The sequence below is a fragment of the Hylobates moloch genome, unplaced genomic scaffold (genome assembly GCF_009828535.3).
Source record: "Hylobates moloch isolate HMO894 unplaced genomic scaffold, HMol_V3 SCAFFOLD_14, whole genome shotgun sequence".
NCBI lineage: Eukaryota > Metazoa > Chordata > Mammalia > Primates > Hylobatidae > Hylobates > Hylobates moloch.
In genome coordinates, this window is record NW_026652289.1 from 63,818,210 (window position 1) to 63,889,788 (window position 71,579).

The window sequence follows — 71,579 nt, forward strand, 5'->3', positions numbered from 1 at the left end:
CCCAAGGCTGTAAAGTTTTATTTTGATATTTCTTCCAGAAGCCAAGATCTCTGACTTATATACAAGGGCCTTTAGGCCAAGTGTGAGGAGAGAGCAGAAAGCACCTGTTAATGATAAGACTGGGTAGCTCTGGTTTAATTTATTACACAGTCAGCTACATCAGATTGGAGGCAAGTAGGATTCCCACAGGAGAGCAGGATATAAGCAAATGAGCCTTTCTATAACTGTTACATAAAGACTGAGATGATCATTATCCACCAAAGAGGGATGTATTATAGACCAGAAGGTTTTGGCAAATCTCCAGGGAATGATAATCTGTATTGTAAAATGTAAAGAGGATACCACAAGCACCTCCAACCAACCAAATTATTACACTTCTAGGAAAAATTTTCTCAGAAGTGTATTTATTGATAGCCCTTACATACAAACAGAAATATGCTACCACCCCACACAGGATACATGATATATTTTCACAATAACAATCTATACAAAACTTCCTTGGGGTAGCTTCAGCCTCTCTTTCCCATATTCTGAACCTGGTAAATAAAGGAAGCTTGCTAATAAGCAGCTGATTAGAAACTATGGAGCTCATCAATTGCACGCAGTCGCTCTTCTTTGAGTCCCACGTGAGGGTAAAGGGTGAGGAAGCAAGGCTGTGGTGCTATGTAGTGGCTGTCTGGGAAGTAGCAAAGGCGGTTTTGTTTAAAAAAGGATTTCTGTTTTATCACTCCATATGTGGAGCCTGATTTCAGAGAACAGCATCAAAAATCGTTTTCGGATATAAACATAGGTGTCCAAGAACAAGAACTGGCCACAGCTGTAGCTATTTTACTAACTAGTCTTTCCTCCTGTTAACAACATACAGCTTTGTTAACACTGTCTAGCATTTTTGCTGGGGGTAAGGGGTTGGGAAGTAAAGTTTTTAATATTTGATCTCTTTAAGTGTACTTTGAAATATTCTCTTGATTTTCTAGGATGCCCCTCAGCAGCAATGAGGAAACGTCCATATTGTTAGGCTGCTTCTCCTACCTGTGGTACATCTATCTGGCTTCTCTTCCTGGGGTTCCTGATGCCCCTTAAATGTCCCTTAACCTCTCCAGTCTCTCTCCTCAAGGAGAGAGTTCTGTGGACCCACACTGCTGTGTGTGGCCTTGCATCCTCGGCCCTGATTTACAGAGAGGCTGGACAAGTTAGGGAGTGAAATCTACTGGACCACACAGTGAAGTAACAACACAGAGGGCAGATTCTGTCAGAGGCACTGGAGCAAATGGACTCTCCATCACGCTCAGTGACGGGACAGGCTGGTGGGCAGCACCTCCTTGCGGGCATCTGATGCAACCACAGGCAGGCGATGGCAGTACGTGGAGTGGCTCGCTAGGAACTGCATCTCAAAAGGCTTCGCTGGGCTGTGCTCCTGAGATCAGTTCCTGCCCCTGGCACTGGGCTGACACCTATGTGTGGCAGTCCTTCCCCTGGCCAAATGTGGCATTGCCTCCTAGGCCGCAAGCAGGGGTTCTTGTGGACTTAGGCGTTGGCCACCTTACCAACTGGAGTTCTGTTCTGTGGTAGTTATCCTCACCCTGCAGAAATAATACCCATATAGTCATGGGGTGGGGTGAGATGACGGGAACAGGAAGTGGAAATGCTTGTTGCCTCTTCCTATTCCCAGATCAGCTCTCCCGGCCCCTAGTCATGGAGGCCACTCCTGCATTCCAGTTTTCTACTAAACGTCTCCATTTGCTTGTCTCATCACTTCAGTTTCAATTCAATTCATTCAAAGGTGAAATGTTGTCATGTTGGCCACCAAGTGGGTTATTTCTCTACATCAATGACACTGCTGTTGTCTTGTCACCCAGACTCAGAGCCTGGAGTAATTTCATTGATTCAGCATTTGCACATATTCTATTCATCAAGAAAGATAAATTTCTGAAAACAGGAGCACTAACTGAATTAGCATTATCTGGGTTCCAATCCCCTTGTATGTGCTTTCTGGGTGTCTTAATTTATTATGTAAAACTCCTTGCCAGTCGGGGCTGGAGTCCTCATCTTCTCTGTGTGCTTTGTGGTAGTTCCAGTGGTGGATTTATCTGGGCTTGAAAGTAGACACCGCTTGTCCTCTACAACATACTCTTAACTCACTACTAAGAGTTTCAGAAATATTTTCATTTTTATATCCTGGGAAAACCTCAGCCATTACAGTAACACCATGTTCCTTTAAAAAAAAGAAGAAGAAGTTTGCTGCAAATCAATTTTAAAAAGAAGTTTGTGTTTGTTAACCAGAAATTTAGATGCCAGTGATAGGAGGCAGATCTGTGGAGGAAAGAAAACGATTGGAATTAGCCCCTCAACCTGAGCAGTCGCTCTGTAGTCATCAAAGGACACTGGGAATGGTGCAAAACAACCATAGGGGGCAGGGCTATTGGGAGAACTCGGGCTGCTCAAAATTAAAGGTAGCATAAGGCAGGCTCTCTACTCAAGAGCTTAAAACCCACGAGGGAAGAAATGGCATAAACACAGATACCAAGGTTTACACTTTAGGCAGCAGCCAAATTCTAAGGTGAAAACCAGATGACTATTTGCATTGTATTTCTAGGTCATGTTGTATGGGAAAAGACCAGTCTTCGAATATTAGAATCACATTCTGCTCACCCTAAGAGAGGATACTGGAACAGAACTTGATCAAGGGAATAGAGGGTTTGGGGTCCCCTCTCACTCTCCTTCTCATATGTGATCAGATAAGCAAAATTACTGGAATATCTTCCTCTTTGCTTCTCTTTTCTATTCAAAACACATGTGAATTTCTCAATGTCTATGCATACATTAGACAACCTTCCTCAATAATACCAAACTACATGAGAAATGGAGGTCCCTACAGAATATTAAGGCGGCACATGGGCCGAGCGCGGTGGCTCATGCCTGTAATCCCAGCGCTTTGGGAGGTCGAGGCAGGCAGATCACCTGAGGTCAGGAGTTCGAGACCAGCCTGCCCAACACGGCAAAACCCTGTCTCTACTAAAAATACAAAAAATTAGCCAGACGTGCTGGCAGACGTCTGTAATCATAGCTACTCAGGAGGCTGAGGCAGGAGAATCGCTTGCACACGGGAGGTGGAGGTTACAGTGAGCCGAGATCACACCACCGCACTCCAGCCTGGGCGACAGCGTGAGACTCTGTCTCAAAAACAAAAACAAAAACAACAGCAACAACAACAACAACAACAACAACAAAAACGGGGGCACATGGAGAAAGACAAGAAATCTAAGGAGGCAAGAGCTCAAAGCTTCAGGGTGAATGTCTGAACTTCGTGTTGAAGAATGGATACCATTTAGAGAGGAAGAGATGTGGGAAGGCAGTCTAGGAAGGAGAGTGTGAGCGAAGGCGCGGGAGCAGGGATGTGCAGAGCTCATAATTTAGGAAAAAGGACTGGTCCAGGGTCACTGGGTTTAAGACTGTGTGATGGGAAAAGGTGGTGAGACGGCCGGGCGCAGTGGCTCACGCCTGTAATCCCAGCACTTTGGGGGGCCAAGGCGGGCAGATCACCTGAGGTCAGGAGTTCAAGACCAGCCTGATCAACATAGTGAATCCCATCTCTACTAAAAATACAAAAATTAGCTAGGCATAGTGGTGCATGTCCCAGCTACTTGGGAGACTGAGGCGGGAGAATCGCTTGAACCTGGGAAGCGGCAGTTGCAATGAGCCAAGATCGCACGCCACTGCACTCCAGCCTGAACAACAGAGCGAGACTCCATCAAAAAAAAAAAAAAAAAAGATGGTGAGAATAAGATTAGAACAAAATTCGGTTTCAGTCTCTGCTCAGATCCTGTTTCATGGATGTCTGACTCCACTCAAGGAGGCTTTGGGGATACAGAATCTAAGCACTAACGGTCCTCAGAAGTCTTCTGAGGATAAGGTTCCCTGTCCATTTCCCTAAGAATCACCTCTATGGTATCCTTCTGTGTGCAAACGAACCCACAGCGGAGGAGTAAAGATGGAGCCTCCGATTCATGAAGGTAATTTCAGGCAAGTAACTAAGCCTCAGTTTCCTCAGGTGCAAAATGTGGGTAATTGACCTGCCTAATACATAGGATCGCTGTGAAGGCCAAATGGCTAGGAACACAAGCCTTGGAATTACAAGAGTCCCACCTCTGCTCTGTCATTTACTAGCTGTGTGGACCTTACACGCTGGTAAGTCCTTAATTTTACGGAGCCTCAGTTTCTCTTCAGTAACATATTTGTAATAGTATCTACCTCCTAAGGTTGATCTGATGATTAACCAGAATAATGAATATAAAATGCTTAGCAAAAACGTGGCACATAGTGAAGTACTCAGTAAATATTGGTTATATGGTTGAGAAAATGACATGCACTACATACATGAGGTTTTACTGTCTGAAAACATGTACGATTTGTCACCAAAAGACATCCTGGGCCGGCGCAGTGGCTCACACCTGTAATCCCAGCACTTGGGGAGGCCAAGGCAGGAGGATTGCTTGAGACCTGGGCAACAGAGTGAGATACTCTCTCTACAAAAAATCAGCCGAGCATGGTGATGTGTGCCTGTACCCCAGCTACTCCGGAGGCTGAGGTGGGAGGATCCCTTGAGCCCAGGAGCAGTGAGGTTGCAGTGAGCAGAGCTCGCGCCGCAGCACTCCAGCCTGGGCGACAGAGCAACACCGTTTCTCAAATAAATAAATAAATAAATAAATAAATAAATAAATAAATAAATAAATAAAGGGATTTTAAGAAGAAAAGAAAGACTTATTCTAGAGGATTGGCTACATAGTGCAAATAAACAGAACAAAAATCTAGGGCCGCTATAGCGGACAAATTCGTTCACCAACTCCAACCAGACCCCGCCTCCAAGCAGGCAAGCCCCGCCCGCCCCAGGCTGCACCCTTGTCCCCGCCCCGACGCGCCTGCGCAGGGCGGGCCGCCGGCGGCCGAAGCATTGAGGATGTTGGTCCGGTGCTGTTGGGGTCCTCCTTTGGTTCATGGCGCCAGGCGCGGGAGGCCGAGTCCCCAGTGGCGAGCACTGTCCCGATTCGGCCAGGAGGACTGCCGGGACTCCAGAGTCCGCGAGAAGCCTCCCTGGCGGGTGCTCTTCTTCGGCACGGACCAGTTCGCCCGCGAGGCGCTGCGGGCGCTTCACGCCGCCAGGTACCCGGGCCAGGGATCCGGGGACCCGGCAGCTGAAGGCCTCCAGGCCGCGCCCGGGCGGCCGGCCCCGAGGGTTTTGGACTTCTGGTTGCGGAAAGCATGGGCGGCAGAGCGGTGTGGGCCCAGATCTCGGCGTCTCCTGGAGCCCGGAAGGTGCGCCGTTCCCGCCGGTCAGCCTTTGGGCGCCCAGTACCTGCGGTCTGCGCCCCTCACTCCCCGCCGCCTCTGTGGGTTCTCCAGGCGCCCCGCGACCCACGCTGTGCCGAGCCGGGGCTGGGCGCTCTGCCTGCATTCCCTGGCCAGTCCCACGGCCTCCCTGCCCGTTTTGAGTGTGGGGAATCCGTGGCTCAGAGAGGTTATGCGATTGCCCAAGGTCATCAGCCGAGTTGGTTCGGACTAAAACCAGGTCCCACTTAAAAGTTCCCTGCTTTGCAGTTCCTCCTCCTGCCCCCCATCCTTCGGCACACCCGTGTCTCGCTCTTTTGCTCCCCCTGTGCTCCTTGTATACAAGGACATAGTCCAAAAACGACCTGTTTTCCAAAGAATGAATTTATAAATCAGAACTGTTAGGTATACATTTAGTGTTAATAATATTTAACAAATCTTGTTTACTGGGAAAGAAAATTATTTGAAATCCAACCAGTCCTGAGAGTCCATGGTATGTGGTGGCAATACCATATATATGTCTCTGCCTCTTTTTCCCAATTAATGTTTTTTATTTCCCCATTCTGTTTTTTCCTGACGCAGTCCTCCTTCCACTTTTTTTTTTTTTTTTGTCATCTCCATCTCCTCTTCCCTACAAACACTTCACAGCAGCCCCTCATGTATTGAATCCTTCTTCAATCCCCTGTGTGGTTTTCCTCCCTCCACACACCCCTCTGTGCACACACCCGGAAGGAAACCCCATGTTCCCTTTGCACACCCTCCAGGGGCTGCTGTTGTCACATGCGTCTCTCACTGTATTTACACATTTATACCAACACTTTTTTTGTTTGTTTCTGAGGCGAGGTCTCGCGCTGTCCCCCAGGCTGGAGTGCAGTGGCCAGCTTATAGCTCACTGCAGCCTCGACCTCAAAGATCAAGCAATCATCCCATCTCAGCTTCCAGAGTAGCTAGGACTACGGGCGTGCACCACCACGCCTGATTTTTAAATTTTTTGTAGAGGCGGGTTTTCACCATGTTGCCCAGGCTTATCTCAAACTCCTGGGATCAAGTGATCCTCCCACCCTGGCCTCCCAAAGTGCTGAGATTACAGGCCTGTGCCATCATTCCTGGCCTATCCTGATACTTCTGATGATGCTTCACTTGGCAGCTCCATTACTCCTGTGCTTTCTTTATAGTGCCCCAGGACATACTCCTCATAACTCAACGTGTGCATGCAATACCTGTTTAATAAATGTACCCCCCGCGTACTAGAATGCTATGCAGCAGGTAAAAAGGATGAGGCAGTGCTACATGTACTGCCATGGAATGATGCCCATGTTATGTATTTTTGTTTGTTTTTTAAAAAGTAGTGTTTGAATGGCATCATGGTTATGGTAAAAAAGTTCCATGGATTCAAAGGATATACAGTGAAAAGTTACTTCCTTCCATCTCTGTTTAGCAGTTCCCAGTTCCTTTATCCAGAGACAGCCACTGTTTTCAGTTCCTTCTAGAAATGTTCAGTGCATATACAAATATACGTACATTTAACCCATTTTTCAAAAAGACTCACATAATAGCATATATAGCATTGTTAAGAGGAAAAAAATGCAAAGCATATGTAATATCCCAGTTGTGTAAAGTATCCATACGGTATATGTTTTTGTATGCACAGGAAATCCCTAGAATGATACTGTTCAAACAGTAGCCACTAGCCACGTGTCACTCTTTACATTTTAAATAATTAAAATTAAATAATGGGCGACAGAGCGAGGCTCCGTCTCAAAAAAAAAAGAAAAAATTAAATAAAAAATGAAAACTGAGGCCGAGCACGGTGTTCACGCCTGTAATCCCAGCACTTTGGGAGGTGGAGGCCGGTGGATCACTTGAGGTCAGGAGTTCGAGACCAGCCTGGCCAACATGGGGAAACCCAGCCTCCACTAAAAAACACAAAAATTAGCCGGGTGTGGTGGTGCATGCCTGTAATCCCAGCTATTCAGGAGACTGAGGCAGGATAATTGCTTGAACCTAGGGGGCAGAGGTTGCAGTGAGCTGAGGTCGCTCCACTGCACTCCAGCCTGGGTGACAGAGTGAGACTCCATCTCAAAAAAAAAAAGAAAAAGAAAAAATGAAAACTCAGTCTCTCACACTAGTTTTAATCATTTAGCCCTAAATGCTTCATGAGTTTAATCATAAACATACTTAGCGATATGTGAAGTAGTTTTAGCTTTGAGTCATTGCCTTAACACTGTCACATTTTTCTTCCAATCTAATTTAGGGAAAACAAAGAGGAAGAGTTAATCGACAAACTGGAGGTGGTCACAATGCCTTCCCCATCATCAAAAGGACTGCCAGTGAAGCAATATGCTGTGCAGTCTCAGCTTCCCGTATACGAGTGGCCGGACGTGGGATCTGGAGAATATGATGTCGGAGTAGTGGCTTCGTTTGGCCGACTTTTGAATGAGGCTCTTATTCTTAAATTTCCCTAGTAAGTTTTATTTGTAAGGAAATACAGTATAGAAACCTTGGTCTTTATAAATGGACCTTGTATATAAAAGTGATAATTTGAACTGTATGCTTTCTGTAATATTTTCTTTTTTTATTTTTACCATTTTATTTTTGTGTACATGTTTGCTTAAAGTCAATGAATTTCTTTGCCAGGTTCAGGTAACTGAAGGGCCTTTAGAAGTAGTTTATATTGTTTAAACCCAAGGTATGCTGCAAACACAGTCTGGAACACAATAGGAAATAACATCTTTCTAAAGACAGGCTTATAAATTTGAATCCAGTAACTTAAGATGTTCCCTTTCTCTGGTAACAGAGTTGATTCATACCAGGCTGCTAGGCCTCCAGTCACAGGTATAGACAAGAAAACAGGGTATAGACCACCAAAAGCAAGACCAGCCAGTCCACTCTGTGTTATGGTACAGGTTTCACAATTCAAATCACCTGTATTTGAAGGAAAATTTACAAAACTTTTGTAAGCTGTGTTTGTTATAAGAAAAGGGATCACTGCCATTGGTAAGCCAGCAGCTGTAAGAGCCTGTGTCATGTTCAAGACACATTGAAAAAGACTATTTGCTCTGAGGCCACAGAGAGCATTAAATCCAACATATGCTGATCCCTCTTCAGGTAGATTCCTTTCTGCTTGTGGAAGCTGGTTAATTTTTCTGGTTATGATATCAAAGATTGTTAAGTTTTCCTTGATAGTATTGGGTTTATGATTTTCCATCTTGAGCCTTATGCTCTTCTCCCAGCAGTTGGTTAGTGCCTCCTAGGTCGTCTTTAGCCATGCCGGGGCTCACTGAAGCCTTTGCTCAACTCGCCTGGGCACAGCCATATTTGGCTGACACATGACTCGGCCTGATATTTTCTTTTCAAGTACTAAAGAACATTTTATTTGTGGCATGAGTTGTCAAAATGTATCTAACTCCTTATCACCCTCTATAAGCTTTCATCCACCTTCGTTTAAATTCCATATATATGCTGACAATGCCCAAATTGGTCCCTCTAGCTCAGCTCTGTCCCCAAACTCTAGTCCCCTAATACCTACTGCCTCCACAGCTCTTCTTGGATGTCTGATAGCCACTTTACTTTCAAGATACCCAAAGCATCTCCTAAAATCTTTATCTCAATAAATGGCTACTCCATCCTTCTAGCTGCTGGCACCAAAATCCCGGAGTCATGCTTGATTTCTTACACCCCATATCCAATCCATCAGTAAATCCTATTGGCTCTGCCTTCAAAAGCTGTGTAGAATCTGTCTGTATCTCATCACTTCCACTGCTGCCACTCTCGCCTACATTACTACAGAAGCCTCCTAACTGGTCCCTACTTCTGTCCTTGGCCCTCTCAGTCTTTTACCAATCCAGCAGCCAAAATGTATTTATTTATTTATTTATTTCTATTTTATTGTTTAATTTAGAGACAGAGTCTTGCTGTCACCCAGGCTGGAGTACAGTGTTGCTATCATAGCTCACTGCAGCCCCAGACTCAAGGGATCTTCCTGCATCAGCCTTCTAAGTAGCTAAGACTATAGGAATGTGCCACCACACCCAGCTAACTCTTTTTTTTTTTTTTTAGAGACAAGGATCTCGCTATGTGGCCTTGGTCCCAAACTCTTGGTTGCATGTAATCTTCCTGCCTTGGCCTCCCAAAGTTTTGGGATTACAGGCATGAGCCACTGTACCCTGCCTCAAAGTGATCCTTTTAAAACATAAGTCAGATCATGTCACTCTGCTCAAAATCCTCTGGCAGTTTTCTGTCTTACTCAATAAAAGTTAGGCCAGGCCTAACTGGCCTCCCAGCTGTGCCTTGAATTTGCCGAGCATTTACCTTCTTCAAGATGTTTGTACTTAATGTTCCCTCTGCCTGGAATGCTTTTCTCCCATATATATGCATAGTTATTTCCTTCTTCATGTTCTTGTTCAAGTGTTTTCTTGTTGGTAAAGCTTTCTCTGATCACTACTAAAATTGTAATATGTCCCCCTCATATTCCTCTCTGCTTTATTTTCTCCATAGCCCTCAGCATCATCTGGTAAACCTTGTACATATTTTGTTTTTTCTTGCTTATCTCCCACTTTTTGTACACAAACTCTCTGAGGGCAGGATTTTTTTTTTTCTGTCTGGTTCACTGCTGCTTATATGCCTAACACTTAGAACAGTGCCCACACATGGAGTGTGCTCAGTGAATGTTTGTTGGATTGGGCTGAACAGTGAGACTTAGAATATAAGACTTTCTTATATATACATGCTCCCAAGTGCACAGCCATGCTGATGGAGACATCATTAAACTAATGACAAATTAATAAAGTACTTAAATTGCACATCAGTGGATGATAGGTATATTGGGATAAACAGCAAAGGTGAATGGATCATTTGGTGGGGATTCAAGAAGCTTATTTTAGGCTGGGTGTGGTGGCTCACACCTGTGATCCCAGCACTTTGGGAGGCCTAGGCAGGTCACTGGAAGCCAGGAGTTGGAGATCAGCCTGGGCAACATGGTAAGACCCTATCTCTACAAAAAATAAAAAATTATCTGGATATGGTGGATGCACTTGTAGTCTCAGCAACTTAGGAGGCTGAGGTGGAAGGATCTCCTGAGCTTGGGAGGTTGAGGCTGCAGTGAGCCATCCAGCCTGGACAACAGAGCGAGACCCTGTCTCAAAAAAAATTTTTTTTAAAAAAGAAAAAGCTTATTTTAGGCAATCTGTATGTAAACCAAGTGAAGTGAGGATAGTTATGTGACTAAACTATAAAATTAGAATTGTTCATGAGATGCATAATAGGGTTTGAGTGGTTCTCTTATAGTCATAAATGCATTTTAAAATTTTATTTAAAAACTCGCAGACATCATGGGCTGTTGTAGATTTTGAGACGGAGTTTCACTCTTGTTGCCCAGGCTGGAGTGCAATGGCATGATCTTGGCTCACCACACCTCTGCCTCCTGGGTTCAAGCGATTCTCCTGTCTCAGCCTTCTGAGTAGCTGGGATTACAGGCATGCCCCACCACACCTGGCTAATTTTGTATTTTTAGTAGAGACAGGGTTTCTCCATGTTGGTCAGGCTGGTCTTAAACTCCCGATCTCAAGTGATCCGCCCGCCTTGGCCTCCCAAAGTGCTGGGATTACAGGCATGAGCCACCACACCCAGACAGAACATCTTTAGAACAGCAAATAGTTGTCTTAGCTCTGTTTTTAATTAAATTTCATTGGTTTCTTATGGTAAGAGAGTGAATTTACATGTAACTTTTTTCCTTTCAGGTGATACAAGACTTAGATTTAACTGTCAGTTTTTCCAAATTTCTGGGAAAGTTTCCTAATGAAAAGTAGCATAATAGCTTAGGTAGTGGTAACGAAGGGGTAAAGCCCACTGACATACTAATTTCTACATTTTCTAACCCAGTGGCATATTGAATGTTCATCCCAGTTGCCTCCCGAGATGGCGTGGCCCAGCCCCTGTAATCCATACAGTGCTTCACGGAGACACAGTTACTGGAGTAACAATTATGCAAATTAGACCTAAAAGGTAGCACATATTTTCCTTTCTTGAGATTTTTATGATTTTTAAATGTTGATGTCAGCCTGTTTGAGGGGCAGTGGATGAATGGTTGGTGCTCACTAATTTCTGTGACTCCAGAGTGCTTCGTTTGCTTTTATATCCTTTCTGTTTTCTCCTGGTTTCTAACATAAACCATATGTCTTTTGGTATTTGTGCAGGGTCTCTTTAAAGTCCATATGTAAATTTTAATTTGTTAATTGAAATAAGATTATTAGTACTCGGATTTCTATAAAAGACATTGTATAAATGAGAGATGGATTTTTGTATGTTAATTGTTTTGAATCTTGGTTTTGCTGGCCGTGGTTTCTAAACTATGGCCAAAAAATTTGTGGAACCTGAAATAAGAATATATTGCATATCAATATGCAATGTAATTGTCCTAAAACATTCATTTTTTTCCTGTCATACCTACACTTTAGAACAATTTAGAAACAATTTAGAACAATTTTTTAGAAACAATTATTTAGAATTACTTCAGGAGTTTATTCAGTCTCTGCCTGTTACCACCTAATTTCCCCTTAGAAAAGAATAATTCACAAGTTCACAAGAACAACGTGGTATCTGGGATTTGCTTTAACTTACTTCAGAAAACAAGAGAGGGAGTAGATGAGACAAGAGTGGCAAAACTTTGGTAGTTCTAAAATCTGAGCCAGGCGTGGTGGCTCACGCCTGTAATCCTAAACTTTGGGAGGCCGAGGTGGGAGGATCACTTGAGTCCGGGAGTTCAAGACCAGCCTGGGCAACATATAAAAAATAAAAAAATTAGCCAGGTGTGGTGGTACACACCTGTAGTCCCAGCTACTCAGGAGGCTGAGGTGAGAGGATCTCTTCAGCCTAGGAGGTTGAGGCTGCAGTGAGGCAAGATCGCACCACTGCATTCCAGCCTGGGTGACAGAGCAAGAACCTGTCTCAAAAAAAAAAAAAAAAAGAAAATCTGAATGATGTGTATATGATGATTCATTAGACTGTTCACTCCGTTTTTGTGAATGTTTGCAATTTTTCACAATAAACATTAAAGCTTCTAGGTTAGAAATCAAATTAACAAAAACAAAAAGTAAAAAAAATTAAATAAAGCATATTTCTCATGAAAACCTATGACCAGTGTTTACAAAGCTTGATGTAAAATGTCAGACTTGTGGGAATGCAAATATACTTGCGTTTACTTTTTTTTTTTTCTTGAGATGGAGTCTCACTCTATCACCCCGGCTGGAATGTAGTGGGATGATCTCAGCTCACTGCAGCCTCCACTTCCCAGGTTCAAGCGATTCTCCTGCTGCAGCCTCCCGAGTAGCTAGGACTACAGTCGTGCGCTACCATGCCCGGCTTATTTTTTGTATTTTTAGTAGAGACAGGGTTTCACCATGTTGGCCAGGATGGTCTCGATCTCTTGACCTCGTGATCCACCCACCTCGGCCTCCCAAAGTGCTGTGATTACAGGCGTGAGCCACCACGCCTGGCCCTAGTTAAAATCACCCATGGTGATAATCTAGGCAAAACTCCCATCCTTTGAGGAAGGGACTATAGAAATAAATAATTATGAACTTCCTAACTGTACTTCCATGGAAAATAAATTATTTGCCTTATGCTTTTCATATACAAATAGATATTTCTTCATGCTATTACTAATGATACAATTTTTCTGTAATTGTAATTAAATTCCTGGTACGCAACTGTATCCTTTCTTTGGTTAGGAAAAAATAAATTTAGACTCTAAATACAGGCCATATTTTGTTCTCCCGTCTTTCAAACTGACATATCTTCCTTGCTAATGGCTAACAGCCAAATTAATAGCCAGTGATAAACTATCTTTACTTATTTTTTTATTTTTTAAGAGATAGGGGCTAGCTGTGTTGCCCAGGCTGGTCTCAAACTCCAGGGATCAAGCAACCCTGCTGCCTCAGCCTCCTGAGCAACTGGGACTATAGGCATGCAGACCGCTGTACCCAGCTTGTATCTTTGTGTGTGTAGACAAACATTGATTCAGGAAATAGTAATCATTGTTATTATTTTATTTTGATTTTTTGCTAGGTTTGATGTAGGCCCAATTCTCAAACAAGAAACTGTTCCTGTGCCACCCAAGAGCACTGCAAAGGAATTGGAAGCAGTGTTGTCAAGACTGGGTGCCAACATGGTATAATTCCCCAATATCATACTGCTTTTTACTCATTTAGTGGGTTTCCTAAGTGGTTATAAAAAGAAGAACAATTTTGTGACTTCTAATTTTCTTAAAAACAAAAAAGAGTAGTTTCCATCTTTGGCTTCCTAGAAATTAGCCTGGCATTTGTGATCTCATGTAAATCTTTGAGAATTTAACAAAGAGTAAGTACTGAATAAAGGCTTTCAAGTGAAACAGGTGATCTTATATGGCCTACTACATGCCATAGTGAGGCCTTAGACTATTCTTCTCAATTTCACTCTCCTCACTCTCATATGAATACCTTGCATCCCGGTCAGAATGAACTAACAGCAATTTCCTAAGCGACTCAGCTTTCCTTCCATTTCTTTGCCTGGCTTCAGTCATTTGCGCTAGAATTCTGACCATTCTACCTATAGATGATCTTTCTTCTCTCTGTGACTTTGTATATATAGCTCATTGAAACTGCATGAGTAGAGTCTGGGTAAATGTTTAATGACTAGATTTATGTTTTCCATATGAACGGGTTAATTTTATACAGAGGAATATTTTTTTCCCACCTGTATAGATGGTATTTCCTATTCTAGGCACTTACCTCACAAATGATCTTATAATAGTAGCTGCCGTTTATTGAACATTGGCTTGTGTTCTACGACTGTTCTAGATACTGTATGGACTTTTTTTTTTACCCTCTCAACTTTGAGGTAGTTGTTGCTATTGATTGTTTCACAGATGATGACATTGAAGGCCAGAGACAAGCTAAATAACTTTTCCACAATGAGACAGCTCGCAGGTGGTAGAACTAGGACTTGAACCCAGAGCTGGGTGACTCCATAGTACATTCTCCTATGAGGTTTCACTGCCTTGTTACCCATGGGGTGAGAGTGTGTATAGCCAAGCCCGGGCTATCCTGATGCCAAAGCTTCCACAGCGTTCTCTAGAAGTGAATCAATGACCTGTACTCTACAGAGAGCAGAATCTCTACTGAGGTTTCTCCAAGTAGACACCTATCCTCACAGCTTAAGCCAATGTACTACCTTACCCTGCCACGTAGATCTTTTAAAGTTATAGGTTCAGCCTTGAAGAGCCAATAGTAAAGAAATTTTTTTTAATTTGAAAAAAAGAAAAAGAAAAAAAAGTTATAGGTTATTTCATGGTACTGAATTGTAATGTGTTTCTGCTTTTGTTCTTCTGTTCATTTTGAATATATCACACTCTTCTTTTTTTTTTTTTAGCTCATTTCAGTTTTGAAAAATTTGCCTGAAAGTCTAAGCAATGGAAGGCAGCAGCCAACGGAGGGGGCGACTTATGGTGAGTGAAGGCTGCAGAGACTCTCATCTTTCTAAAGGTTCTGCTTGTCACGATAGCATCTGAACATTCTGACTTCTTAGTTGTACTTTTCCCTTAATTTTGATTGAGTGCCCACTTTTGTGTGCTTTTCCAAAGAATGGTAGAAAACTTTTTTTTTTTTTTTTTTTTTGACGGAGTCTCGCTCTGTCACCCAGGCTGGAGTGAGTGGTGCGATCTCGGCTCGCTGCAAGCTCCGCCTCCCGGGTTCACGCCATTCTCCTGCCTCAGCCTCCGGAGTAGCTGGGACTACAGGCGCCCGCCACTATGCCCGGCTAATTTTTTGTATTTTTAGTAGAGACGGGGTTTCACCGTGGTCTCAATCTCCTGACCTCGTGATCCGCCCACCTCGGCCTCCCAAAGTGCTGGGATTACAGGCGTGAGCCACCACGCCCAGCCTAGAAAACATTCTTTCTCCCTCTTAGCATATAGCCTCATGAAGGATTGAGCATTTTTTTCTAACTTTTTGATTTTGAAAATATTAAATAGAAAGACCAGTATAATAAACACCAGTTTACCCCAGAGTCATCAATTATTAATGTTTGTCCATATTTTCTTTCTCTCTATGTATTTAGTATGTGTATTTTAAATTTTGCTTATTCATTTGGAAGTATGAATCATGATCTTTCATCTCTAAGTAGTTTAGTGTGCCTTTCCTAAGAAAAATGAACAATTTCCTAATAGCATCCGATGTTCAGTTCATATTTAAGTGTTCCTAATTGTCTAAAAATTTATTTTATAGTTGTTTTATTTTTCAAACTAGGATTTAATTGTAATTAGTTGTTATGTCTTTTTAGTCTCTTAAAAAATTCCTCTTTTTTTCCTCGCTCTATGTCATTGACTTTTTGAAGAGATCAGGCCAGTTACTTGATTTGTTTTCTTACAGTGTTGTTTAACTTGTTCCCTATCTCTAATATTTCCTATAATTAGCTCTAAAGGTTTGGCTGGATTCAGGCTTAAAGTTTTTGGAAAGAGTGTGTTTCAGTGACATTTGTTTTCTTCTTTTTTGTTTTTTTAGTACAGTTAGGAGTATAAACATTTGTTTGTTTTTAATTTTAGGGATTACTTTTTATTTTTCTTTATGATTAAATGTTATTTTTTGAATATGTAAAACATATAGCTGATTTAAAAGTTAACATACCTAGAGAAGTCTCACTTTTGTCCCCTACAGTCTTAAGGTACCACTTGAGTAAGCCAAAATATCAGATTGTACTAAAGCAAGTGAAGCTAAGTTTGATCACTTGGTTGAGATGGTGACCACCAGATCTTTCCAGTGTTAAGAAGTGTTTTCCCTTTTGCAATTAGCAGGTAATCTGTGGGGTAATACTCTGGCACTGTGCAGATATCCTGTTCCCTAACAACCTTTCACATGACGGTTTTAGTACAGATTGATATTCCTTCCCCAAATGAATTATTTCACTATGGATTACAAAATGGCAATTTTCTAATTCCTTTTACATTTAATAGCTGGTATTGTTCTGGAAAGAAGAGTTTTTCCTCATTAATCGGAGATGAATTTTAGTTCATCCTAAAATGGGGACAGGGGCTTCTTTCTCTTTAATTAGAATAAGAAGTTGATGCCATTAATTGCCTTCAATTTTGGTGTCAGATGCGTTCTTTTTAGTATCATTTGACACGTAGATTTTCATTGAGTGTGTTTTACAGTCATAATTCTTTGTGTTGCTCAAATTTCCCATATTTGCCCGTGGGAGCCCCTTAAATTTGGCTCCTACATTCTGTTAACACTCTTCACTTCCCACTAGTTTGGAGTGCTTCCTTGCTTCCACCACAATATGTCCCAGGCTCCCCTATGTGTCCTGTGGCCCACATTGAAATCAACCAGTGTGATTTCCAGGGAGCTTCTGTTCATTTTAGTGGGGTTGATAATTAGAGATCATCTGGTACAACAATGTATGGCAAGATAAGGTATCAGTGGACGAAACTAGAAGTTATATTTTTAAAAAATATTCATATTGTTTATGATTCAAATTTATCATTAAAGGGTTTTCCTTATATTTTCTCACACTATCTTTTTTTTAAATATTAACCTGTTTATTTGCTATTCATAACATCATTTCAGCATTACAATACCAATATTACTACTAACAGTAAAAATACTAAGTAAGACTTAAGATTTCTTTACAGTTTTCCTTTTTGATCCTTAGAATATATCCTAAGGATATACAGTCAGATTACTGCCTTCAAAACTTCCTGGTAATGATTATTTTTTCCATGTGGTTTTGTTACCTAGTTTCATATATAGTTAAGTTTCAGGTTTTTTTTTTTATTTTAGGGGTTGTTTTATTTTCTTTTATGATTAAATTTTATTTTTTGAATGCATAAAATATTTACATGGTTCAAAAGTTAAAACGGCTTAAAGAGGTACACTCATAGAAGTCCTACTTCCATCTCTATCTCATCTAACCCATATCCCTCCCTCTATAGGTAACATTTTTATTAGTTTCTGATTTAGTCTTCCAGTGTTTCCTTTTGCCAAAATAAGCAAACACATACATAGTGTTATTTTTTATTTTTCCTTCGCAAAAGGTGGCATGAAATACATATTCTTCTATGCCTTTGTTTTTTCACTTAATAGTGTATCTTGGAGACTACTTCCTATTAGTAAGAAGAGATTTTCCTCTTTCTTTCTTTTTTTTTAAGATAGGGTCTCTGTTACCCAGGCTGGAGTGCAATCGTGTGACCATGGCTTACTGCAGTCTCAACCTCCCAGGCTCAAGCAGTCCTCCCACCTCAGCCTCCCAAGTAGCTGGGACTACAGGTACATTCCACCATGCCTGGCTAATTTTTTAATTTGTTGTAGAGACAAGTTCTAACTATGTTGCTCAGGTTGGTCTTGAACTCCTAGACTCAAGCCGTCCTCCTGCCTTGGCCTCCCAAAGGCATGCCTGGCCTCCTTTTTGTTTTTTTATGGTGGCATAGTTCTCAGTTATGTGAATATATCATAATTTACCCAACTGATGTCTTATTGATGGGCATTTGAGTTGTTTCCAATCTTTTGCTATTTCAAATAATAGTAAGATTAGGAAGATAACATGGTTATTCGGAATAGTATAGTAAAACTACTTGGAGTAGTTTTAATGTACCTTATTCACTGTCAGTAATGTTGAAGATCTTTTCATATATTTAAGAACTATTTGCATTTCTTTTTTCTGAGTGGTAGTATATCTTTTGCCCATTTTCCTATCAACATTTTGGTCTTTTTCTTCTCAGTTTTTTGAGTACTTATATTTTATAATACAGAAATTAGTCCTCTCTGAGATAATTTGCAAATTCAGCTTGTCATTTGTTTTTTGATTTAACTCATGGCATTTCTTTTTGTCTTATTTTTTTTTTTAAAAAGTTTATTTTGCCTAGGCATAGTAGCTCACGCATCTAATCCTAGCACTTTGGGAAGATGAGGCAGGTGGATCACTTAAGGTTAGGAGTTCGAGGCCAGCCTGGCAAACATAGCAAAACCCCGTCTCTACTAAAAATACAAAAAATTAGCCAGGCATGGTAGTGCATGCCTGTAGTCCCAGCTACTCGGGAGGCTAAGGCACAAGAATCTCTTGAGCCTGGGAGGTGGAGGTTGCAGTGAGCTGAGATCACGCCACTGCACTCCAGCCTGGATGACAGAGAAAGACCCTGTCTCAAAAAAAAAAAAAAAGTTGATATAGTCTCATTTCATAGTTAGAAGGGCATTTTCTACTCCCAGGATGTAAAGAAGTTCACCCATGTTTTATTTTAGTATTTATATGATTATTTATTTATTATTTTTACTTGATATATGGAAAATTTTGAACATATAGAAAAGTCAAGAGGTTAGAATGAATTTTCTGGTATCTCTTATTCAGTATCAATAGCTGTCAATTCATGGACACTGACCCTGATATTCATTTTTGCTCTTGGTTTTATCTTGTAGCCCCTAAGATTTCTGCTGGTACCAGTTGTATAAAATGGGAGGAACAAACTTCAGAACAAATATTCAGACTTTACCGTGCCATTGGAAATATAGTAAGTTGGGAAGTCAGGTTGCAGTTCTACCTAGTTGGTTTTCTATGTGTGTAATTTGCTTTCTAAATGTTTTTATTTAGGAATAATCCCAAATAAAAGTATCCCAAATAAAAGGTTGATCTTAGGAACAAAACCTAGGAAACCTGAAATTTATTCTTAAAAATTCTTTAAACTGTTTAAAGTGTTTATAGAGACCTTAGAATTCACAAAGCACTTTTAAATATATGTATATTGCAGTTTCACATAACCAAGTTTTACTATCCTACTTCGTAGGTGAGGGGAAAGAAAATGAGATAACTAACAGGAATGTCCAGTCACTAAATAATGAACTTAAATCTTCTCACTCCTAATCCTGTGCTTTTTCCAATATGTCTTTCTGCCTTTGGCCAATTTTTTACAATCAAATTGTTAAATCATTGATTTCTACATATGGTACACCAAGTGTAGTAATATAACAGTTTGTTAAAATGTCTGAGTTAAATTCTCAGTTCATTGATAAATTTGTGGGGTTTTTTTCTTTCATTTCAATAGCTACTTGTGTTATTTGAACACTGAGCTTACCGTGTGTGGGGGGGGGTGTGTGTGTGTGGGTGTGTGTGTGTGGGGGGGGTGTTGTTTTATTTTTTGAGATGGGGTCTAGCTCTGTCACCCAGTCCTGGAGTACAGTGGTGAAACCTTGGCTCACTGCAGCCTCTGCCTCCCAAGCTCAAGTGAGCCTCCTGTGACGGCCCCTGAGTAGCTGCAACCACAGGCACACACCACCACACCTGGCTAATTTTTGTATTTTTTTGTAGAGATGGGGTTTTGTCATGTTGCCCAGGCTGGTCTTGAACTCCTGAGCTCAAGTGATCCGCTCCCTCAGCCTCCCAAAATGCTGGGATTACAGGCACAAGCCACTGTGCCTAGCCAAGTGTGTGGTTTTTAATGGGCCATCTCTGTTATTTATATTGGGTAAAATGGGGAACCACCATTGGATATCTATAACATGCTAAATTCTTCAATAAGGAGGATCACAGACTCATGTTACAGTTATTATCATCCCATTTTAAAGTTGAAGAAATTGAGGCTTAAAGTAGATAATGAATTGTTATTAAGTGTTACTCAATGTCGTGTTGCTAGTTAATGAAAGTCAGAGTCAGGTTTTGAACGAGATCTATCTTACTTCAAATCCTGTCATTTTCCTGCTGCCACACAATTGCATCAGGAAACAAGGACCATAGGGCCAGACAGAGCTGGGTTCCATCTTGACTCTGCTACATCCTAACTTTGTAGACTCAAGAAAGTTATTTAACCTCCAAGCTTTAGTTTGTTCATTGGAATATCAGGGCTGGTATAATGTATTTACAGCATCTTGTACAGTATCTGGCACAGAATAGGTACTCATTAAATGATAGCTGCTATTATTCATTCATTCATTAAACAAAATATTTACTGAAGGCCTATTATGTGTCAAGCAATGTACTAGGTACTATAGATACAGGTGTTGTGGGAGGACAGACAACAAATAAGCAAAAAAAAAAAAATCAGGCCAAGTATAGTGGCTCACGCCTGTAATCCCAGCACTTTGGGAGGCTGAGGCAGATGCATCACCTGAGGTCAGGAGTTTGAGACCAGCCTGGCCAGCATGGTGAAAACCTCTCTACTAAAAACACACAAAAAAATTAGCTGGGCGTGGTGGCATGCGCCTGTAATCCCAGCTACTAGGAAGGCTGAGGCAAGAGAATTGCTTGAACCTATGAGGCAGAGGTTGCAGTGAGCCAAGATCACGCCACTGCACTCCAGCCTGGGTGACAGAGCAGGACTCTATCTCAAAAGCAAAAAAAAAAAAAAGACCAGGCACGGTGGCTCACGCCTGTAATCTCAGCACTTTGGGAGGCCAAGGCAGGCAGATCACCGGAGGTCAGGAGTTTGAGACCAGCCTGACCAACATGGAGAAACCCTGTCTCTACTAAGAATACAAAAAAATTAGCCAGGCCTAGTGGCGCATGCCTGTAATACCAGCTACTTGGGAGGCTGAGGCAGGAGAATTACTTGAACCCAGGAGGTGGAGGTTATGGTGAGCCGAGATTGCACATTGCACACCAGCCTGGGCAACAAGAGCGAAACTCATCTCAAAAAAAAAAAAAAAAAAAAAAAAAATCAAATAGTGTGATGAATTCCTTGATGAAAATAAAAATAGGATCATGTGATAGAATAACTGGAGGTTATTTTAGATTGGTGATGGGGAAAGCCTCTCTCTGACACTTAAGCTGAGATCTGAAAGACAATAAGGAGCCAGCCATGCCTAGATCAGAGAAGAGCATTCCAGGCAGAGGAACAGCTAGTGCAAAACCCAAGGTGGGCTAACCCAAAGAATCACAAGAAAAGAAAACTCCAGATTGATATCCCTGAATATAGATGCACAAGTCCTCCACAGAGTTAGCAAACCGAATCCAGCAACATATAAAAAAGGATTATACATGATGACTAAGTGGGATTGTTTTTTGGGTTTTTTTTTTTTTTTTTTGAGTTGGTGTCTCGCCCTGTCACCTAGGCTGTAGTGCAATTGTGCAGTTTCAGCTCACTACAACCTCTGCCTTCTGGGCTCCAGCAATTCTCCTACCTCAGCCTCCTGAGTAGCTGGGACTATAGGCATGCAGCACCATGCTCAGCTCATTTTTTTGTATTTTTAGTAGAGATGGGGTTTCACCATGTTGGCCAGGCTGGTCTCAAACTCCTGAACTTGAGTGATCCGCCCACCTCAGCCTCCCAAAGTGCTCTGATTACAGGTGTGAGCCATCACACCCTGCCCCAAGTGGGATTTATCCCAGGAATGCAAGGTTGGTTCAACATATGAAAATCAGTCAATATAACATATCATATTAGTAGAATAAAGGACAAAAGCTACATCACTGTCTCAATAGATGCAGAAAAAGCATTTGATAAAATCCAACACATTTAAAAAAACCTCAATAAACTAGAAATAGAAGAGCATTTCCTCAACTTGATAAAGGACATCTATGAAGACCCTGTAACTAACATCATACTTAATGAAAGAAGCCAAGCGCAGTGGTGGATGCTTGTAGTCCCAGGTATTTTGGAGGCTAAGCGGGAGGATTGCTTGAGGCCAGGAGTTTGAGACCAGCCTGGACAATATAGCCAGACTTTGTCTCTTAAAAAAAAAAAAAAAAGAAGAAAGAAAGAAAATAAAGACAAAGCCTTTCCCTTAAGATAACAAAGAAGATAAAGATGTCTGCTCTCTCAAAGTTAAATGTCTTCTATTTAACTTTGTTCTGTTGGGGCAATTAGACAAGAAAAAAGAAACAAAAGGCAACCAAACAAAAGGTTGGAAAGGAAGAAGTAAAGCTGTCTGTATTTGTAGATGATATGATCTTGCATATAGAAAACCATGAAGAATTTCCAGAAAAACTATTAGAGCTAATGAACAGTAAAGAAGACCCAAGTAAATGGAAAGACCCCAGTATTCATTGATTGGATAAACTTAGTATTAGTATTGTTAAGAAGTCTCTACTCCCCAAGTTGATGTACAGATTCAACACAAAAAAATCCCAATTGGCTTCTTTGTACAAATTGACAAGCTGCTCCTAAAATGTATACGGAATTGCAAGGGGCCCAGAATAGCCAAAACTAACAAAATTGGAGGACTTATAGTTCTCAGTTGCAAAACTTGCTGCAAAACTACAGTAACCAAGATAGTGTGGTACTGGCTATAGCTCATTAGAATCGAATTAAGGGTCTAGAAATAGGCCAGGCATGAAGGCTCATGCCTGTAGTCCCAGCACTTTGGGAGGCTGAGGCAGGTGGATTACTTGAGGTCAGGAGTTTGAGACCAGCCTGGCCAACATGGTGAAACCTCATCTCTACTAAAAATATTTACAAAAATTAGCCAGATGTGGTGGCACATGCTTGTAGTCCCAGCTACTCAGGAGGCTAAGGCACAAGAATCACTTGAACCTGGGAGGTGGAGGTTGCAGTGAGCTGAGATCACACCACTGCACTCCAGCCTGGGTGACAGAGTGAGACTGTCTCAAATTTTTTTAAAAGTCTAGAAATCCATACATTTATGGTCAATTGATTTTTTTTTTCTAAAGGTAGTTCCCAAAAGATAGTTCTTTTTTTATTATTATTATTTTACCTTAAGTTCTAGGGTACATGTGCACAATGTGCAGGTTTGTTACATATGTATACATGTGCCATGTTGGTGTGCTGCACCCATTAACTCGTCATTTACATTAGGTATATCTCCTAATGCTATCCCTCCCCGCCGCAACCTTTTTTGTTGTTGTTGTTGTTGACAAGAGTGCCAAGACAATCCAATGGAGAAAGAATAGTATTCTCAATAAATGGAGCTGGGACAACTGGATGTCCACAATCAAAAGAATGAATTTAGACCCTATGTCACATCATACGTAAAAGTTAAAGAAGCTAAATGAATAGCTAAAACTAGAAAACTCTTAGAAGAAAATATAGGTGTAAATATTCATGACATTGAATTAGGCAGTGGTTTCTTAGATATGATGCCATGAAGCATAAGCAATCAGACGAAAAATAGAGAAATTGGACTTCATCAAAATTAAAAATAGTTGTGCTTCAAAGGACACTGTCAACAAAGTAAAAAAGACAGGTAGGCCAGGCGTGATGGCTCATGCCTATAATCCCGGCACTTTGGGAGGCTGAGACAGGAGGATTGCTTGAGCCCAAGAGTTTGAGAACAGACTGGGCAGTGTAGTGAGTCCCCATCATTACAAAAAGTAAAAAATTAGCTGGGCATCATGGTGCACACCTGTTGTCCTAGCTACTTGGGAGGCTGGAATGGGAGGATGCACTTGAGCCGGGGAGGTCGAGGCTGCAATGAGCTGTGATTGCACTACTGTGTTTTATCCTGGGTGACAAAGTGAGACCCTGTCTCAAAAAAAGAAAAAAAAAAAAAAAGACAGCTTACAGAATGGGAGGGAATATTTGCACATCATTATAACTGATAAGGGCCTCATATCCAGAGTAAAGAACTCTTATAATAACTCAGCAGTAAAACGACAAATAACCCAATTAAAAATGGCCAAAAATTCTGAGTAAACATTTCTTTTTTGTTCTCGAGATGGAGTCTTGCTCTTGTTGCCCAGGCTGGAGTGCAATGGCATGACCTTGGCTCATTGCAACCTCTGCCTCCTGGATTCAAGCGATTCTCCTGCCTCAGCCTCCCGAGTAGCTGGGATTATAGGCACGCGCCACCACGCCCAGCTAATTTTTGTACTTTTAGTAGAGACAGGGTTTCACCATGTTGGCCTGGCTGGTCTTGAACTCCTATCCTCAGGTGATCCACCCACCTTGGCCTCCCTAAGTGCTGGGATTACAGGCATGAGCCACTCACCTGGCCCTGAGTAGACATTTCTTTCAAGCAGATACATAATATGAATGGCCAATAAGCACATAAAAGATTAGCAACTTCACCTGTCTTTAGGGGTATGCAAATCAGAACCACAATGAGATACCACTTCACATCCATTAGGATGGCTATAATTCAAAAAACAGACAAAAACTAGTGTTGGCAAGGATGTGGAGAAATTTGGAAACTTCATACATTTGTGGTACTATGTTTACCTCTTAAAAATGGTGCAACCTGTGTGGAAAACAGTTCAGTGGTTCCTCAAAAAGTTAAACACAGAATTATCTTATGTCCCAGCATTTCTATTCCTAGGTTTATACTCAAGAGAATTGGAAACATTATGCTCACACAAAAATATGTACCCGAATCTTCATAGCAGCATTATTCAGAATAGCCAAAAAGTGAAAACAACCCAAATATCCAACTGATGGATGTGTAAATAAAATGTGGTATATAGCCATACGATGGAATATTATTAATACTCAGCCATAACCATAATCACATGCTATGACATGGATGAACCTGAAAAATATGCTAAGTGAAAAAACCCTGTCACAACAGACTACCTATGTTATTATTCCATTTATATGAAATGTCCAAAATAGGCAAATCCATAGGCTGGAGGAGAGAGGTTAATGGGAAGTTTCTGATAATGGATGTGTGTTTTTTGTGGGGAAGAGGGGTTATGAAAATGTTCTAAAAATTAGGCAAGAAAAAAACGAGTGGCATTGGTGGAATGACCCTGAGTCTACTAAAAACCACTGATTTGGAAGCTTCAAAAGGGTGAATTTTCTGGTATGTGAATTACATCTCAATAAAGCTGTCAAAAAACAAAACAAAACAAAAAACAACCCAAGATAGAAAAGAGATGGACATGTTTGAGGGACACAAATGAGGCTGGTGTGGCTGGAGCATAGCTGGCAAGATGGAGAGTAGCTAAGGTGAGGGGAGAAGCAAGATTGAGTAGGATTGATGTGCAGTGGGACGACATCAGAGGGCCACGGCAGGGAGTAATGGGATTAGGTATGTACATTCTTAAAAGGTTGCCCTGGCTGCTGCTAGAGAGTGGAGTGGAGGTCAGTTAGGGAACTGGTTGGGTGTGGTGGCTCATACCTGTAATACCAGCACTTTGGGAGGCCAAGAAGAGCAGATCGCTTGAGCCCTGGAGTTCTAGACCAGTCTGGGCAACATGGTGAAACCCTGTGTCTACAAAATATACAAAAATTAGCTAGGTATCGTGGGATGCACCTATAGTCCCAGCTACTCGGGAGGCTGAGGTAGGAGGATCACTTGACCCTGGGAGGTTGAGGCTGCAGTGAGCTGTGATTCCACCACTTCACTCCAGCCTGGGCAACAGAGCAAGATCCTGTCTTTAAAAAATAAAAATAAAAAAAATTAAAAAAAAAAGAAGCTGCTGCAACTGTAGCCAGATGACAGATGATGGCAGTTTGGAACAATGATAATGGTGGATAGAAAGAAGTGGACATCCAGACTATGCTTGGAGATAGAGTCAGTGGAATTTGCTGATGGAATCTGGGAAATTAGGGAAAGATAAATTAGGATCATTCATAGATTTTTGGCTTGAGAAACTGGGTGAATATGGAACCATTTAATTGAGATGAGGATGTCTGGGGAGGAACAAATTTGGGAAGAGAAATCAATAGTTTTGGCCATGTTAAGTTTGACATATGTTAAGTTAGAAGACATTCATATGGAGATATCAAATAGACAACTTCCTGAGATGCAATTTAGGCCAGTAGCTTGAAATCTCTTGGTACCTATAACTTACTACATGATGATTCTTACCCTCTGCAGTTTATCTTCCCTGTACACGGAGAAAAGCTTTGTGCTATAAAAGACTGAGCCAGAAGGTGGGGTTTGGTTCCTAGAGCTGCCCTTTACTAACTGAGAGGAAGGCCCTTGTCTTTGAGCTTCTGCTTTTTTTTTTTTTTTTTACCTCTAAAGTGGGGTTAATGACCATGTACACAACTGTCAAGATCAAAGGAAATGAACTAGGTGAATGTAAATTCATGCAAACATACTGTTTTGGCAGTAATGATGGCAGACACCAAAATGATTATATTCTTACCATCCCTTTCCTTTCTACAATGCTCTGATGATAAGGTGAGCTTTACCTCCTCAAGAACAAGACTATATTCTGAGTATGTACCTAGCATGTTTATTACTCTCAGAAAATAGAAATCTTTTTTAGTCAGTAAGCATGTTTCAAAAATATTTTGAGTTATTTAAAAGAAAAAAATTGCACATATGAAAATCGTTTCAGAACTTTTATTGAAGCAGGCGAAAGAAAAGTGAGCCAGCAGGTTATAGAAGAGGCTATGACATAGATACAGTTATGAACTTGTTCTTCAAATTCATTTACTTATTTGATTTAATGTTCAAATTATTACAACAACCTAACTCTTCTGAAAGTTGAATACCCTCTTTAAGGGATGTCATAAAAAGAGCACTACACTGAGAATCAGAAAACAGAAGCCAGTCCTGGCTTTGCTACTAACTAGCTGGGTCCAACCTTGGAAAAATAGCTGCATTTCTCTGAGCCTCACTCTCTTCATGTATGAAATAGAGGATTGAACTACAGTCTGGAAATAAATGCATTCAATTCAGAAATTTTAGAGAACTTATTGCCTGGTGTGTGTTAAATTTTATTAACATTTAAATCAGGCTCTAGGATCTCAGGTATGTTGGAAATGTGTTACATGATAAAGGTGGTATTTCATACTGGAGGGAGGGGTAAGATGGATTATCTAGTAAATAGTATTGGGATAACTGGCCAACCATTGGTGGGGGAAGCCCTCAAATCCTATCTTTTAAAATCATAGTAACTGCTATACTATAACAATGTATATGTAGTTAACAATACTGTACGGTATACTTATAATTTGTTAATTGAGTAGATTTTTCTTACATGTTTTTTACCATAATAAAAAAATCAAAATATAGATGGATTAAGGATTTAAATATAAAAAATAAAATCACAAGGACTAGAAAAAAGCACAACTGAATAATTTGACAATATTTAATAATCTTAAAGTGTGGGGTAGGCCTTTTTAAGTATGATATGAACCACCAAAGTCATGAGAGAAAAGACTTATGAAAATAAAAAACTTATGCATGGAAAATATGGCTGTCCCCAAGATTAAAAGTCAACAAAACTGAGGAAAATATTCACAACACATATAAGAGTTAAAAGGCTAATTTCCTAAATATAGAAAATATTTTTGCAAATTAATGAGATAACCATCCCAGTTTTAAAAAATATAACCAAAGGGCATAAATAGGCAGGTTACAGATAAATAAATTAAAAGTGCACATAAATACATGGACAGCTCCTCAGCTTCACTAATAATAAACAGCAAGAGATTATCATATTTTTTTCTCACTTATCCAGGCAATTTAGCAATAAAATGTTGATGCTGTTTAACCCAGGCATTCCACTTAAAAACAAACAAAAAACCCCAAAACTATTATCCAGAAATGTGTAAGTCCTCAAAGATATATCTACAAGGTTATTACCCTAGTTTATAGTGTTATAAATAGCAATAAATTGAAAATAACTGAAATATCTATCATAAAGGTAGTTGCATAAATTACATATTCATAAAATGGGTTACTGTGCAGCAGATAGAGTGAAATCAATAAGTATGTACTGATGAAACATCAATGCTTTATGGTCCAATAACAAAAGTCCTTGTAAAATAGTATTGATGCAGGACTTCTTGCTCCTTAACTCAGCTAAAATCTGGGTTCTTGTCTCACAACCAGGAAAAATTAGGCACGTGGACACATTGAACGGTGAGGAGAGCGGAATTTATTAAAAGAAAGCGCTCAGCAAAAAAGAGGGGGTCCTGCCAACAGGCTCCCACCTCACAGATTAAATACCAGGCCACCACACAGGAGCTGAAGAGGCCAGGTTCTTCCCCTGCATAAGGCACAAATTCCTGGTGGCTCCACCCCCATTCTTCCAGTGCTCATGCGGGCCCTTAGTCTGAGCCACGCCACATTGATTTATTTCCTTTACTGTGCATGTGTTAAGGGACAGAATTTTTCACCATGGACATGTTTAGGCAAGCCCACTGTGTATAATGACCGGGGTGGCATTTGGCTGTCTCCTGTCTCTATCACTGTGTTCTAGGTTTTTATAATAATATTTGTAGAAAAAAATACAGGGAAATGCACATCAGACTTAACAGTCGTTACCTATAGGGATGGGAATAAATACAGAATACTATCACTTTCTAAAATTTTTTAACATAATTGATGTAATGCTTGCATTTTTTCATAAGGATAATAAATTTTTAATTGGAAATATTAGTATATTAGATATAAACATTGATTTAAAAGTAACATTTAAGATAGTATAAATTGGCTGGGTGCGGTGGCTCACGCCTGTAATCCCAACACTTTGGGAGGCTAAGGCGGGCGGATCACGAGGTCAGGAGTTAGAGACCATCTTGGCTAACACGGTGAAACCCCGTCTCTACTTAAAATAGAAAAAATTAGCCGGGCGTGGTGGCAGGCGCCTGTAGTTCCAGCTACTCGGGAGGCTGTGGCAGGAGAATGGCGTGAACCCAGGAGGCGGAGCTTGCGGTGAGCCAAGATCGCGCCACTGCACTCCAGCCTGGTGACACAACGAGACTCCGTCTCAAAAAAAATAAAAAAAAACAAGATCTTATAAATCCTGGAAACACTGATGTAGAGAGTCATGTTTATGGTCTGTTCCATCAAACTTAGTGACTGAGTTCCCAATTCCTCTAATTGAAAGAAAAGTCTAGATTAACACAAAATAGTAGTTGAAAAGGGTTTGGGAGTTGAGTGTATTCCTTATCATACCTTCTTTAATTTTACTTGCAGATTCCGTTGCAGACGCTCTGGATGGCGAACACCATTAAACTTCTGGATTTGGTAGAAGTTAACAGTTCAGTCCTTGCTGGTACTAACTTTTGAATAGCTAATGTGGAAGCTGTTTTCACTGTAGTCTATCTGGAAATACGTCTGTTTTATCATATGTCACAATTACTAAAAATAAGAATTATTTTAGTTTGTTTCAGTTCAGTAATGATGATACTTTACATTCACTTATTGTCTTATTCTTTGTAACACTCATTCTCATATATTTTCTCATTTAATCACTACAAGAACTGGCCGGGCGCGGTGGCTCACGCCTGTAATTCCAGCACTTTGGGAGGCCAAGGCGGGTGGATCACCTGAGGTCAGGAGTTCGAGACTACCTGACTGACATGGTGAAGCCCCGTCTCTACTAAATACAAAAATTTAGCTGGGCATGATGGTGTATGCCTGTAATCCCAGCTACGTGGGAGGCTGAGGCAGGAGAGTCACTTGAACCTGGAAGGCAGAGATTTCAGTGAGCCAAGATTGTGGCACTGCACTCCAGTCTGGGCAACAAGTGAAACTCCATTTCAAAAAAAAAAAAAATTATTACAGGACCCTGGGGAGTAGGCAAAGCAGTGTTTCTATCCCATTTTAAGCTCTGTGATTTCCTGCCTTAAGGTTTTCAGAGAGTACAGAATGACTCGATTAGTTTTCATTCTGGTGAATATTATAATGAAAATTTCTGGGCAACTCAGTGAAAATCTAGGCCAGAGTGTATTCCTATTTCATGCCACAAGTCCATTCTAAGGCCCATCAGCATCCTCCCAAGATGGTGGACAGAAGGAATGTGGGCCACAGAGGAAGCTGGTTTAATTTAGAGGTAGTTGGAGTTCCCCAGGAACCTAGGAATTAGGATTTGTTTGGGCAGGGATGAAAGGGCCAGCCTAAATCCTAAACATCCCATGTATTTCCCCCCGTTGGCTAGTTATTTCACCAAAGCACTAACACAAAACTTAGAGATTCAGCATTTTAGGTGGTCACTGGGTAAAGGAAATATAGCTTTGTATGTGCATGGGAAGCTTTCCTTTGGGTTTCTGATGTACAGAGAGCACTGTGGTTTCCTTTTAAGTTTTGGTTTACAAAGTCAACATCAGCAAATGTGTTCTCTCCGGCATCAGTACTGCCTCCCAAGATGTTTTTTGATTTTTAAGAAGTACTATGAAGTTGCATAATTGCTTTTCTCTCTTGTATATCTTTTTTCCATTCTTCAGATTCAAAATTAACGGGACAGGCTCTTATTCCAGGATCAGTAATATACCACAAACAGTCACAAATACTGTTGGTTTATTGCAAGGTATGTTTTCCATTAGTTTCAAGTTATCATAGTTGTTTTACTGTGTTATAGTCTGTATCATTTATTATTTTTAGTTGGAACTTAACTGCCTGTCCATCAGATTGGGTCAGGAGATCGTTTAATTTTCTAAGAAATAGTGAAGTCTCTAGCATAATTTTTTGAAAGTGAAGTTTTGCCAAGGCATTATTATTACTCAATCAAAGAAGATTCAGTAACTTCAGTGCTTTCTTAAAAGAACACGTGTATTTTCAGTAGCCCAATTTAATTAACAGCTCTTGTGCTTGGTAACATAAAAGATAGTCATATCAAAATATCTGGCTGAACTACTACAGGACACGTATCCTACTTGCTTTTACTGATTAACAGTAGTAAAGAGGAGATTTCTGAACTATTTAAAATAACTTTGGAATCATTATTGTTTTATAAGATCATGGTGTGTTCTGAGAAGTGTTCTACATTCCTTCCAGTTCCTAGGTATTTTGCATCATATGGTGTTCATGTGAGAATTTCATACTTAAGAAGAGTGTTTAGCCAGGCAAGGTGGCTCACACATGTAATCCCAGCACTTTGGGAGGCTAAGGCGGGTGGATCACCTGAGGTCGGGAGTTCGAGACCAGCCTGACCAACATGGAGAAACCCCGTCTTTACTAAAAGTACAAAAATTAGTCGAGCGTGGTGGCAGAGGCCTGTAATCCCAGCTACTTGGGAGGCTTAGGCAGGAGAATCGCTTGAGCCCGGGAAGCGGAGGTTGTGGTGAGCTAAGATCGTGCCATCGCACTCCAGCCTGGGCAACAAGAGTGAAACTCCATTTCAAAAAAAAAGAAAATGTTTAAAATGTGTGATAGATTGATCTGACCTACAGACTGTGAATACAAAACTCCATCAACCTCTCTTTGTCTCTCACCAGCTTATTCTGGAACAGTGTTGGATGCATATGTCTCGCTGTCCTTTTCTGGGTCTATATATGTATTTCTTTTTTTTTTTTTCTTTTTTTTTTGAGATGGAGTTGCCCAGGCTGGAGTGTAGTGGTGTGATCTCAGCTCACTGCAACCTCCACCTCCTGGGTTCAAGCGATTCTCCTGCCTCAGTCTTCCAAGTAGCTGGGATTACAGGCACCCGCCACCACGCCTGGCTAATTTTTGTATTTTTGTAGGGACGGGGTTTCGCCATGTTGGTCAGCCTGGTCACGAATTCCTGACCTCAGGTGATCCACCCACCTCGGCCTCCCAAAGTGCTGGGATTACAGGCGTGAGCCACCATGCCTGGCCTATATGTGTATTTCATGTTAGATACCTTTTATTCTGCTCCCTTTGTATTTAAATGTTTATACAGAGCTATACATTTGTTATCACTCCTTGGTAATAAGCTTTTAATTTCAGTGGCAAAAACCGCAATGACTTTTGCACCAACCTAATAGAGTCAAGGAATTCTACATGTTACTTAGTATAGTGCTGTTTGCAGCTAGGTATTTAGTAAAGGTTTGTTGGTTTGTTTCCATGATAAAAATTTTATAAACTAATATTTACTTGGCTTTTTAGTTTTGCCGCCCCTGCCTATTCACTATTTGTATTTTGCCCTTTAGGATGGTTGGATTGGTGTTCGATCAGTGATGCTCAGGAAAGCACTAACAGCTACTGACTTCTACAATGGATATTTGCACCCCTGGTACCAAAAAAATTCCCAAGCTCAACCAAGCCAATGCAGATTTCAGACTCTCAGACTCCCAACAAAGAAGAAGCAGAAAAAAACTGTTGCTATGCAACAATGCATTGAGTAGTTAGGAAGAAGATGAATAAAAACCTATTACATATTTGTAATTTATTAAAAACCTTATTTATAAGGAATTATCTGGACTTTTTTTTTTTTTTTGAGACAGAGTCTCACTCTGTCACCCAGGCTGGAATCCAGTGGCACTATCTCAGCTCACTGCAACTTCCGCCTCCCAGGTTCAAGCGATTCTCCTGTCTCAGCCTCCTGAGTAGCTGGGATTACAGGCACGTGCCACCACACCCAGCTAATTTTTGTATTTTTAGTAGAGATGGGGTTTCACCATGTTGGTCAGGCTGGTCTCGAACTCCTGACCTTGTGATCTGCCCACCTCAGCCTCCCAAAGTGCTATGATTAGAGGCGTGAGCCACCGTGCCTGGCCTGGAATTATCTGGACTTTCAAAGAAGATGGCACTGTTAAGAGAAGATTATTGTCGAAAAGATGGATTGCCTCACTTTCCACTTTTTATGTAACAATAGTTAAAAAACAGCTTTTTTTTACTTGAATTACAAAAATGTTTAAATAAAACTTGTATTTATGATACCAAACTCAAGGAGATTATCTTTCCCTAAGAACAAGGGCAATCCTAACTGGTGTATGTCTGTACATACATACATACTGAGAAGAGGTTTTTTGTTTTTATCTTTATTTTTTTGAGACGGAGTCTTGTTCTGTGGCCCAGGCTGGAGTACAGTGCCGTGATCTCAGCTCACTGCAAGCTCCATCGCCCGGGTTCATGCCACTCTCCTGCCTCAGCCTCCCAAGTAGCTGGGACTACAGGTGTCCGCCACCATGCCTGGCTAATTTTTTTTTTTGTATTTTTAGTAGAGATGGGGTTTCACCTGGGTAATGGCATGATCTGTGCAGCAAACCACCATGGCACACATTTACCTGTGTAACAAACCTGCACATCCTACACATGTGTTAGCCAGGATGGTCTTGATCTCCTGACCTCGTGATCCGCCCGCCTTGGCCTCCCAAAGTGCTGGGATTACAGGTGTGAGCCACTGCGCCTGGCCGAGAAGAGGTTTTTTTAAAAACAGTGCATCTGTTTAATTTTTTAAAAATCGTGTCACCACTGACATTTTAGGAGTATTGAATCTGCATTTTTTATTTCCTATAAGTAGTAAAGCCAGCTCTTTACATTTCACTACCAGCTAGATTTAACCAAGTAGTAAACATAGGTAATATTTAATAATCTCTGCCACATTGATCTGTACTATAAATTAACATTTTACATCCAGATTTTATTTTTTTCATTAATTTTTTTAGAGATGGGGTCTTGCTCTCTCACACAGGCTGGAGTCTAGTGGCGTGAAACACTGCTTACTGCATCCTCAACCTCCTGGGCTTAAGTGATCCTCCAGCCTCAGCCTCCCAAAGTGGGGCCACCACACCTGACTAATTTTTTTTTTTTAGTTTTTAAAAAAATTTTTGCAGATATAGGGGTCTCACTATGTTGCCTAGGCTGGTCTTGAACTCCTGGGCCCAAGCAATCCTCCTGCCTTGGCCTCTCAAAGTGCTGGGATTACAAGCATGAGCCACTGCACCTGGCCCAGGTTTTCTTGAAATAGGAACATGCTAACACTTTTCAACTTACTTATGCAATAAAGGTTATTGAGCATCTGGTGTGTGCAAACTCATCTTCTCTGTCTCCAGGAAAGTCAAGCACTTCTGGAGGAGAAGGACACACAGTGGCCACAGAATCCACACATCGGCTTTTCCTGCCTAGATTCTGACGGTGAAAGTCTTTCTCTATTCATTAAGGCATTTGTTAATTCAACATTTATTGATAGGGTGATTTGGTCATCTAAGTTAGGATGCTTTTATGAGTGAAAGCACTTATAATAATTACTCCAGGGCAACAGACATAAACCAGGACTCTCCCAGGCAAACTGAGTTGTGTGATCATCTGATTTATTGAGCACTTACTGTGTAACTAGAACTTCAAACTGGTTACCAGAGATTCAGAGATCCAATATTTGACATCTTCAACCTACCAGGGAGACAAATGTGTAAGCAAATATAATAGTTATAAATGCCATAGTAGAGGCATAAGGGAAGCATTGTGTCCCTCAGGGGTGTCAATGGAGGCTTCCCAGAGGAAGTCAATGGAGTTAGCTTCCAAAGGATGAGTTTACTGTGCAGACTAAGGCCTGGAAGGACATTCTAGCATGTGCAGAGGCACAGAGACTTAGAAGAACACTATAGGGGGTTTGGTAATGCCTAGGTGGGAGCATAATTGTTCTTTTATTATTCTTTAAACCATAAATTTGTCATACATTCCCTTGTATGTATGAGCTAGTTATAGAGCTGGGTGGGAAAAAGCTAAAAATGGATTATGGAAGAGAAACAAATGGCATGTTGAATACCGGGGGAAAGCCCAGCGTTTTGATGAATTGATGAGTGGAACCTGGTGACAGAAATGAGACTGCAAAAGCAAGCTGAGGCCTAATCATGGAGGGCTTTGAAAACCATGAGAGTTAGGGCCTTTGTCTCATATGCAGTAGACTGTGAGTAGAGAGTGGCGTGATCAGAGTTAGATTTTGGAAATTTAACTTTGGTGGTGGTGTGGAAGATAGGTTGGGGGTAAAACCTGAGCAGGAAGATCTGTTGGAAGGTTAGAAATGTGATCTTCAGGGACATGGATGGAGCTGGAAGCCATTATATTCAGTAAACGAATCCAGGGACAGAAAATCAAACACTGCATGTTCTTACTTAAAAGTGGGTGCTGAACAATGAGAATACATGGACACATGGCGGGGGAACAACACACAGGAGCCTGTTGGGGGTGGGGATGGGGTTGGGGGGAGGGAGAGCATCAGGAAGAACAAGGGATACTGGGCTTAGTACCTGGGTAATGGCATGATCTGTGCAGCAAACCACCATGGCACACATTTACCTGTGTAACAAACCTGCACATCCTACACGTACCCTGAACTTAAAAGTTGAGGATAAAAGAGAAAAGAAACGTGAAGATCTGAATTACATCAGTGGTTGGGATGAAGGGAGATGATTGAAAAGATTTTTGTGGGTGAGGGAATTTGAGTTATTGGGTATTATATCCTTATGGAGAGTTTTGGCTCCACCACTGATGAGCTCTTTGATCTCTGACAAGTCAGTATCACTGAACTTTATTTCCTCAAGTGTGAAATTAGGCTGATGATGAAAACAAAACACTACCAAAATAGTTTTGAGAATCAACAAGAGACTGTGAAAGTGCCTTGTTTTTCCAATTGTATGTATTGAACACTTAATCCCCTCCAGGCACTCTGCTCATGTTAGGGAATTGGGAGAGAACGGAAATCAGCGTCCTCTAGGAGCTCATGAATACGATTTCTGCAGGGGATCTAAGGAAGTGCCCACTCAGACACTGCCACCAGGACTGGGGAAACCTTACTGAGGGCACAGCTTCCCATCAGAGTTGTGACCCAGGAAAGGTTGGATTCCTCTTCCAACACCTAAGGAATACTCTGCCCCTTCCATCCCCTCAAACAGGGTAATGACCTCAACAAGGGGAATCTTGAATAGTTGAAGGAATCACAAAGGAGATCCCTTAAACCTTCACATTTGATGAAACCAATAATCTGTGTGTGTGAAGTTAGGCTCTTGGTTGCAAATAACAGACTTGAAACACTTTTAAGAAATGGGGGTTTTAGGCCAGGCACGGTGGCTCACGCCTGTAATCCCAGCACTTTAGGAGGCCGAGGCAGGCAGATCACCTGAGGTCGGGAGTTCGAGACCAGCCTGACCAACATGGAGAAACCCCGTCTCTACTGAAAATACAAAATTAGCCAGGTGTGGTGGCGCATGCCTGTAATCCCAACTACTTGGCAGGCTGAGGCAGGAGAATCACTTGAATCGGGAGGTGGAGGTTGTGGTGAGCCGAAATTGCACCATTGCACTCCAGCCTGGGCAACAAGAGCAAAATCTGTCTCAAAAAAAAAAAAAAGAAAAGAAAAGAAAGAAAGAAATGGGGATTTTATTGTAGGAATATGAATAGTGAAGGACTAGAAAGCCATTTGGAGCAAGTCAACTCGGAGGTTTCCTTTGGTTACCGTCACTCCCTGACCCCATTCCCCATAGTTTCTCTGATGACATATGTGCTCTCTACTTAGCAGTTTTGATCTCTTACAACCTACTAGTTAATGGCCTCAGGTCTGCCACCCCACATTCTGGGTGGAGCCTGTCTGACTGTCTAGCCAATTACCATTGCCCTTGCCAGATAGAACCTTTTGTGCCAGACCACGTCTAGTCCTTAGCCAGGCTGTGAGTCAAGGCCCACCCCAGTCCAGTGATTCCACTCTGCAGAAAAAGCAGCATAAGGGGCTGTGAAATTGGACTGGCACAGTTGGTATACCTAGGACTGTATGAAATACCTTTCATACATCTGAAATCTTGAGGTAAGAGTGCAAAGCCCATCCTACAGTGTGCAGTTCCCCATCCAGGGAGCCTCAAGCTCATCCTGGAACTGGAGGATAAACACCAGGCATGGAAATGCCATCTTCAAGTTGGCAGCCTATTTCAAGAAAGTAAATGATGCACATCCCAGACAGGCCTCAGGAAACCATATGACCCACTCTTTGTTCCGGCCCCTGTAGAAACCACAATCCAGTGTTACTGAGTAGCATTTCTCATCTGAACCAGAATCACCTGGAATAGATTCCTGGACTGTACTCCTGACATTGAGTTAGAATCTCTGGTTATGAGACTCTGCATTTTACCACACTCATCAAATAATTTTTCTACTAGAGCAGTAACAGTTTTAACTAGCATAAGAGATGCATGTTAATCTGAGCTACGTGTTGGCCCAGAGGCCAGAGTCCTCCCAGGAAGGTAGAACACAGTCTAATTTATGTTTTAGTTGAAAGGATGTGTTTGCAAATACGTTACCTCCTTATGCAAGATGCTTCTATTTTGGTTCTTGTCATTGCTGAAAAACATATGCTTTGCATCAGATTCAAAAACAAATTTTCTTGCTAGTTACTAGTTGAGTGACTCAGGACAAGTTGCTGAAAGTTTTAAAACTAATTTCTCAGTTTAAAAACATGTGTAATACCTGCCTTGCAGAATAGGAATACATCTGGGAAGTGCCTGGCATATAGTAGACCCTCAATAAATGGTAGCTTTTGTTGTCATCTGTGGTTAATCTTATGTCAATGACTGGGCCATCAGGTGCCCAGACATTTGGTCAAACATTATTCTGGGTGTGTTTGTGAAGCTCCTTCTGGATGAGATTAACATTTGAATCAGGCCAGGCATGGTGGCTCATGCCTGTAATCCCAGCACTCTGGGAGGCCGAGGGAGGCAGCTCACTTGAGTCTAGGAGTTCAAGACCAGCCTGGGCAACATGGCAAAACCCTGTCTCTACAAAAAATACAAAAGTTAGCCAAGCGTGGTGACGCATGCCTGTGGTCCCAGCTACTTGGGAGGCTGAGGTAGGAGGATTGTTTGAGCCCAGGAGGTCGAGGCTGCAGTGCACTGAGATTGTGCCACTGCATTCCAGCCTGAATGACAGAGTGAGACCCTGTCTCAAAAACAAAACAAAACAAAAAACCCCACACATTTGAATCAATGGATTCAGTAAAGCAGATGGCCCCCCTAATGTGGATGAGCCTCATCCGGTCAGTTGAAGGCCTGAATAGAACAAAAAGGCTGAGTAAGAAGGAATTCTTCCAGCCTGACTGTCTTTGAGCTGGGATATTGGTTTTTACCCTGCCTTTAGATTTGAACTGAAAATCAGTTCATCATAGGTCTTGAGCCTGCTGGCTTTTTGGCTGGAACTATACCATCAGCTCTCCTGGGTCTCCAGCTTGCCAACTACAGATTTTGGGATTTAAACTCCATAATCACATGAGCCAATTCCGTATAATAAATCTCTCTCTAAACGTGTATACACCCGATGGTTCTGTTTCCCTGGAGAACGCTGACTGATACATCACCACAGTCAAATGCTACTATAATCCCTTCTTTGGGCCTACAACATTTTCTCCTCTGAATGGTAGCAACAGCTTGTGGAAGAAGATACCTTTATTTATTTTGATTTCTTATTGACACATAATAATTGTATATATTTATGGAATACGTTGTGATGCTTTGACACATATAATAACGTGAGGGGATCAGATCAACATAATTAGATATCCATCATCTCAAACATTTATCATTTCTTGTGTTGGAAACATTCAATATTCTCTCTTGTAGCTATTTGAAAATATACATTATTGTTAACTATGGTCATCCTACAGTGCTATGAAACACTAGAACTTGTTCCTCTTATCTAGCTGTAATTTTGCATCCTTTAATAAATCTCTCCCTATCCCTTCCTTTCCTCTACCCTTTCAGGTCTCTAATAACATCTATTCTGCTTTCTACTTCTATGAGAGCAGCTTCATTTAGGCTTCCATATACGAATGAGAACATGCAGTGTTTAACTTTCTGTTCCTGGTTTATTTCACTTATTTCTCAAGCTCGCCAACTGCAGATTTGGGGATTTAGCCTCCATAATCACATGAGCCAATTCCTTATAATAAATCTTTCTCTCTACATATACATCCTGATGGTTCTGTTTCTCTGGAGGACCCTGAGAAATACAATGTCCTACAGTTCCATTCATGTTGCCTTGAATGGCAGGATTTCATTCTTTTTATGGTTGAATAGTATTCCATTGTGTATATATACCTCATTTTCTTTATCCATTCATCAGTTGTTAGACACCTAGGTTGATTCTATATCCTGGCTGTTGAGGCTACTGCTGCAATAAACATGAGCGTGCAGATGTCTCTTCGATATATTGATTTCTCTTTCTTTGGATGACTGCCTGGTAGTGGGATTGCTGAATCATATGTTAGCTCTATTTGTAGTTTTAGAGGAACTTTTATACTATTGGAAATGTCTTTGGACCAATAGGAGCAAAAGAATTTTCAAGTAGGGAAGGATCTATATAACTAAAAATTTCTTTTTAGAGATGATGAAACAGGGGCCTAGCAACAGCTAGGTAGTGACAATACTAGGATTAGAACCCGAAGACTACAGGATTTTTTTTTTTTTTTTTTTTGAGACGGAGTCTCGCTCTGTCGCCCAGGCTGGAGTGCAGTGAAGTCCCTCCGGTTCGCCATCCCCTGCCTCACCTTTCCGATAGTGGGATACAGGGCCCGCCACCAGCCGGCTAATTTTCGGGGTTTCACCGTGGTCTCGATCTCCTGACCTCGTGATCCACCCGCCTTGGCCTCCCAAAGTGCTGGGATTACAAGCGTGAGCCACCGCGCCCGGCGACTACAGGAGCTTTTGTTTTAAAGAAGGATTTGATTCTTCATTTGGTTTGAGGGACAAAAGAAACATTTCTGAGCATAAAATTGAGTTCTCGAGAATAGCTACCAAAAGGATGTTTGTTGCTTTATACTTCGTATTTAAGTCAGTTCAACCTATTTTCACCATTTTTCTTTATATTTATCAAACAATTACACGGTGAAAATATACGACTTTGAGGGGCAGAGTCTTAGAGTCAACAAACCTCGCGTGAGCCTAGCCCTGCCACTGACTGTAAGCCTAGGCTGGTTACTGAGCCTCTCCATGTATTGCCCTATCCATGAAATTAAAATTGTACCTACTTTGCAAAGATTGTCATGAGGAATAGAAATAATATACTTGGCTAGGCGTGGTGGCTCACACCTATAATCCCAGCACTTCGGGAGGTCTATGCGGGAGGATCACTTGAGGTCAGGAGTTTGAGACTAGCCTGGCCAACATGGCAAAACCCTATCTCTACTAAAAATACAAAAATTAGCTGGGCATGGTGGTGCATGCCTGTAATCCCAGCTACTCGGGAGGCTGAGGCAGGAGAATCGCTTGAAGCCAGGGGGGCAGAGGTTGCAGCGAGCTGAGATCAAGCCACTGCACTCCACCCTGGATGACAGAGTGAGACTCCATCACAAAAAAAAGTAAATAAATAAATAAAAAATAAGAAATAACTCACCTAGCACAGTGTCTGAAGAAACACAGTAGGTTATCAATATCACTATTATTAGCTAACATTTTTTGAGGGCTAGCCATGTGTGTAAGGACTTGACCTGGACTGTCTCATTTTATCTTTACAATAACCAAGTGAAGCAGATACTGTTATTGATCCTCATTTTTCCAGAATTTTAAATAGCTACTCAGTGGTGGAGCTGGAATGTATGCCCTGGTAACCTAGATTCCAATCAGTGTGCCTAACCAATCTACTACCATGTGTCTATTTGCATATATTTTTATCCTTGATTAGGGAATTTAATGTGTTTGGCTTTGGTGCTCAGAAACAAAGAAATGGGAACACATGCCAATTGAATGCCCATTATATGCAGGTACTATGCTAGACAATTTCAAAAATATTTTATTTTAGATACTATTTCATCAGTCTTTTTTTTTTTTAGAGGCAGGATCTCACTGCGTTGCCCAGGCTGGAGTGCAGTAGCTATTCATAGGCACAATGATCACGCACATAGCCTCAAATTCCTGGGCTCAAGTATCCTCCTGCCTCAACTTCTCAAATAGCTGGGACTACAACTATGCACCACCATGTCCAGCTAATCACTGTCTTTTTTTACCTCTAAGATTCATAAAGTTTTCTAAGACACTACAGATAGAAGCTATCTTTTGTAGTAAAGAAGTGCAGCTCTTGCTTTCCACTAATTTTTATTGCTGCTCTTCTTCCAGGAGGTAGATTATCCATTGTTATTTACGTTAATTATTTACATTGTTTACATTGTTGAAACACTGAGATGCCAGGTTGGCAGATGATACAAAATATGTGGTACCTTTGCTTAGAAACTTTTATTCTAAAAAGTTAATGGACAAACATTAACTTTTCTGAGAGATTAAAATATTGTTTCCGTTAAATAAGCATTTTTGTGTGCAGGCTGTTTTTTTTTTTTTTGAGACGAAGTCTTGCTCTTTCGCCCAGGCTAGAGTGCAGTGGCGCTATCTCAGCTCACTGCTATCTCCGCCTCCCAGGTTCACGCCATTCTCCTGCCTTAGCCTCCCGAGTAGCTGGGACCACAGGTGCCCGCCACTATGCCCGGCTAATTTTTTGTATTTTTAGGAGAGACGGGGTTTCACCATGTTAGCCAGGATGGTCTCAATCTCCTGACCTCGTGATCCACCCACCTCCGCCTCCCAAAGTGCTGAGATTACAGGTGTGAGCCACCACACCTGGCCTGTTTTTTTTTAAGTTTGATTGGAAGCAAGAAGGAGGAGGAATATTATCAGAGAAGGGCAGCTTTGAGGAAAGGCTGCTGTAAAGATACTTGTTTTTTTATTTTTTATTTTTTGAGACGGAGTTTCACTCTTTTTGCCCAGGATGGAGCGCAATGGTGCGATCGCGGCTCACCACAACCTCTGCCTCCCGGGTTCAAGTGATTCTCCTGCCTCAGCCTCCTGAGTAGCTGGGATTATAGGCACATGCCACCACCATGGCTAATTTTGTATTTTTAGTAGAGACGGGGTTTCTCCATGTTGGTCAGGCTGATCTTGAACTCCCGACCTCAGGTGATCCACCCGCCTCAACTTCCCAAAGTGCTGGGATTACAGGCGTGAGCCACCACGCCCAGCTGTAAAGATTCTTTAACATATCTCTTATAAATTTATAAAATCTAAAATCTTAGAATTAGAAAGAACTTACAGATAATTTAGTTTAACCTTGGCCTCATTTTACAGAGAAGGAAACCAGACCTAGCAGAGGATATGTTTTGCTCAAGGATAAAACTCAGGTTTCTGAACTCCCAGATGACAACTAATACATTATTAATTACAAATAACTATATATAACTTCTGTTTGATAATGCCTTTAGGTAGTAACCTCTAAAATAGCCACATCAGCATTTTTCTAAGCCAGTTCCTGAATGCCCACTTTGTGTCTGATTCCTCCAATCCAGTGCAGTGTACATTTTACACAGACTTGCTCTGGCAATGAGGAAACAGCATTCATTTTCAATCTTGGGTCTCAGCATAATTTGGTATATAACACTGCAGTCGACTGTACCCTGTAAAGCTTTAAAGGGATGGTATTCCAAGAATTAGTATTAGTCTGAAAAACCAAGTGTTTTGTTTCTCTTTCACTTTTTTACACATCCGTGGTTCCTGGGGGTAAAATAAATGTTTTCACTCTAATGGGTGCAGTGGAGGGAGGCATTCTAAGTGGAAGGAAGAGCATATACAAAAGCCTAGAGGCCTCCTGAGACATCAGGAGGTGTTTGGGGCCCTTCAAGCAGTTGGTACGACTAGAGCACTTTGGCCCCACAGAGAGCTGAGTCAAGAGCCAGACCTGCTCTACTCTGCATACCTTGAACTTTAGCTTGAAGGCAGTGGGGAGCTATTGAAGGATTTACAGCAGAGGAATTACAGAAATATAGTTGCTTTTAATTATTATTATTATTATTTGAGACAGAGTCTTACTCTGTCACCCAGCCTGGAGTGCAGTGGCATGATCTCAGCTTACTGCAACTGCCGCCTCCCAGGTGGGTTCAAGTGATTCTCCTGCCTCAGCCTCCCCAGTAGCTGGGATTACAGGTGTGCACCACCACACCCGGCTAATTTTTGTATTTTTAGTAGAGATGGGGGTTTCGCCATGTTGGCCAGGCTGATCTCGAACTCCTGACCTCAGGTGATCCGCCCGCCTGGGCCTCCCTCAGTGCTGGGATTACAGGTATGAGCCACTACGCCTGGCTGCTTTTAATTATTTTGATCACATAGATAATATATGAATACATTTTAATATAAACTCAACTATTAAATCCAAAGTCAAAGTTCTTCACCACTCCCTCCATCCCCAGTTCCTCCTCGGAGGTAATCACTTTGCTGCTTGGTACATATCTCTCCAAACATTTAAAAAAGTGCATTCACAGCCGGGCGCAGTGGCTCACGCCTGTAATCCCAGCCCTTTGGGAGGCCGAGGCGGGTGGATCACGAGGTCAAGAGATGGAGACCATCCTGGCCAACATGGTGAAACCCCATCTCTACTAAAAATACAAAAATTATCTGGGTGTGGTGGCGGGCACCTGTAGACCCAGCTACTCGGGAGGCTGAGGCAGGAGAATTGCTTGAATCTGGAAGGCGGAGGTTGCAATGAGCCGAGATGTGCCACTGCACTCCAGCCTGGCGACAGAGCAAGACTCCGTATCAAAAAAAAAAAAAAAAAAAAAAAAAGTGCATTCACTTATGTATACACATGCATAGAGATATTTCTGGATCTGGGATTATTTTGTGTGTTTTCAAACAAATATTATCCTGTGAAAAGATAAATTAAGAGGGACAGAGCTTGGGTTTGGGCAATTCTGAGAGCCAGCTGGCTGTTTACTTTGCTTGGTGTTCACAGCATATTTTGTGAACATTCCAGTTTTTCTGTGAGATTCTCACAGATGAATTGGTACTGTGGGAACCATCTGGCAGACCCCAGCCACAACAGCTGCAAATCCTTACAGCCATGTCTACCAGGTCAGCCTGCACTGGGACCTGCCTGAATCAAAAGTTTGCTGCCTGCATTTGTGCATTACAATTCAGCTGGAATTCACAGATATTAAATGTTCTTTGTTGGGATTAGGAAATGGACAATGTGCTTGCCGTTTGCCATGTGTTATGGAACAACTGAGGACACAAACATGACCATGGGTTCCCTTTCTGAAACAATTAAAACATTTATTATTTTTGGATTGGTCTACATTGTAATAAAAGTTGATATATTAAAAAAGTATCTACAGAACAATGACTTTTAACATACGGGTATATCCATAGATTAGGTATTAAAACTGTTACTAAATGGGGTCTAGGGATGGGGTCTAAGGAATAGTTTCAGGAATAAATGTGGAAATGGGGATAGATTTATTTATTCCACTCATTAATACATTCAATATAGTTTTTTGGTGGGGGCAGATGAGGTCTCTCCCTTTGTCACCTAGGGTATGGTGCAGTGGCTTCAACCTCTGGGCTTAACAGATTCTCCCATCTCAGCCTCCTGAGTAGCGGGGACTACAGGTGTGCGCCACCACGCCCGGCTAATTTTTGTACTTTTTTGTACAGACAGGGTCTCCCAGGTTGCCCAGGCTGGTCTCGAACTCCTAGGCTCAAGCAATCCGTCCACCTTGGCCTCCCAAAGTGCTGGGATTACAGTCAGTATACATTTAGTACCTATTATTTATGGGCTAATCATGTGCTAACGGACTGGTTGAATCACTCCCCTTTGCTCTAGATTGAAGCTTCGAGACCACCTGGGAAAATAGACAACTAATGTAATGAATATCCATAACTAGTTTCACAGACAACCAGTAGTTTGCAAGTTATTCCACCAGTTAAACGATTCCAAATATTGGAGAAAAGGCCCCCAAGTTAAAATACTCCATGGAAACATGCTCTATACATCTATGTGGTGCTTACAATAAAAGATGACTTCCTGCGACTGACTTGTAACTCCGAAAGAAGTGATTTAGAGAAAAAAAAAAGAAAGAAAAAAAGAAAAAGTTAAGTATGTCACCGCGCTCTTGGGAAATGCTTTTGGGATTTGTCCAAGTTCTAGAGTGGAACCCAAGGCTCCTGAGCCAGGGGACAGAAGTGATAACTAAGTAGGATGCAATTTAGTTGGAATCTTCCCTGACCTTAATCCCATAAACAGTTGCCTAGGTAACGGCAAAGTCTACAGGCCCTAAAACAGGGTACAAGCTTTCCCTAAAACATATTAGAGAGAGACACTTTCAACAGGACCTTGTTGCAGGATCCCTAAAAAAAAATTCAAAACAAGGAGATTTACATGTTATTCACCTTATCATAATTTCAGAAATATTTTACTAATAAAAAAGGAGTCGTGACGTCTGGAACACCTTAAGACGTGACGTCTGCAACACCTTAACAATGATTATAAATGTATTAATATTCTCTCTGATTTTAAGGGAAAAGTGATGAAGGAACAGTAAGATGGGTGGGCGTATGTTCCCAGAAATCCCCAGAACATCAAAAAGGAAGTGGGGCCTTTGAGTGGAGGACTGCGGAGAGCGTCTACGGTTGGGTCAAACGAAAAAAACTGTTCCTAAGAAAAGAGTATACAAAGTTCTGTTCACCAAAGCCTGGAACCCAAAGGTGTCCCTCCAAAGCTGTACACGACAGAGAAAACCCGAACTGAAAGCAGAACAAGGTCCCAAGGGGCCAGGCGCCGCCTCCTCCTGGGTACGCAGGTCAGACAGAACTAGGGATAACTCAGCCCTCTCCCCACGTCAGCCGCCGCCAAGGATCCCACGGAGCTTACCCCCGCACCCGTCGCCGTGGCGACCGCCGGAGCCACGCAGCACCGCCCCTTCCTCGCGACGTGGCCCCGCCCCCTCAGAACCCGGAAGCAGGAGTCTGGCGCCCGCTGAGCGGCGGTCGGGAGGGGGGAGCGCGCCGGCCCAAGCTCTCTCGGCCACGCGCCCCGCCCCTCAGAGGCTGGCCTCCCGCGCGCTCCGCACGGCCTGCTGCGCCCGTGGGTCCCGAGCGCTCCGCCGCCCGCCCCGACCCGGGCCCAGCCGCCTCCACGGCCCGCGCTCGTACAGGAGCACAGAGCGGCCTCCTGAAGGAGGGGAAGGGACGTGGGGGCGGCCACGGCAGGTGAGGGTGGGCGAAGCCTGGGAAGCAGCTGGGTGTGCGGTATGCGGGGTTGTAGGTGTGTGTGTGGCGCGTGGCTGCTTTGGTTGGTGTGACTTTGTGAGTGTGTTCTGAGTGGGCCGGTCCATGTGACCACGCACGTGATCACGTGCCCTTGTGAGTGTGTGTCTGGGGCCGAATCTGGGCTGTGGGGTGGTCTGTGTGCTTGTGACCCTGCCTTTGTGTGGCTGTCACCGGTGGGACTGGCGGGGAGCTGTGTGTGAGTCTCCCGCGGGAGGTGGGGGCGGCAGAGGGCTTAACCGAGGCATCCTCCTGTAAACCCATCCTGGGGCTACAAGACTGCAGCCCCGGAACATTTCTTTCTTTCTTTTCTCAGCAAACTTTTAAGAACTCTGAGCAGAGGCCAGTAATTTTGGAGACAAGACCTCGGCCTGAAAGTGACAGATGTCTTTGTTCTTGCTGAGTGTGGGCCAGGTGTGAGGTTTGTGAACGGGGGATGAGGAACAGAGCGGGACCGGAGTGTCTCATTTTTCCTCTTCTCGTTTTCCTCAGGAGTTACAAGTTAGACATTTATGCTGCTTCCTTTGTCTCCACCTACACTGGTTCAGCTCCTTTTGGCACAAAGATTCAACAAATTGAGGAGTAACTTTTTTTTTTTTTTTTTTTGAGACGGAGTCTCGCTCTGTCACCCAGGCTGGAGTGCAGTGGCGCGATCCCAGCTCACTGCAAGTTCCGTCTCCCGGGTTTGCGCCATTCTCCTGCCTCAGCCTCCGAAGTAGCTGGCACTACAGGCGCCCGCCACCACGCCCGGCTAATTTTTTGTATTTTTAGGAGAGACGAGGTTTCACCATGTTAACCAGGATGGTCTCGATCTCCTGACCTCGTGATCCGCCTGCCTCGGCCTCCCAAAGTGCTGGGATTACAGGCGTGAGCCACCGCGCCTGGCCACTGAGGAGTAACTTAATAGCTGTGTCCAAATTCCAAAAGCTTTTTTACCAAGAGCATGAGAAGAAATGTCACAGATGCCAGGTAGGCAGCTTTTCCTCACATAAGGTTTAGAGATAATGCAATGAAGAAAAGAGGGATAGATCTCACCTGAAGTGATCTAAGAAAAGAATAGCTGTGTACTTCTGTGGTGAGGGATGGAGACGTGCATTAAAAAGCCAGTTGCATCTCCCAGAGACTCTCAGCTTCTAATATTTTGTTATGACTAGTATTTATAATCACAGATTGTCCATAATGCACATCACCTATAGATTGAAATAAAGTAGCAGAAACCTCTGACTGGTTATGCTGGTTATGTGACTTAAACATTGATAAAGGTGATTTTGTTGACTTTAAAGTGGCAGATTCTGTTGAAGCCCTGAGGGATAGGGGCATAGTCACAACTGGCAGGTTTTTTTGTTTATTTGTTTTTTGAGACAGAGTCTCACTCTGTCGCCCAGGCTGGAGTGCAGTGGTGTGATCTCAGCTCACTGCAACCTCTGCCACCCGGGTTCAAGCGATTCTCTGCCTCAGCCTCCTAAGTAGCTGGGATTACAGGCGCCCATCACCGCGCCCAGCTAATTTGTTTTTGTTGTTGTTGTTGTTTGTTTTTTTGAGATGGAGTTTCGCTCTCGTTGCCCAGGCTGGAGTGCAATGGCGCGATCTCGGCTCACCGCAACCTCCACCTTCCGGGTTCAAGTGATTCTTCTGCCTCAGCTTCCTGCATAGCTGGGATTACAGGCATGTGCCACCATGCCCGGCTAATTTTGTATTTTTAGTAGAGACGGGGCTGCACCATGTTGGCCAGGCCGGTCTTGAACTCCTGACCTCAGGTGATCCACCCGCCTCAGCCTCCCAAAGTGCTGGGATTACAGGTGTGAGCCACTGCACCCAGCCACAGCTGGCAGTTTTTATTGTCCAGCAGCACAAGGGCCAGAGAAGACAGGGAGTCCACAGCACACCCTGAAGAGGGGTTTCCTTAGGCAAGATTAAGGCTAATATTGTGGCTCTTTTCCCACCAGCATGAACAGGTGCTTTTGTTTTTGTGAAGAACAAAATCATGAGAGATCAAATCAGTTTTGAGCTCATGGTCCACATTCTTTCTTATTCAGTACTGACCAGTTTGGTCACAATCTCAGTTAACCTTTGCCATATACAGAATATTCCTCTTACGATTTGGAAAAGTATACCCCTTTGGTGGATGAAAGAGAGCTAGGAGAACAAACTTTCCAATTCATACCACTCACAGCTGCTTTCCCTTTGCAGCAGTGATCTTTTTTTCACTTAGACGTCAGTTGGTCAGATGCAACATTTGGTATCCATTTGACCTTTCATGTACTGCCAAACTAGCACAAGTGTTAAAATTACTTGTCTCTACAAAAATTTAGTCACAGCAGAGTGGAATCTCTCCATCTTGTAAGATTACTTTTAACACGTTGGCATACTGAGGTGGTTGTGAATTATTCTGAAGACTGTTGGTAAGGAACATCTTTCTATTTACTGCTATGGGAAAGAAGAGGATGACCGCGTGAATATGTGTGCCTGTGTATGTGTGTATTTGTATGGTGGTTTGGTTTGTGCATTGCAACTGATTCCAAAGCTATGAATGATTTATCCCATTTGGTGACTCTAGAAGCACACTTTCTGGCTTTAGTTAGCTAAGGTGTTTTATAAATCTATTGAGTAGATGTTATTTGCTAAACATGTTTTTTATTTTCCCTCCTTTAGAATAGATTGTTTCTAATAATGCAATACTAGGAAATGTCTCCATTGAGAAGTATTTAGATGATATCGGAGTATTTCAAGTCTGTCCGGGTAGAAAATATTCCACAATTAAGTGTATGTGCTAGTTGCTTCCAATTAAAAGTTATAATCAGCTTAGAGAAAGCCTATAGTTAAAATGGCTTAGTGTTTTGTTTTGTTTTGTTTTGTTTTTTTGAGACAGACTCTCGCTCTGTCGCCCAGGCTGGAGTGCAATCTTGGCTCACCGCAACCTCCGCCTGCTGGGTTCAAGCGATTCTCCTGCCTCGCCTCCCGAGTAGTTGGGATTACAGGCGGCCACTGCCATGCCTGGCTAATTTTTTTTTGTATTTTTAGTAGAGACGGGGTTTTGCCATGTTGGTCACGCTGGTCTTGAACTCTTCACCTCAGGTGATCCACCTGCCTCAGCCTCCCAAAGTGCTGGGATTACAGGCGTGAGCCGCCGCGCCTGGCAAAATTTTTTAACATATTAATTTTTTTTTGTTTTTTTGAGATGGAGTCTTGCTCTGTTGCCCAGGCTGGAGTGCAGTGGCACGATCTCGGCTCACCGCAACCTCTGCCTCCCAGGTTCAAGTGATTCTCCTGCCTCAGCCTCCCGAGTAGCTGGGACTACAGGCGCACGCCACCACGCCAGGCTAATTTTTGTATTTTTAGTAGAGACGGGGTTTCACTATCTTGGCCAGGCTGGTCTCGAACTCCTAACCTCGTGATCCACCTGTCTTAGCCTCCCAAAATGCTGGGATTACAGGCGTGAGCCACTGTGCCTGGACTTAACATATTAATATTTAAGATAAAATGGATGTGCAAAGAATTACTTTATTTCAGTATATAACTATATCTGTGCATACTAATTTTCAGTATAAGACTAGATGATGATTTTCTTGGTAATTTAAAGCAACTTATGATTTTAACACACTTTTCAAAAATTACCATCTTAGCTTTGAGAAGAGAAACCATTATCACAATGTCAAGGTTGTAAATCAAGTTTAGTGTTGGAATGTCTACATCTGCTGTCTCCTCAGGGTTCAGCTTAGTACGTCTCCAAGGTCACAGTTGAGTCTACTGAGGGCTCTGTGTTCCTGAGGGAGCAGATCTCGAGGGCCACCAAGGAAGAGTTCCATTGAGTTTAGAATCCCCTGTTCCTTGCCAGTCCAGAGAACTTTTAAAACGACAGTTCAGAGTCAGCCCGGGAGTTAAGTCCTGGAGTCTCACCTCATGTTAGCCGTGCTAGGATCAAGGCTTGCTCTTGAGGTAGAGGAAGTGGTACAAAGCAAATATTTGAATCCTTCCTGGTGGAATTTACTCACTTGGCAATAAGAATCTGCAACAGGGAACTATAATTTCAGTTTCCTGTTATGACATAGCACAGATGCCTGAGCAAAGAGGGGCAGCCTTTTAATTGAGGATGTTCAGCTAGGCCAAAGCTCACAGATGCCAGGGTTAGAAGGATGGCCCAGTTCATTCTCCTTAAAATGTAGTTATTCATTTAATCAACAGATAATGCCTGCTGTGTGCCAAGCACTGATCTAAGCTTTGGGGACACAGTGGTAACACAGTCATAGATGAGAAAACAAACTCCAAAAGGATCAAGACTTATCTAAGATCACAGAGCTATGAAAACCAGAAGTCACTAAGCTCACAACAAAAGACTACACATTTTTTCCTAAGGGAAAATGTTTCATTTTGTTGCTAGTTATAGTGCCTTCAAGTTTACATTATAGATCTTTCTGAGGACATTGTGTAACTTTTAATCGTGTCCATATGAGTGGCAAATTTGCCTGTATTTTGCATTAAGAACTACATGTAGGCCAGGCACGGTGGCTCATGCCTGTAATCCCAGCACTTTGGGAGGCTGAGGCGGGTGGATCATGAGGTCAGGAGCTCGAGACCAGCCTGGCCAAGATGGTGAAACCCCGTCTCTACTAAAAATACAAAAAATTAGCCAGGCACAGTGGCAGGCGCCTGTAATCCCAGCTACTCGGGAAGCTGAGGCAGGAGAATCGCTTGAACTTGGAGGGTGGAGGTTGCAGTGAGCCGAGATCACACCACTGCACTCCAGCCTGGGCGACAGAGTGAGACTCTGTCTCAAAAAAAAAAAAAAAAGGAACTACATGTGAATTTTTGGTTATGTGCCATTACAGTTAGATTTATGGTATATTGTGAATTTATCAGGAAGCAGGCTTAACTTAAACTTCTTTCTCTAGGCTGGGTGTGGTGGCTCACACCAGTAATCCCAGCACTTTGGGAGGCAAGATGGGAGGATTGCTTGAGCCCAGGAATTCGAGACCAGTGCGGGCAACATAGGGAGGCCCCCAACTCTACAAAAAATAAAAAATTCACCTGCGGTGGTGGTGTGTGCCCATTGTCTCAGCTACTCAGGAGGCTGAGGTTGGGATAATCGCTTGAGCCTCAGAGGTCAAGGCTGCAGTGAGCTGTGATTGTGCCACTGAACTGTAGCCTGGACACAACAGAGCAAGACTCTGTCTCAAAAATTAAAAAAGTCAAAAAACATCAACTCCTTTCTCTAGCATGGACTATCCCTATAATCAGACAGGAGCATCTTTATTTAAGGGATTCTGAAGGTAAAGTCAAAAGATAACTGCTGGTACTGCAGTTGAGAATTAAGACAGGAAGTATGGTGTCAGAAAAGGCTGTCTCACATCTGGTCCTAGCATTGCCATGTGGTCTTGGGTAAGTCATTTAAATTTTCTAGACCAGATTCCTTTTCTGGAAGAACTAAGGGCGTTGGAATAATTTCTTTACGAGCTCTTCTGGTGGCCGGGCATGGTTGCTCACGCCTGTAATCCTAACACTTTAGGAGGCCGAGGTGGGTGGATCACCTGAGGTCAGGAGTTCGAGACCAGCCTGGCCAACATGGGGAACCCCCCCATCTCTACTAAAAATACAAAAATTAGTTGGGCGTGGTGGCGGACACCTGTAATCCCAGATACTCAGGAGGCTGAGGCAGGAGAATCACTTGAACCCCAGGAGGTGGAGGATGCAGTGAGCCGAGATCGCGCCACTGCACTCCAGCCTGGGCAACAAGACTGAGACTGTCTCAAAAAAAAAAAAAAAAAAAAAAAAAAAAAGAGCCCTTCTGATTCTGTGATTGTAGTATTTCACCAAATTATTTTCTGTAGTTTGAGTATATACTGACAAAATAGCCAGTTTCCTTGGTTTTCTTCTTTAAAATATTATTGGTATAGCTAGATCAGACTCTACATTTAGTTCTGATGTAAACATGAAATCTTAACGTAAAATATCACATGCTTTTATTTCAGGATTAACCTCCATTTCAGCTAATCATGGGAGAGATTAAAGTCTCTCCTGATTATAACTGGTTTAGAGGTACAGTTCCCCTTAAAAAGGTATGTATGGTTTTACTATACCTCTTATTTGCAAAATCTGGTATTGTTTTTGTGTGTGATTTAGATGTCATGTCTTAGTAGTGTTTGAGAGTAAAGGTTATTGCCAAGTATGATGACTCTGGGTTGCAGAGGATGAAGTTCACCACTTCCCTGTCATGTACAGTCAACTTTTGAGACTCATTTTAGAGTGAAAGCAGGTATAACTGTACTCATTTTATTTATTTATTTATTTTATTTATTTTTGAGATGGAGTCTCGCTCTGCCATCCAGGCTGGAGTGCAATGCACTGCGTGATCTTGGCTCACTGCAACCTCTGCTTCCCAGGTTCAAGCGATTCTCCTGCCTCAGCCTCCCAAGTAGCTGGGATTACAGGCATACGCTACCACACTCAGCTAATTTTCGTATTTTTAGTAGAGGCAGAGTTTCACCATGTTGGCCAGGCTGGTCTCGAACTTCTGACCACAAGTGATCCACCCGCCTTGGCCTCCCGAAGTGCTGGGATTACAGGTGTGAGCCACCGCACCCAGCCTGTACTCATTTTTTACAATTGCTTTTATGTATACAAGCAAGCAGGTAGTATGTACTCTTCTGTATAGTTTAGTGGAAAGTTTACAGCAACTGTATAGTAAGTACAGTCAGATTATATTCCTGTTCCTCAGATTTAAGAATGGGGTCACATTATAGAACTTCTGTTTGCAATGACATACTCATTCTGCCACAGTCATCTTCTAGAAGCTTTATTTTCCTGGGATGTTTGAAAACCCAAAACACTTATATTGCAGTTGAGTATTGACTCTGCTTGCCAAATTAATCCCAGATGTTTAGGGATCACACTAGACAAAGGCAGTTCAAGTCACTGAGTAGAGTAAAACCTGTGCTGATTCCCTTGCAGAAGTGTTAGAATCCAGTGATCTTAAGATCTTTTGCAGCTGTTTGTGATGGCTCATGCCTGTAATCCTAGCACTTTAGAGACCTAGGAGGATCATTTGAGGCCAGGAGTTTGAGACCAGCCTGGGCAACGTAGCGAAACTCTGTCTCTATAAAAAAATGAAAAAATTAGCCAGGCGTGGTGCTGTGCACCTGTAATCCCAACACTTCGGAAGGCCGAGGCAGGAGGATTGCTTGAGCCTAGGAATTTGAGATCAGCCTGGGTGATATGATGAGACCCTTCCTCTACAAAAACTAGAAAAAAATTAACTGGGCATGTTGGTGCACGCCTATAGTCCCAGATACTCAGCAGGCTGAGATGGGAGGATTGCCTAAGCCCAGGAAGTCAAGGTTGCAGTGAGCTGTGATTGTGCCACTGCACTCCAGCCTGGGTGACAGAGCCAGACCTTGTCTCAAAAAAAAAAAAAAAGAAAAGAAAAGAAAAAATGTGAGTGGCAAAATACACAGGGCAAAAACATGAGTGTGAGATACGTTATCACCGTCTGTGACCTGTGGAAGTCCAAAGGGGAACTGTTAGGCCTCTCTGGACTTTGCCTTGCTCCATTTGTCTGCTCCTAGTGATGCCAGTGACCCTGGTTAGTGTGCTGCCACCCACAGAGTGACACTGTGGAGTCCATAGCCCTGCTAGTGAGGAGCTCTCAGAAAAAAGAGCCTGGAGGCCTTGAGTTTTTTAATATGAAAGTAGAATAAATACTGATTTGCATTGTCAAATGTTCAAGCAGTTAATGTAGTTTTCTAATTACCACCAAAAGTCAGAGAAAACAAAAATTAAACTAGGATGCAGTGAATAATAATAATAGCTAATATTTCTAGGACACTTAACATCTGCCAGACTCTGCTGAGCATTTGTCTTGCCTCAGCTTGCCTTTTTTTTTTTTTAAGAGACAGGATCTCTCCCTCTGTTGCTCAGGCTGGAGTGTTGTTGTATTTTTATTTATTTATTTATTTATTTTAAAGAGACAGGATCCAGGCGGGGCACGGTGGCTCACGCCTGTAATCCCAGCACTTTGGGAGGCCAAGGTGGGTGGATTATGAGGTGAGGAGTTCGAGACCAGCCTGACCAATACGGTGAAACCCTGTCTCTACTAAAAATACAAAAAATTAGCTGGGCATGAGGGTGCATGCCTGTAATCCCCGCTACTTGGGAGGCTGAGGCAGGAGAATCACTTGAACCTGGGAGGCGGAGGTTGTAGTGAGCCGAGATCGTGCCACTGCACTCCAGCCTGGGCTACAGAGCGAGACTCTGTCTCAAAAAAAAAAAAAAGAGAGAGAGACAGGATCTCCCTCTGTTGCTTGGGCTGGAGTGTTGTGCAATCATCTAGCTCAATGCAACCTTGAACTCCTGGGCTTAAGCGATTGTTGTGTCTCAGCCTCCCAAGTAGCTGGGACTGTAGGTGTGTACCACCACACCTGGCTAATTTTTTCATTTTTTGTAGAGATGGGGTCTCACTGTGTTGCCCAGGTTGATCTCGAACTCTTGGCCTCAAGCAGTCCTGCTTTTTGCCTCCCAAAACACTGAGATTACAGGCATGAGCCATCACGCCTGGCCGTCAGCATTTTTTTCTTTCTTTCTTTTTTTTTTTTTTTAGACAGAGTCTCGCTCTGTTGCCCAGGCTGGAGCCTGATCTTGGCTCACTGCAACCTCCGCCTCCCAGGTTCAAGCGATTCTCCTGCCTCAGCTTCCCCAGTAGCTGGGATTACAGGCATGCGCCACCACATGCGGCTTATTTTTGTGTTTTTAGTAGAGATGAGGTTTCACCATGTTGGCCAGGCTGGTCACAAACTCCTGACCTCAGGTAATCTGCCTGCCTTGGCCTTCCAAAGTGCTGAGATTACAGGTGTAAGCCACTATGCCAGGCCCCCTCAGCTCTTCTGATGCTCATTATTTCCCCATCATGTTGAGTCAAGAACCACTCATTTAGGAAGGTTTCTGATTACCTTCCTACTCCCTATCCGCTTTTCACCAAAAAGCCAGTTTCTCTCTGTGCCACTCCCTAACCCCTACTGGTCTGACATATTCTCCCAGGAGAGTGACACATAGACCCACCTCATTCCCCTTATGTAGCAGAGTCTCCCCCACAACTCCCCAAAGGCTTGGTCCAGATGAGGCTCCTGAAGCATCTCCTGAGCTGGTGCTGTCTCCACCCACTCACCCAGATGGATAGAGACACGAGCTAGGAGCCTTGTCTCCCCATCAGCTCACCTGTTTGTACTCTGACCCTGCAGGTCCCAGCCAGTCCTCTGGGTCAGCACTGCAGAATGACTGCAGACTGCCCTCCTTGTAGACACATTCTCACACACACACACAACCAGAAATGTGGGAAGAAATAAGATGCCTTATATAGAGTTCACTGTTTAATGTTAAGGAAAATAGATTTCTTCCTATTGTTGCAGGTAGAGGGGAAAGTTAGAAACTGAGGGAAGCGGCCAGGTGCGGTGGCTCATGCTGGTAATCTCAGCACTTTGGGAGGCCAATGCAGGCAGATCACCTGAGGTCAGAAGTTTGAGACCATCCTGGCCAATGTGGTGAAACCCGGTCTCTAATAGAAATAACAACAATTAGCTGGGTGTGGTGGCGCATGCCTATAATCCCAGCTACATTGGGAGCTGAGGCACGAGAATCGCTTGAACCTGGGCAGTGGAGGTTGCAGTGAGCCGAGATCGTGCCACTGCACTCTAGCCTGGGTGAAAGAGGGAGACTCTGTCTCAAAAAAAAAAAAAAAAAGGGCGGGGGAGGGAAAAAAAAAAGAGAAGCAGCAGCCCTTTGGAAGATTATAAAGTAGTTCTAAGTAGTTCTGTGGAATACGTTAGCCCTGAGGAAAGAAAAGGAGACCAAAGGAGTTTGTCATGCATGCTAATCTGGTGTGAGCTCCAGGTTACCTTGTAACAAACAAGGCAGTAGTATTAAAATTGTCATTGAAATGACAGTGTAAAATAACATAAAAAGCAAATTTATAAGGTTTTCCACTTTTTTCTTTTAACTTTCCCTCCAGATTATCGTAGATGACGATGACAGTAAGATATGGTCGCTCTATGACGCAGGCCCCCGAAGTATCAGGTGTCCTCTCATATTCCTGCCCCCTGTCAGTGGAACTGCAGATGTCTTTTTCCGGCAGATTTTGGCTCTGACTGGATGGGGTTACCGGGTTATCGCTGTAAGTATTACTGATTCAGTATTAAAATTCAGACCCACGTTTTGTGTTTTGTTTTTTTGTGTGTGCTTCTGTCTCTCATCAGCTATAGTAATGGGCACAGTTTGTTTGTTTGTTTGTTGAGACGGATTCTCACTCTGTCGCCCAGGCTGGAGTGCAGTGGCATGATCTCGGCTCACTGCAACCTCCGTTTCCCAGGTTCAAGCAATTCTCCTGCCTCATCCTCCCGAGTAGCTGGGATTATAGGTGCCCGCCACTACGCCCAGCTAATTTTTTGTATTTTTAGTAGAGACGGAGTTTTGCCTTGTTGGCCAGGCTGGTCTCGAACTCCTGACCTCATGATTCATACGCCTCAGCCTCGCAAAGTGCTGAGATTACAGTCACGAGCCACTGTGCCCAGCCGGGCAGTTTTTTTAATTGAGGAAAGATATTTTTTGCCTATTTTAATATGTGAGATGAAGCCTTTTGAAGGACGCTGGTGTGAGTCCACAGTTACACAGAGATTCAGAGGGAACAAACCTCTTTTGGCAGCCTCTCCATGCCCAGCATTTATGTGCATTCTCTCCTGACTCCCTTCTCTCAACTCAGAGTGGTAGGAAATGTTGTCCTTCTTTACAGATGAAGAAACTGAGATCCGGCTCACACAGCCAGTAGTGGTGGAGGGAGGAACTGAGCTCCGTCTCCTGGCTCTGTTTCTGCTCCTCATTTTATCACAGCACTGCTTCCAGAGTTGCTGAGCATGGAATATTAGACAGCAAAGGGATTTGCTAACATACAAGTGACTGAAAAACTGGCTTTTCATGTAAATCTTTGATATTTGAGATGAGATTCATTAATTAGCTCATATGTTAGCATTTGGTTAGGAAGTTTTTTTGTTCCTGATTGTTACTTTATAGCCGAGTTTGGTCTAAATCCAGTTTCCCACTGATCATTCTTGAGTCTTCTCTGGGAGAAAGGTGTGTGGGAAAGGCACTCTTCCTGGTGGCTGATTTTTTTTTTTTTTTTTGCATGCTTCCACGTTGGTCAGGACATTGGTCTCCTAATTTCCCAGGAAGGAGAGTCTCTTTAGCTGGCAGTCGCCTGCAGTATTCACTTGTAAGTGGTACTCCCAGTGGGAGTACTGCTGTTAATGTATGCTTTATTTACTGTTTAAAGGGATGAAAAGGCAGGTCACGTCTCTCCTCTCCTCTCCTCTCCTAACTGAAAATTCTACTGAGGTTACCACCAACTGAGGCCACACAAAAGAAATCAGTTCCTCTTCCTCCTGAGAGCCTGTCTCTTACTTGAGAAAACAGTTATCATCAGCACCACCTGCGGCTTTTCTCCTGGGTCTTCTCTGGCTTAATTTCTCCAGCTTCTTTAACCATTCCTCACGTGACATGTTTGAGCCTCTGCAACATAATCCTCCTTTGTTCAGATTTTCAGTCATTCCTCTTCACAAACAGCGTTCTAGAACAGGGTGGGAACTGCCCTCATCCCAGCCCTCTGCAGCCTGAGACATGACACTACCATTTTTGGTGGCCCCTGTTGATCAGCCAGGGAGGGGGAAACCGAGCAACCCATAGGCGCCCGTCCCACTTGGGAGTGCTGTCCAGTAGTGTGTTTCTCGCTCCACAGTGGCAGGTCATGAGAGCCTTGGCTTCTGGCTGGATGTTTCTTCTTTACCCTCAAGGTTCTTGATGTGGGCTTTCCCTGTTTCATTAGGAGGATAGTTAATCAAGAAAAGGTCAACAGTGTCTTCAAAATTACTTTGTCATCAAGATGTGATCAGAATGTTCAGCTCCATGAGGTTTTGGAACTTATTTGATATTTGTTAGTATCTAGCAGTTAAAATGCACAGACCTTTTTAATTTAAAATTTTTTTTTTTTTTTTTTTGAGACGGAGTCTCGCTCTGTCGCCCAGGCTAGAGTTCAGTGGCGCGATCTTGGCTCACTGCAGGCTCTGCCCCCTGGGGTTCATGCCATTCTCCTGCCTCAGCCTCCGGCGTAGCTGGGACTACAGGCGCCCGCCACCACGCCCGGCTAATTTTTTGTATTATTGGTAGAGACGGGGTTTCACCGTGTTAGCGAGGATGGTCTCGATCTCCTGACCTTGTGATCCGCCCGCCTTGGCCTCCCAAAGTGCTGGGATTACAGGCTTGAGCCACCGCACCCGGCTTAAATTTTTTTTTTTTTTTTGGTTGTAATTGTAGATTCACATGCAGTGTAAAAAACAGTACAGAGAAATATACCTTTTACACATTTCCCCAGTTTCTGCCAAACCTTTGCAAAACTGTAGTACAATATCACAACCAGGATATTGACATTACTACAATCTACCAATCTCATTCAGACTTCCCCAGTTCTGCTTGAACTCATTTGTTTGTATGTATTAAGTTGCGTATAATTTTGTCACCTGTGTGGGCATGGCTGTTTATAAATTAAAGACTCCATGAAAATATCATCCCTTTTCTTTTAGGCTATCATCTGACTCAAATTCTCAAACTTTCTGCTAGGTAGAATCAGTTCCCCATTCTTTCTTGGAATGGTGGAAGTCTTATCCACAAATAGAATTTTAATAATAAAAGTCATACATCAAATCTAAAATGATTCCATAATTCATATGAGAGTATCCATTCCAGTGATTCATCAATAACAAAATGAACCTAAGTGCTTAAACAATAAGCCTGTTAGACGAGGTTTTTTGGGTTTTTGTTCTTGTTTTTATTTTTGTTTTTTGGAGATGAAGTCTCACTAATTCACTCAGGCTAGAGTGCAGTAGTATGATCTCGGCTCATGCAACCTCCGCCTCTCAGGCTCAAGCAATTCTCATGCCTCAGCTTCCCCAGTAGCTGGGATTACAGGTGCCTGCCACCATGCCTGGCTAATTTTTGTATTTTTTAGTAGAGATGGGGTTTCACCATGTTGCACAGGCTGATCTCGAACTCCTGACCTCAAGTGATTCACCTGCCTCGGCCTCCCAAAGCGCTGGGATTGCAGGCGTCAGCCCGCGCCCAGCCAGTTGGTATTATATGTATATAAAAAAGGAATTCTTGGCCAGGTGCGGTGGCTCACGCCTGTAATCCCAGCATTTTGGGAGGCCGAGGCGGGCACATCACAAGGTCAGGAGATCGAGACCATCCTGGCTAACATGGTGAAACTCCGTCTCTGCTAAAAATACAAAAAAAAAAAAGAAATTAGTCAGGCGTGGTAGCACATTCCTGTAGTCCCAGCTATTCAGGAGACTGAGGCAGGAGAATTGCTTGAACCCGGGAGGCAGAGGTTGCAGTGAGCCGAGATCGCGCCACTGCACTCCAGCCTAGGTGACAGAGTGAGACCCCAGCTCAAACAAAAAAAAAAAGGAATTCTTAGGGGACAAACCTGAGTCCTTTAGAAATGAGTTTGAGACTTGTACTTCTTTTTCCTCATCATTGTCAGCATTAATAGATAGGCTATGTATAGTCAAGTACCATACTTCTTTTGTCACAGACAGAAGTACAGTAGCCTGGCATGGTGGCTCACACCCCTAATCCCAGCACTTTGGGAAGCTGAGGCAGTCATATCGCTTGAGGCAGGCAAATCGCTTGAGCCCAGGAGTTCAAGACCAGCCTGGGCAACATGGCAAAACCCCGTTTCTACAAAAAAGTATATATATAAAAATTAGCCAGGCATGGTGGTGCATGCCTGTGATTCCAGCTACTGGGGGGCTGAGGTGGGAGAATCGCTTGCGCCCAAGAGGTTGTGGCTGCAGTGAGCTACGATCGTGCCAGTGCACCCCAGCCTGGGTGTGAGAGAGTGAGACCCTATCACAAAAACAAACAAGCTGGGTGTGGTGGCTCATGCCTGTAATTCCAACACTTTGGGAGGCCAAGGCAGGCGGATCACTTGAGGTCAGGAGTTCGAGACTAGCCTGGCCAACATGGCAAAACTGTGTCTGTACTAAAAATACAAAAATCAGCTGGGTGTGGTGGTGGACATCTGTAATCTCAGCTACTCAGGAGGCTGAGGTAGGAGAATCGCTCCAACCCGGGAGGCAGAGGTGGCATGAGTTGAGATCGTGCCACTGCACTCCAGTCTGGACAACAGAGGAGACTCTGTCTCAAGAAACAAACAAACACCCCAAAGTACAATAAATGAAATAGAGTAACTAAGTCATTTAAAAGAAGAGGAACAATTTTACTGAATACCCCCTTAAAGAAATGCTACCAAAAAGAGAGGGAGCTCTCCTTAGAACAAATTTTGTTTCCATCTCTCCTGAGCCATAATTCTGAATGAAATTAGATTTAAGAGAAAACGGTATTTCTTTACTGGGATGGGTTCTGCTATGTTCATCCTTGAACCCCAGACTTTTTCAGCTATTTAGAAAGGAAATTGATGGGAATTGAAATTGTTACTCACATAATATCATTAGAGTGTGCTTACTTTTTATACTCTTAATTTGGTCTGTTAGGAAAATGTGAATTATGAAGTTTAGTCAAAAGTGAGAGCTTATTTTTACATACTTTGAATAAGGAGCAGCGCTTGAGCAAACAAGAAATGCCACTGAGTCCTAAGTTTTTCAAATACATGAGTTGCATTTTTACTTTTATGATTTTTAAAAATAAAATTATTGTTATTATTTCAGTTGCAGTATCCAGTTTATTGGGACCATCTCGAGTTCTGTGATGGATTCAGAAAACTTTTAGACCATTTACAATTGGATAAAGTGAGTACCCTGAAACTAATTACATACATACAATTTTTTTTTTATTTTTTGAGATGAAGTCTCACTCTGTCGCCCAGGCTGGAGTGCAGTGGCGCGATCTCGGCTCACTGCAACCTCCACCTCCCGGGTTCAAGTGATTCTCCTACCTCAGTCTCCAAAATAGCTGGGATTACAGGCATGTGCCACCATGCCCAGCTAATTTTTGTATTTTTAGTAAAGATAGGGTTTCGCCAGGTTGGCCAGGCTGCTCTCAAACTCCTGACCTCAAGTGATCCGCCCGCCTCGGCCTCCCGAAGTGCTGGGATTACAGGCATGAGCCACCGCACCCGGCCCTCTTTTATTTTTTAATAATAGCTTTATTGCAACATAATTCATATACCATATAATTTACCCTTTTAAGTATACAGTTCCATGTTTTTCAGTATACTCCCAGGTATTTGCAACCATCACTGCAGTCAATGTTTTATAATTTTTTTAAAGCCAAAAACCTCATATTCATTAGCAGTCGGTCCTCATCTTCCCCCCTACTAGCCTTGCAACCTAATTTACTTTTTATCTCTATGGATTTGCCTATTCTAGATATTTTACATAAGTGGAATCATATCATATGTGGTCTTTTTGACTGACTTTTTTTACTTAGCATTATGAGTTTAAGGTTCATTCATGTTGAAGCCAGAATCAATACTTCGTTTCTCTTTACAGCTAAATCATGTTTTTATAAATATGCCATATCTTGTTTAACCATTCATCAGCTGATGCACATTTGAGTTGTTTTTAACCCTTTGGATATCATGAATAATGCTGCCATAAACATTCATGTACAAGTTTTTGTGTCGACATATGTTTTCAGTTCTTAGGTATGTGTTTAGGGGTGGAATTACTGAATCACAGTTTTCTTAGACATAAACCACTAAGTGGTTTTGAGTTTTTTCTTAATTTTTTTTTTTTTTGAGACAGGCTTTCACTCTGTCGCCCAGGCTGGAGTGTGGTGGTGCAATCATGGCTCACTGCAGCCTCAACCTCTTGGGCTCAAGCGATCCTCCCACCTCAGCCTCCCAAGTGGCTAGGACTACAGGCACGTACCACCATGCCTGGCTAATTTTTGTATTTTTAGTATACAGGCCTTTGCCGTATTTCCCTGGCTTGGTTTTGTTTTCTTTTTTTTTTTCTTTTTTTTTTTTTTTTTTTTTTTTAAGACAGAGTCTCGCTCTGTTGCCCAGGCTGGAGTACAGTGGTGTGATCTCGGCTCATTGCAACCTCCGCCTGCCGGGTTCAAGCGATTCTGCTGCCTCAGCCTCCCGAGTAGCTGGGACTACAGGTAGGTGCCACCATGCCTGGCTAGTTTTTTGTATTTTTAGCGGAGACGGTTTCACCATGCTGGCCAGGCTGGTCTCGAACTCCTGACCTCGTGATCCGCCTGCCTCAGCCTCCCACAGTGCTGGGATTACAGGTGTGAGCCACTGCACCTGGCCTAGTTTTGTTTTCTAATGCAATCTGTGAATGATATTTTTTTAAATTATATAACTGAGATGCCGAGTTGTATTATCTTGATGAACTGTATAAATTGCATTTAAATACAATATTTTCTAAATTTCTAGCTGCTGTAAATCTTTTAGTCTATTGGCTAGTGATAACATATTCTGTGGTTAGTGATAATTGAAGCAACTTTCTAATACTCAGGCTCAAGATTGATCAGTATTTTAGGATCTGCCTTATATTTGTTTATAATTAGGTTCATCTTTTTGGCGCTTCTTTGGGAGGCTTTTTGGCCCAGAAATTTGCTGAATACACTCACAAATCTCCTAGAGTCCATTCCCTAATCCTCTGCAATTCCTTCAGTGACACCTCTATCTTCAACCAAACTTGGACTGCAAACAGGTAAGAATAAAATTACTATTTTTGTTCAGTGAAATTTTGAAAATGTTGGCTTTTGAGTATTTGGTATATTAGGAAGGGAAGGCTTGTATCTACTTCTATATTCTGCAACTTCCTTGGCTTTTTTTTTTTTTTTTTTTTGAGACAGAGTCTTGCTCTGTCACCCAGGCTGAAGTGCGGTGGTGTAATCACAGCTTACTGCAGCCTTTGTTTCCCAGGCTCAAGCGATCCTCCTACCTCAGCCTCCCAAGTAGCTGGAACTACAGGCAGGCATGTGCGGCACCACACCTGGTTAATTTCTGTATATTTTTGTAGAGATGAGGTTTTGCCATGTTGTCCCATGCTGGTCTCTAACTCCTGGGCTCAAGCCATCTGCCCACCTTGGCCTCCCAAAGTTCTGGGATTACAGGCATGAGCCACTGTGCCCGGCTCTTTCTTGGCTTTTAAAATTAAAAACAATTACCTTTGCAAAAGGAAAGAATTGAATGAACTCTAAATTCAGCTTTTTTTATTACCTTAAATTTTCAAATTTTCTTTACTATTCATTAATACACTTTTGCTGTTTCTATTCAGTACTTCTATATAACTAATACCATGTTCTGTTTATCCCACTTATTATTTTGTGTAAACAGTTCCGTGTATTGACTGACATAGTTTTATTAGGCATTTGGCTTTTCCCAATTCTTCATCACATTCTACAGTAAATCTTTGTACAAATTACTGGGTTTTTTCCCTTTCCGATTTATTTCCTTGAGATATGTTCTCCAAATGGAAAGAATAGAGCATTTGGTCTGTCAACAGATGTTCTGCACATTATGACCCTTGATCCGTCTCTACTAAAAATACAAAATTAGCTGGGTGTGGTGGTGCATACCTGTAATCCCAGCTACTCGGGAGGCTGAGGTGGGAGAATCACTTGAACCCGGGATGTGGAGGTTGCGGTGAGCCGAGATCACGCCATTGCACTCCAGCCTAGGCAACAGGAGCGAAACTCCATCTCAAAAAAAAAAAAAACAAAAACAAAAACAAAAACGAAATGGTGGAAATGCTTCGGGGGCAGCTAGTGGGGTAGTTGTTTCCTAGGAGCCATCCTTTCATTGATTTTATCATTTTAAGTAATTGATAGGTATCTGTGATGCCATACAGCTGGCTTACTGTGCACTTCTTTCATTGCTAGCAAGGCGAGGCTCTAGCCTTAAAAAAAAGCCCAGTGGCCAGGTGTGATGGCTCATGCCGTACTCCCAACACTTTGGGAGGCCAGGACAGGAGGATCAATTCAGGCCAAGAGTTTGAAACCAGCCTGAGCAACATAGTGAGACCCCCATCTCTACAAATAATAACAATAATAAATTAGCCAGGTACCATGGTATGCACCTGCAGTCCTAGCTACTCAGAAGGCTGAGGCAGGAGGATTGCTTGAGCCCAAGAGTTCGAGGCTGCAGTGAGCCACAGTTGTGCCTCTGTACTCCAGGCTGGGTGACAGAGCAAGACCCTATTTCAAAAAAAAAAGCCCAGCGAGTAAACACATCTGTATGATCAGTGTTTTCAAATAATGTATAGGGAAATATTGTTTTCACATCTACTTAAGATTGCACTCTGATATTTTTTAGTTTAGTTTAGTTTTGTTTTGTTTTTATTTTTTTGGTTTTTTTTGAGATGGAGTCTTGCTCTGTCGCCCAGGCTGGAGTGCAGTGGCGCGATCTCGGCTCACTGCAAGCTCCGCCTTCCGGGTTCACGCCATTCTCCTCCCTCAGCCTCCCGAATAGCTGGGACTACAGGTGCCTGTCACCACACCTGGCTAATTTTTTATGTTTTTAGTAGAGATGGGGTTTCACCATGTTCACCAGGATGGTCTCGATCTCCTGACCTCGTGATCTGCCCGCCTCGGCCTCCCAAAGTGCTGGGATTACAGGCGTGAGCCACCGCGCCCAGCTATTTTTTAGTTTTTCTGATGTTATCTTAGTAGTTACTCAGCATTCATGCAACAATTTCTTGTATACATTAGCTACTTTACAAATCCTTCCCGTCCAGATAATACACTAAATAATGCTCATTATTTTTGGTGATTTTTATTGCTGTTCTAATTGTTAGAATGCCAAGACAGCCCCCATTCAGTTTGTGCTCTGGCACATCAGCTGCTTATTGTCAAATATCTGAGTGCTTACTGTGTGCCACACACTGAGGATACAGGAGTGAGCAAAGTCAACAGGGTCCACCCCTTACAGGTACTTAGACCTCATCACCTTGAAAAGATAAGAAAGTGATGGGGCTGGGAGAGAACTTAGAAAGTTAACTGGAAGGTGACCTAGTGGTCCTTTTGAGGGAAGCTCAACTTCCAGCGAGGCTGTCCCAATGGTAATAAGCATCAGAAGGTAGTTTGCACCTCATCTAAGTAATTTTCATCATAGGTTTAGAGAAATTAGTGTTTACCCTCCATGATGGCTCTTAACAGTTGAAATTAATGGAATAAATATAAACTAAAGATCATATATAGAAATCCATAAAGATCTGACCAGTCACAGTGGCTTACACCTGTAATGCCAGCACTTTGGGAGGCAGAGGTAAGAGCATTGGTTGAGTCCAGGAGTTCTAGGCCAGCCTGGGCAATAGAGCAAGACCCTGTCTCTACAGAAAAAAAATTTTCTTTTTTGAGACGGGAGTCTCACTCTGTTGCCCAGGCTGGAGTGCAGTGGCACGATCTCACTGCAGCCTCCGCCCCCCAGGTTCAAGTGATTCTCCTGCCTCAGGCTCCCAAGTAGCTGGGATTACAGGCGCCGGCCACCGCCCCTGGCTAATTTGTGTATTTTTAGTAGAGACGGGGTTTCACCATCTTGGCCAGGCTGGTCTTGAGCTCCTGACCTTGTGATCCACCCACCTTGGCCTCCCAAAGTGCTGGATTACAGGCGTGAGCCACTGCACCTGGCTCAGTAAATTCTTTTTTTCGGAGACAGAGTCTGGCTCTGTCGCCCAGGCTGGAGTGCAGTGACGCGATCTCGGCTCACTGCAAGCTCCGTCTCCTGGGTTCACGCCATTCTCCTGCCTCAGCCTCCCGAGTAGCTGGGACTACAGGCGCCTGCCACCACGCCCGGCTAATTTTTTGTATTTTTAGTGGAGACAGGGTTTCACCATGTTAGCCAGGATGGTCTCAATCTCCTGACCTCATGATCTGCCCGCCTTGGCCTCCCAAAGTGCTGGGATTACAGGCATGAGCCACTGTGCCTGGCCCCGGCTCCCCCAGCTCAGTAAATTTTTTAAAAATTAGCCAGGCCTGGTGGTACGAGCCCGTAGTCCCAGCTACTCGGGAGGCCAAGGTAGAAGGATCACTTGACAGGAGTTTGAGGCTACAGTGAGCTATGATCACAATACTGCACTTCAGCCTGGGCAACAGAGTGAGACCCTGTCTCTAAAAATTTTTTTTTTTAATTTTTTTAATTAAAAAATAAAAAGAGGCCAGGAGTGGCTCATGTCTGTGATCCCAGCACTGTGGGAGGCTGAGGTGGGTGGATCACTTGAGGCCAGGAGTTCACCACCAGCCTGGCCAACATTGCAAAAGCTCATCTTTACTAAAAATACAGAAGTTAGCCGGGCATGGTGGCCTGCACCTGTAGTCCCAGCTACTCGAGAGGCTGAGACATGAGAATTGCTTGAGCCCGGGAGGCAGAGGTTGCAGCCAGCCGAGATCATGCCACTGCACTTCCAGCATGGGCAACTGACTGAGACTCTGTCTCAAAAAATAATAACAATAATAAATTTTAAAAATCTATAAATATCAATTTGCCTTGAATTAGCCAAGTTGAATCTAATAGTAGCAAATTTGGGGAGGTGCAATAACTTTCATATTGGCATTTTGAAATGTGTTTTGAAATATCAATCAATAAAAAGATAATATCAACCAGAAGGAAAGAATATTTCTCTTAATGCTCAGTTTTCCAAAGGAAATAGTTTAATCCTTGGAAATAGGGCCAATTAGAGAAAAAAAAATCTTGGACTCATCAGAATGTCTATTTCAGTAAAGGTATTTTGAAATATCACTTATAATTATCCTAAATCCTCAAATAAGTTTAATTATATGAAGCCATAACTCTTTGGAAGCTTGGGAAAGTGTGTGTAAAAACTAGATGCTGAGCTCTTTGGAGGAGGGGATTAGGACTTTTTATTTCTAGATCCCAAGCTAATACAAAGCTTTAATGTTGAATGAATATCTGCCATGTGTAGTCTTAGAAGTTTAAATTATAAGGTCTTTGTGTTTTACAGCTTTTGGCTGATGCCTGCATTTATGCTCAAAAAAATAGTTCTTGGAAATTTTTCATCTGGCCCGGTGGACCCTATGATGGCTGATGCCATTGATTTCATGGTAGACAGGGTAAGGATCATGACATTGGGGTGGGGACACATTGTATTAGGAATTTTCACATCTACTTGGTTCCAGAAGATAGATCCGTCTCACAAATACGTGTTAGAGGTATTTGCTAAGCAGATTAATACATCTGAGCAGATATTATTGCTGGTAAGGGCTTGCCTACATTAGTGCTTCCCACCAGCTGTTCATCAAAATCACTTAGGGGAGCTTTCAGAAATACAGATTGTAAGGCCTCACAGCAGATCATCCATCTGGAATCCCTGGGCATGGGATCTGGGAATCTTTTTTTTACTTCACACTTTTCCTCTACCCACCAGGTAAATCTGATGAACCAGGTCTGTTGGCTTGCATTTAGGAACTGCTGGGCTAGATGATTTCTCAAGTCTCTTCTAAGATCCCTTAAAGGTTTATCTCAAAAAAAAACAAAACAAAACCATGTATCTGTCACCTTTGGGCAGTAGGAATTGGCTTGCCGCCCATGGGCACCTGGCTGGAGTAGGCAGTGTAGGCTGAGGGCTGTAGAAGGCCGGGTTTCATTGGTTTGTATCCAGGTTTCCAGAATATAAAAATGCCACAACCTCCTGAGAAGCCCAGTTCATGGTCTCTCACCTAAGTTGTGGTTCCTCACTGATGACTTTTATGGCCCCACCACAGATGATACCACCTTTATAAGCACAAATGTTGTCTGCGGATTTAATGTAAATGTGAAAAACAAAATTATTTCAAAAACTTTACCTGTGTTTCTTCCTGCAGCTAGAAAGTTTGGGTCAGAGTGAACTGGCTTCAAGACTTACCTTGAATTGTCAAAATTCTTATGTGGAACCTCATAAAATTCGGGACATCCCTGTAACCATTATGGATGTAAGCTGCCTTTTAAGTAAAATAGCTGCTTTACTTTTTAAAATGTGTATGTCAAGATCTCCTATAAAACTATTTGATAACTTTCAATGTGCCTCTTCAAATGCTGCCTTGGCTTTTGTTTTTACCTTCTAGCTTTCTCAATTCCAAAATAATCTGTTTATTGCTTATCTTGGATTTCTTTCTGGCAGGAATAACACCATTGAAATCAAAATAGGCTGAGCACTGTGGCTTATGCCTATAATCCCAGCACTTTGGGAGGCTGAGGCAGGAGTATTGCTTGAGTCCAAGAGTTCAGGACCAGCCTGGACAACATAGTGAGACCCTGTCTCTATTTATTAAAAAAGATAAAAATAAAAATGAATCAAAATAAATTTAAACAAGGGAGCCTACCCATTTGATGTATTTTTGCCGTTCTCATCAATAGATATTGCGCCTGAGCCATTACATATATGGACAGCAAAGAGAAGTTGCTTCACAAGTGTAGAGAATCAAGAATTCCATAGTTTAATTACCACAAAAGCTTGCTTATTTTTTTATTGTGGTAAAATATACATTAAAAATATGCCATTTTAACCATTTTTAAGTGCATAGTTTAGTGGCATTAAGTATACTCACAGTTCTGCAACCATCACCATTTTCACAACATTTTCATCATTCCAAGAAGAAATTGCATACCCATTAAACAATAACTCCCGTTCCCTTTTTTCCTCCGGCCTCTGATAATCAACAGTCTTATTTTCTGTCTATAAAAATTTACCTATTCTAGCAACCTCATATAAGTGGAATCATACAACATTTATCCTTTTGTGCAGCTATTTCACTTAGCATAATGTTTCACAAGAACAAGACTTATCTTGAAATGTTATACATGTGTCAGAATGTCATTTCTTCCTTTTTTTTTTTTTGGAAACAGGGTCTCACTCTGTTCCCCAGGCTGGAGTGCAGTGGCACAATCTCAGCTCACTGCAACCTCTGCTTCCCAGGCCTAAACAATCCTCCCTCCTCAGCCTCCTTAGTAGCGTGGACCACAGGTGCACACCATTACGTTTGGCTAATTTTTTGTAGAGATGGGGTTTCACCATGTTGCCCATGCTGGACTCAAACTCTGGGACTCAAGCTATCTGCCTGCCTGGGCCTCCCAAAGTGCTATGACAGGCATGAGCCACCATGCCCAGCCTGTCATTTCTTTTTAAAGCTGAATAATATCTACCAATAAAACCAATGTTGGTTTATACCACATTTTGTTTATCCATTCATCCGTCAGTGGGCACTTGGGTTGTGTTCAGCTTTTGGCAATTGTGAATAGTGCTTCTATGAACATTGGTGTAAAAGTATATGTTTGGGCAGGGCACAGTGGCTCATGCCTGCAATCCCAGCACTTTGGGAGGCTGACTCAGGAGGATTGCTTGAGCCCAGGAATTCGAGACCAGTCTGGGCAATATAGGAGACCCTGTCTCTACTACTAATAAAGAAAATTAGGCCGGGTGCGGTGGCTCACCCCTGTAATCCCAGTGCTTTGGGAGGCCAAGGCGGGTGGATCACGAGGTCAAGAGATTGAGACCATCCTGGCCAACGTGGCAAAACCCGTCTCTACTGAAAATACAAAAATTAGCCAGGCATGGTGGCACGCACCTGTAGTCCCAGCTATTCGGGAGGCTGAGGCAGGAGAATTGCTTGAATCTGGGAGGTGGAGGTTGCAGTGAGCTGAGATCATGCCACTGCATTCCAGCCTGCCAATAGAGTGAGACTCCATCTCAAAAAAAAGAAAAAGAAAAGAAAAGAAACTTAGCCGGACATGGTGCCACATCCCTGTGATCCCAGCTACTTGGGAGGCTGAGGTGGGAGGATCACCTGAGCCTGGGGTGAGCCATGATCATGCTGCTGCATTCCAGCCTGGGCAACAGAGTGAAACCCTGTCAAAAAATATATGTATATTTGTTTGAGTTCCTGCTTTTAATTCTTTTTTATTTTTAAATTATTTTTTAAAAATAATTTTTTGTTTTTTATTTTTGTGGGTACATAGTAGATGTATCCTACTTTTAATTCTTTTGGACATATCGTTTGAAGTAGAATCGCACTTTTTGAAGAACCACCATACTGTCTTCCACAGTGGCTATACCATTTCATGTTCCCACCAACAATGCACAAAGGTTCCAGTTTCTCTATATCCTGGACACTTACTTCTGGTTTTTTGGTTGATACCTATCCTAATGGATATGAATTGGTATCTCACTATGGTTTCAACTTACTTAAAAAAAAAACATATGATTATTTTGCCTTATAAATGGATTTGTTCCTAAATTCAAATAATATGTTTTTTTGTTTTTGTTTTTTTTTTTTTGAGGCGAAGTCTCACTCAGTTGCCCAGGCTGGAGTGCAGTGGCGCGATCTCGGCTCACTGCAAGCTCCGCCTCCTGGGTTGACGCCATTCTCCTGCCTCATCCTCCCAAGTAGCTGGGGCTACAGACACCCGCCACCACGCCCAGCTAATTTTTTGTATTTTTAATAGAGACAGGTTTCACCATGTTAGCCAGGATGGTCTCGATCTCCTGACCTCATGATCTGCCCGCCTCAGCCTACCAAAGTGCTGGGATTACAGGTGTGAGCCACTGCACCTGGCCATAATATGGTATTTTTAATAATGGGTTTTTGTTGGGAAATTATCTATCATAAGCATGTAAACAACTTATCATCCTCTGCCATAATCGCTGCATTCTGACATTTACCATAACATAGAACAAGCTTTTCAATGGTCCTCACAGGACATTTGCTCTGCCTGCCCTTCTTTCAAAGCTGTGCTCACCACCTGGGTTCATGGTCACTGAAAACAGCCTATAAGTTTTAGTTGGAGATGCACTTAAACATACAGATTTGGTATGGTATATTTAGTATACAATTTTTTTTGCTTCTTTTACTTTTTGAAAAATTTTGTTGCATGTAAAAACATAAGTGTGTATGGGTATTGAAGGATGTCTAGAATCATATGCTGCAAACTGGCTTCCCCAAGAAAGAATAGCTTGTACTCTACATTTTTTTGGAATCTTTTTCACTGAGCCTAAATGACTTAGGTTATTGCTTTAAATTAATAATAAAAGTAAAAAGTTCTTTTGGGGCTTCATGATCTTTTTGAAATTTATTGACATTTGCAATGATTGTTTTCTATTAATATTCTGTTAATCTACTTAGCTATATTTGAGGAAAAAGGAAATTCACGGTAGAATTTCCCCCAACCCCAGCCGGGCCCGGTGGCTCACACCTGTAATCCCAGCACTTTGGGAGGCCAAGGTGGGCAGATGCCCCGAGGTCAGGAGTTTGAGACTAGCCTGGCCAACATGGTGAAACCCTGTCTCTACTAAAAATACAAAAATTAGCCGGGCATGGTGGTGCATGCCTGTAATCCCAGCTACTTAGGAGGCTGAGGCAGGAGAATCACTTGAACCCAGGAGGTGGAGGTTGCAGTGAGCTGAGATCATACCACTGCAGTCCAGCCTGGGTGACAGAGCAAGACTCTATCTCAAAAAAAAAAAAAAAAAAAAAAGAATTTCCCCCCAGCAAAAGAATGCAGGAGATGCTGTGCAGCTAAATCTGTAGCTAATATCTTAGGTTGGAGTTATAAGTCACCAGGTATCAGCAGTGGAGGTAGTTCAGGCTGCCGGGGGTTCAGGATTGTCTCTTCATATGAAAGGAATATTTAGGGTAACATTCCCATAATGTGAAAATAACATATTAAAACACCAGTTGATTACAGCTTTGTGTATGTGTGTGTGTTTTA

The 71,579-nt window shown here is 42.5% G+C and overlaps 3 protein-coding genes across 5 annotated transcripts in view; 2 read left to right on the plus strand and 1 right to left on the minus strand.

Annotated features, from left to right (window-relative positions):
* The first annotated feature begins 581 nt into the window (after positions 1 to 581).
* Positions 582 to 34,845, plus strand: MTFMT (mitochondrial methionyl-tRNA formyltransferase). Its single transcript, XM_058427200.1, has 10 exons — positions 582 to 639; positions 4,851 to 5,157; positions 7,577 to 7,786; positions 11,203 to 11,325; positions 13,387 to 13,489; positions 14,728 to 14,803; positions 18,762 to 18,853; positions 29,112 to 29,190; positions 30,362 to 30,444; positions 32,027 to 34,845. The coding sequence occupies exons 1-10, from the start codon at positions 582 to 584 to the stop codon at positions 32,219 to 32,221; spliced, it is 1,326 nt and encodes a 441-aa protein (XP_058283183.1). The 3' UTR covers positions 32,222 to 34,845.
* On the minus strand, positions 7,940 to 8,530 carry LOC116482086 (transmembrane protein 126A-like). The gene has a single exon (XM_032753500.2). It carries the CDS (start codon positions 8,528 to 8,530, stop codon positions 7,940 to 7,942), a length of 591 nt encoding a protein of 196 aa, XP_032609391.1.
* A 10,721-nt stretch (positions 34,846 to 45,566) lies between the features above and the next one.
* SPG21 (SPG21 abhydrolase domain containing, maspardin) overlaps positions 45,567 to 71,579 on the plus strand; it is a 29,180-nt gene continuing 3,167 nt past the window's right edge. For 2 of the 3 annotated variants that reach the window (XM_058427242.1, XM_032176171.2), the window contains exons 1-7: positions 45,567 to 45,817; positions 51,841 to 51,927; positions 55,869 to 56,030; positions 60,631 to 60,711; positions 62,444 to 62,589; positions 66,841 to 66,949; positions 67,700 to 67,807. In XM_058427242.1, coding sequence (XP_058283225.1) covers positions 51,865 to 51,927; positions 55,869 to 56,030; positions 60,631 to 60,711; positions 62,444 to 62,589; positions 66,841 to 66,949; positions 67,700 to 67,807 — 669 coding nt within the window. In that variant the 5' untranslated portion in view covers positions 45,567 to 45,817; positions 51,841 to 51,864. Of the gene's footprint in view, positions 45,818 to 46,684; positions 46,844 to 51,840; positions 51,928 to 55,868; positions 56,031 to 60,630; positions 60,712 to 62,443; positions 62,590 to 66,840; positions 66,950 to 67,699; positions 67,808 to 71,579 lie in introns of those variants that run through there. The other variant, XM_032176172.2, reaches the window with a different exon arrangement.

Excerpts from the sequence above, each read along its gene's own strand:
- LOC116482086 (XM_032753500.2), bottom strand. The coding sequence starts at position 8,530 with ATGGAAAATCATAAACCCAATACTATCAAGGAAAACTTAACAATCTTT.
- MTFMT (XM_058427200.1), top strand. The coding sequence starts at position 582 with ATGGAGCTCATCAATTGCACGCAGTCGCTCTTCTTTGAGTCCCACGTG. Across the intron at positions 5,158-7,576 it reads CGGGCGCTTCACGCCGCCAG|GGAAAACAAAGAGGAAGAGT; the intron begins GTACCCGGGCCA and ends AATCTAATTTAG. Across the intron at positions 13,490-14,727 it reads CAAGACTGGGTGCCAACATG|CTCATTTCAGTTTTGAAAAA; the intron begins GTATAATTCCCC and ends TTTTTTTTTTAG.